General features: G+C 51.7%; 3 protein-coding genes across 3 annotated transcripts; 1 reads left to right on the top strand and 2 right to left on the bottom strand.

Annotated features, from left to right (window-relative positions):
• Positions 1-6,347: 6,347 nt before the first annotated feature.
• On the bottom strand, positions 6,348-9,361 carry LOC135999315 (olfactory receptor 14J1-like; the record flags this gene model as incomplete). Its single annotated transcript, XM_065652877.1, has 2 exons — positions 6,348-6,443; positions 8,900-9,361. Coding segments are annotated over 2 exons (558 nt in total), but the record flags the coding sequence as incomplete, so codon positions are not given.
• Positions 9,362-21,981: 12,620 nt separating this feature from the next.
• LOC135999484 (olfactory receptor 14J1-like) lies at positions 21,982-29,106 on the top strand. Its single transcript, XM_065653052.1, has 2 exons — positions 21,982-22,887; positions 29,101-29,106. Exons 1-2 carry the CDS (start codon positions 21,982-21,984, stop codon positions 29,104-29,106), a joined length of 912 nt encoding a protein of 303 aa, XP_065509124.1.
• A 21,260-nt stretch (positions 29,107-50,366) lies between these two features.
• LOC135999443 (olfactory receptor 14J1-like) lies at positions 50,367-51,269 on the bottom strand (the record flags this gene model as incomplete). The annotated part of the gene is made up of 1 exon (XM_065652999.1): positions 50,367-51,269. A coding segment is annotated over exon 1 (903 nt), but the record flags the coding sequence as incomplete, so codon positions are not given.
• Between the last annotated feature and the right edge of the window lie 19,715 nt (positions 51,270-70,984).

Here is a 70,984-nt window from a genome sequence, read left to right as displayed (position 1 = left end):
GACTCACTGATGAGGAAGAGGAATTAGATGAGGCCTCCTCCAGACAAATGAAAGAAGCCTCATGTTTCCAGGCAGTGTCCTCATGGCAAACCTAAGATATCCCAATAGCTGCAAGGTACCAGCCATCCAGGAGGGGTTTGCAGCTCATGGACAACATCTTCCTGACACGGGTGGCTGAGGAGTCAGTGAGGTGAGGTGCCCTGTGGGACTTCACACTTACAAACCAGAAAGGGTTGGTCAGGGATGGAATAGTCAGGGCTGGGAAAGTGGAGTTGAGGCTCCTGGAAGATGATAACAAGGCAAAGAGCAGGATTTCAGGAGAGCAGGCTTTGGCCTGCTGAGGGACCTGCTTGGGTCCCATGGGACATGACCTTGGTGTCTGCAGTGTGTTTTCTCTCACATTTCCTCCCTCCTCTCTCCCACCTGCTGTTGTGCAGCGGTTTTTACCCTTTCTCAAATACAATATCACAGAGGTGCTGCCAGCATCCCTGAGTGGCTCAGATTTGGCAAGGAGTGGGTCCATCTTGGAGCCAGCTCATATCGGCTCTGTCTGACATCAAACTCCTGTTGTCTTCTCAGAGACGTGACAACTGTGGCACACCCACACTCACCCCCAGTTCCAAGACTTTGCCATGTAAACCCCATACAGGGTGATAAAGTGTTGGATGTTACAAACTTCTTGATCATGGAGAAGAAATGGAAAAGATCTTCTGTTAGTAACCTGAGGAAGTCTCCAGTCAATGAGCAGGTTCCTATGGGGAACTGTAATTGCCCTGACATTCACTGGCCAGGCAAAGCAGCAGGTGCCAACAGTCCAGAGGATCTTGGGCCAACTTCTTTACGTGGCTGCCTGGTGGGACAACAAGGGTGATGCTCACATGGATCTGGAACTGGGAGACAAAGAAGAGCTGGTGAGGGATGTGAACATCAGTGTCCACCTTGGCTGTGGTGACCAGGCAACAGTGGGATTCCAGGCACCAGAGGGGAGGGAGGAAGGCCAGCAGCAGAGCACAGGCTGGTGGGCTCCAGAGGAGAAGACATTGACATGCTGGGAGACGGCGGCCAATAAAGGTGGTGACATGGAAGTAGGTCTGAAGGGTGAAGGAGCTCAGGAAATCCGAGAAGCTTTACAGGACAGCCTGCTCCAAGCACAAGAATGATCTCTCCAAGTACCCATGAAAAGAAGACTTTACGTCATGAGGCTGCTTGTCTGAACTGACAGAGCTCCAGGGCAAAAAGGCAGCGCATGGGAGGTGGAAGCAGGTCAAGCTGTAAAGGAGGAATTTAGAATCCTTGTCCATGGATGTGGGGATGATGCCAAAGCTGCCCTGGACTTGATACCTGCAGGGGAGGCTGAGGGCAGCAAGATGAGCTGACATTGCTTCCTTACAGTAAAATTATAGACAGGGTGAACGTGGGCCTGCTGCTGAACTTCGTAAGAGTAGAATCAGACAGGACTGAGGTACTTCATGGCTTCTTTGCCTCAATCTTCACCAGCAAGGTCTCCTGGGACTTTGTTCCTGAAGGCAGGAGTCTGGAGAACAGCCAGGAGTGGATGGGGCTCAAGTCAGGGCTTACCTGAGCAAACTCAGACACCATTACAGAAAAGGAGATGGGTCACTTGACCGGCTCCCTGAACACAAGTATCGCTGTGCTGTGGCACCTGAGATTCCCAGGAACTCCCACCTCTGGGTCCAGAGTTGTGTGATTCCTCCTGAGGAGTCCTATCCTGTCTCCTCACGCAAGTGGTGCTTTAGGCACCCACTTTTCTGACACATTCAGTCTTTATCAGGAGATTCTCTAGATCAATATTTAGTGGACATTGATACCAGTTGTTCTGGCAATGAGGGCATTGGGAGGGGGACGGAAATATAAGAAATTTGGCTTTATGACTACTTATTAAGGAAATGCTCACTGTTTGGCTACAGTTCTGAAATCTCTCTGATCATCCACACCAGACCTGAAGCCTTTAGCGAAGTGCTGCAGAGAGCCTTTTAAGAGCATTTTGGCTGTTAATGAGCCCTCTGCTGCCATGGTCCTGAGCTGCAGCTACTGAAAGAATTAACAAACTCCTAATGACGTGAAAGGCAGAAACAAACCCCAAGTTTCTGAGGGTATTTGGGACCCCACGAGGGGCCATCGCTGACACAAGCAGTCCCTGTCCCTGGAGGCTGCTGAAGGAAAAGCCTGGAGACGATGGTCAGAGGTGGTAAAGGCGATGTGGAGGTGGCTCTGGTGCCCTGTCAGCCCTTCATGGTTGTTTAGCATCAGAATGGCCAAGCCCTGACCCCCAGGGCCTGGCAAAGGAAACCCTTTCAGTCAAATGTTTCTCAAGGCTCTGCCTGTGGTCACTGGGAGGGTATTTGTGTTTTGGGTGTGGGTTTGGTGCCAAGTGCTGTTACTTTTACTACAAGGCTCTGGTTTTCTGAGGGTTTGGCAATGCCTGTGAGGTCTCCCAAACCCATGCAGCTTCTTTCATAGACCTGCAATGGTCACCAATCACCTGAGCTGTCCTGGTCCCAAACTTGCTTGAATCCGCTCTTTGGATCCATGCCCCAGCACTGAAAGCACACGTTCCTTCTTCTGCTGCCCGAAAATAAAAAAGAAAAATCAATCTATTCCACATTAGCACGATCAGCCAATGGTCTTTAGGTCTTCTTCTTTAACACGTTTACTACTATGCATAGACCCGTGTCTTCCTGCACTCCCATGTGTCTCACAAACCTTTCACTCTTGTCCTCCAGTAATGGGCCAACACTCCAGGAGGCTGGTGCTTCCTCCGGGCTCATGGATGATTCCTGAGGACCATCCAAGTGTGGGCAGTGCAAGAGAGGAGCAGAGCAAGGTCAGCTCATGGGCCATGCCTGAGCACAGCCCCCCCAGCAGCAGCCATTCCCATCTCCCAGGAACAGCCATGCCCACAGCAAGCAAATGTCGCTGCCATGTATGATTAGTCCAAGAGAAGGCTGCCTTCTTTCCATAACCCCCTAAAAATCTTCCTCCTCTTCCCCCTCCACCTGCAGACATCAGCCACATCCCACTTGCAGGCTCAGACATGGTTGTAAGGATTTGCTGAAGTCATCAGCCATCACCCTTCTCTACCTCACATCCCCTGACCCTCCCACACCACACATGGCCGCTCACTGCTGCTCAGGGCCTCTCACTCTTCAGAAGAGGCTTTGAGCTCCTTGGTTCTTCCTGGTGCTTATTATCATCTTCCTCCCTCCCTCCAGAGCTCATGGTGAGGTTTCTTGTCCATAACAGCACCTTTATGACCATGTTTTACTAAATGGGTGTCTTTTTGTGAGCATTTGTGCAGAAAGAGTAGTCAGAGGAAAGCACCAAATACATAAAAACTGATGCTGAGTGAAATGCCGTGAGGACCTGATGAGTTACTCCCATTGCTGTGTCTCTCCTGGAAGGAGTCTGTCCCAAGAAGGGGATCCAGCTGCTGTCACTCTCTGGAGAGACACGTGAACTGTGTCCATGTACCTGGGGAGGAGCAGGGTGATTTTTGCCAGACCACCCTTCATCTGAACCACTTAGATATGTACTTATGGATGGGGTATCAAGTCTTACAGCGCAGCAGAGACTGGAGTTCTGAGCTGCCTTCATCTGCCCTGCATGACACACGTGAAATGGAACTACCCCAGCCCAAAAGTTGGTTTTCATCCTCTTCACAACCTGAAGCACCACACGGGTCAGGAGATGAGCCAGAATACCCAATGAGGACTCACATGCTCAGCTCTTCAAGTTTAGATGTTCCCAGGAATCTCAGGAGACATGGCATGCTGATATCTGGGTTCAAGGAGCTGGTCAAGAGCCTCGTCTCCAGTTCTGTAATGTTTGCTTTGCTGCCTGGCTGATGTGCAGACTCTGCACATGGATGCTGACACCTGTTAAGCAACCTGCTCTGAAAGGATGAATAAGCTGGTCTGTGTGGTGGATACACTCGACCCCCCCCAGCCAAACCCGCAGCAGTTTGGTCCAGGCTGCAGAGGAGGGATGGGCCTGAGCCACAGCCAGGACAAGAACTCCTTCCAGGAGACCCACAGGGAAGCAGAACGGCAACTGAACGCCGGTGGCTTGTGGGCACACAGAGTCTCGTGCAGACTTTTCCTACTCTATGCAATTTGACTACGAGTCAACCACTTCATTCTAGAAATATGACAGCCTGGATGAGCCCACTTTGAGCTCTCCCTGCTAAATAAGTGAGCTGTATGGCAGTGGTTTTACTACTCACGGGTCAGTGGATGAGCCCAATTTAAGTTTAATATTAATCATTTAGCTTAAGTAGATGCACACTAAACATAATGAATTATTTAGGGACATAAGGTTGTATGATTTTTAATATACTCTTTGCTTCATGTTACTTGGTAAGCTGGATTGGCTAAAATTTTAAGCTGTAAAGTTCTGCTCATATTTACCAAAAGCAACTACAAACTACACTGAACGCTTAGAAGATGGGGCCTATTTTGCACTTTGCTGAGAAGAAAGGATTTATTCAGACAAAACAGTACCTGCAAGGTTATGGACAATATGATACAGGGAATTAACTAACTAACACTTAAAGAACTAAGGAGCTACCACTTAGAGAGCTAACCCTTAACCCACATCACAATTGCCTAGCCTTGCTTAGCTTTCTGTAACTTCTTGTAAGAGAAACAAGAGTCCGCTGATGACCTCACAGGCCTTGCAAAGATAAAAAACTTTGGGTGCATCCTTGGTGCATCCTTGGGTGAACTAGATAATAGAAGCTTGGGCACAGGACAGGAGATACACCAGTTCTAACCAACTCAGCAGTTTGAGTCCCAGCCAACTCAGCACACCAAGCCAAAGGTGAAGGTGTACGGAGAAGAAGATGCTGGTTCACGATCACTGTGCAGGCACAAGCAGGAGGGGCCGAAGGTGGAGACTATGGAAATGATTTCCCGGAACTCATTGTAATAAGAACCGCCTTCTCGGGGACAGGTTATGAATATGTATAGGGGTTTCTAGAACTTTCATGAATATGTAACACTTTACAGCATTTAACCAAGCTCACAGCTACTGGAAATTTGCACACATTTTATGTGGAATTAATCCCCCGTGTGTCCAGTGTTGTAAATACATACCTTCTTTACAATCTCAAAGGTTGTAAGGTCATTTCCGCACCTCAACTAAACATTGTCTACAGCTGAAAAAAACAAAGGCCCACGTGGAATCAGAGAAGAAGATCCAATGAGAAGCAAGAAGATCCAAATGTGAAACCTTGCTATTGGACTGAATCATGGTATGAATGGTCTGTAGACATATAAAGGCCTATGGTTTCCTATGCTCGGGTGGGACCTCTGCACAGGTACCCAGCTTGAGCCAGCCCTCCTGCTGTTCTATTCCATTAACTTTTTAATTTTTTTGTAAGAATTTTGTCGCCTGGAAGTCTGCTCTGCATATGGTTATCAGCCCTCGCCTGAAAGTTTGCCACTGGAGCTTTAAACGTGGACTCCAGAGTGAACGGTTATCAGGAAGGGAATGCCTGAAAGTTCGCTTTTGCAAATGGGTGCAGGCCTCCCCTGAAAGTTTGCCTTCAGAGCTTGAAAATACAGACTCTGGAGCAAACAGTTATCAGGGAGAAAAGAATCCTGAGAGTTTGCACCGTGACGGATACAGGCCTCGCCTGAGAGTTTGTCTTCGGAGCTCCAGGACACAGACTCCAGAGTGAACGGTTATTGGGGAGGCAAGAATCCTGGAAGTTTGCTTCGTGAACGGGTACAGGCACCTGGAGAGAAGGTCAGCAGCATTTGGCTTGGCGTATTTCCCCCATGCAAGTAAATAACAGAGTGAACCTGCCACCAAATTCTTGAAGTTGCACTTGTCTTTAAGAAATCTAAACGTTGCTCTGCAGTGAGCAGAACCCTAAATTACTCCCCGGCAATACCATGACGCCACAGAACTTGCTTTTCAAGGCCCAGGACAGTGTTGCAGGCACTGGCGTGGGGCACGGCAGATGTTTCCAGCCAGCCGGTGGTGGCTTCCACCATTGTAAGCACAGAGCTCTTGCCGTGGCAGATTTGTGGCCATGTGATATAGTCAATTTGGCAGGACTCCTCATGTTTACACTTTAATCATTGCCCCCCATACCACACAGGCTTTGACCGCTTGGCTTGCTTGATGGTAGCGCACGTTTCACAATGACGAATAACCCGCGCAACAGCGTCCATGGTCGAGTCCATGCCTCGATCACGAGCCCATCCATGTGTTGCATGCCTTCCTCAATGACCTTAGGCATCGTGGGCCCAATGGGCCATCAATAATTCACCTTCATCTTGCCAGTGCAAACCTACCTCAGACACTTTAATCTCAGCAGCTCAATCCCCCCACTTGTTGTTCGGATCGGGTTCTTCAGTGACCGACTCTCGGGCACATGAGCTTCTACGTGGCGCACTCTCACGCATGTTCTCTAGCTGGGCAGCGATATCTCACCATGATTCAACAGCCCAGATGGGTTGGGCTCTGCGCTGCCAACGGCTCCGCTGCCATTGCTGTAACAAGCGCCACGGGGCATTTCCCACCATCCATGAGGCAGAGCAGAGATGAAGCTTCTTAGAGGCTGGGGCCTCTTCAGCCCCTGTCAGGATGGCGGGTGCTGGGTCTGGTGGGGCCTCTGCCCCACAGTGGGGGCTGTGGCCCACGGTACAGCAGGGGCCACAACGGTCGGACACGGTCGGCGGTGGCGGCCCATGGACTGAGGGAAACTGTGTGTGTGTTACATCAACGGGTGGAAAGGAGAGCGGTGGTTGGTGAGGACATATTGGATTGTGTGATACTGGAAGGTTCACAGACTGCCTCAGTTTACCTGTCTCAGTCATCTAGTTATAATAAACCCCTCCCCTTATTGATTTATTTAAAATAGGGATTCCTGGCTCTTATGTTACCCTTCCCCCTAGCTTAACTTTTTAAATACAGTAATCAATTTGCGTTCCGGGATTATTTCAAAGAGACTTTGTTTTACATTAAGGATTCACAGTCTGATGACTCTCAGCCCTCCCCCCGGCTGGGGTCGGGCGCCAGGTCCTCAGTTTTCTAAAAACAGGCTTGGCAGATTGATTATATTACACTTCCACAAACTTGTCAGGGTAAGCGGTATGTACTTACAACGGTAGAAGCAACCACCGGATGGTTGGAAACATATGGGGTACCACATGCTACAGCCCGAAATACGATCTTGGGCCTTGAAAAGCAAGTCCTTTGGCGACATGGTACACCAGAAAGAATTGAATCCAACTATGGTACTCATTTCAAAAACAGTCTTGTAGACAACTGGGCCAAAGAACATGGTATTGAGTGGGTTTATCACATTCCATATCATGCACCAGCTTCTGGGAAAATTGAAAGGTACAATTGTTTGTTAAAAACTACACTAAAAGCACTGGGTGGTCGAACCTTTAAAAACTGGGATTCATATTTAGCAAAAGCCGCTTGGTTGGTCAACACTAGAGGATCAACTAATCGAGCCGGGCCAGCACAATCAGAAATTCTCCATACTGTAGAAGGAGATAAAGTCCCTGTAGTACACATGAAAAATATGTTAGGGAAGGCAGTTTGGGTCACTCCTACCTCAGGCAAAGGCGAGCCCATTCGTGGGATTGTTTTTGTCCAAGGTGCTGGTAGCACCTGGTGGGTGATGCTTGAAGATGGGGAAGTTCAATGTGTACCTCAAGGGGACTTGGTTTTAGGTGAAAATAGTCAAGACTGACCTGCACGATGTTAATTTCCATACTAACAGTGTCTAATAAGTGTCTTTCAGATCAAGACAGTGGTGATGGAACCAGAGCTAGTTTCTTCGAGTGGCGCCTGACAACTTCTTCAAAGTTGATGTCTTTAACCCACAAACAGTGGCCATAAGATGTACTGGATGTGTGATAAGTGAACTTAAACGAGCTTTTCCAAAGGATGGTCCATGGACTAAGAGAATGATGAGCTACACCTGCATATATATATGTATATAGTTGTTGTAACTAATTAGATCGTATTGATAAATTGTATTAATTAGATTGTATTGATGAGGTTTAAATATGCTGTGAACAGTATGTTATAAGGGGTGGAATGTCCTGGGTCATTGGGGGGAGCAACGAGAGGAGGTGGTCTGAGTCAGGTGACCACAAATTGACCAATTGGAGTAGTCCATTCCATTCATGACTTCCTGGGTATAAAAGGTGGACCAGAAGGACTCTCTGTCTCTTCTGCTGGGTCTCCTGCTGCTTTGCTTCGTCTCTGCTTCTTTCGTGCTGTCCCTGCAAGCTGAGGCCTCCTGACAGACTGAATCTAGTTCCGGTTGGCTGAAGGATCCTGCCGGACTCGCTGCTGGGAACTGCAAGACTGGTTCTATAATATTTATTCTGCTTTACTGTTCTCTATGTTTATTTAGTTAAGTTAGTAAAATGTTTTCAAATTTTCCAGCTCTCCTCTCTCTGTTCTTCTTTTCCTTTCCTCTCAAAATCGCCTGTCCTAAGTGAAAAAGGGGAGGGGGGGGGGTGGAAAAGGGGAGGAAAAGAGGGTTAAGGAAAATACATCTGCCGTGGTTCTTGATTGTCTCCCCGCGATCAAACCACGACACTACAGGACCCTTTATTTTGTTTACATACACACAGATCATGGCTCCTCATTTACGCAGACAGTGGTTATAAAAGAAAAGCAGTCAGTGAATAAGAAAGGGGATGACAACATTATCACAATTAAAAAAACCACCAATAACAACATGAAATACAGTTGAGAGGCTGGACCTGTAACTAGTTACATTAAAACTGCTATGTAGAAGCAGATGTCCATTTTATTGCTTCAGAAAACACTAAGATACGAGTTTCCACAGGGCATCCTTGAGCTCCTGGTTCCTCATGCTGTAGATGAGGGGGTTCACTGCTGGAGGCACCACTGAGTACAGAACAGACACCACCAGGTCCAGGGATGGGGAGGAGATGGAGGGGGGCTTCAGGTAGGCAAACATGGCAGTGCTGACAAACAGGGAGACCACGGCCAGGTGAGGGAGGCACGTGGCAAAGGCTTTGTGCCGTCCCTGCTCAGAGGGGATCCTCAGCACGGCCCTCAAGATCTGAACATAGGACAGCACGATGAACACAAAACACCCAAATCCTAAACAGACAGTAACCACAAGAAGCCCAAGTTCCCTGAGGGAGCTGTCTGAGCAGGAGAGCTTGAGGATCTGGGGGATTTCACAGAAGAACTGGTCCAGGGCATTGCCCTTGCACAGTGGCAGTGAAAATGTATTGGCCGTGTGCAGCAGAGCACTGAGAAACCCAGTGGCCCAGGCAGCTGCTGCCATGTGGACACAAGCTCTGCTGCCCAGGAGGGTCCCGTAGTGCAGGGGTTTGCAGATGGCAACGTAGCGGTCGTAGGACGATGGTGAGAAGAGAATACTCTGCACCAATTAAGAAACATACAAAGAAGACCTGGGCAGCACATCCAGCAAAGGAAATGACCCTGGTATCCCTCAGAGAGTTGGCCATGGATTTGGGGACAGTGGTGGAGATGCAGCCCATGTCGAGGAGGGCGAGGTTGAGCAGGAAGAAGTACATGGGGGTGTGGAGGTGCTGGTCACAGGCTATGGTGGTGATGATGAGGCCGTTGCCCAGGAGGGCAGCCAGGTAGATGCCCAGGAAGAGCCAGAAGTGCAAGAGCTGCAGCTCCCGTGTGTCTGTGAACGCCAGGAGGAGGAACTGGGTGATGGAGCTGCTGTTGGACATTTGCTGCCTGTGGGCATGAGGACCTGTGCAAGGAGGAAAAGACAGTGACAGTTTAGATGAGACTTCTCTGAGCAAAACCAAAGCCATTTCCCACAGACCCTCCCACAAAGAGACCCTTTTCTTTTTCCAGGAGAACGTCCCGGCTGGAGCCCTCGTCGGTGCGTGACGAGTGTGCAATGAAGAGCAGGGTCTCTGCCCAGGGGCTCTTGAGGAGTCAGCCTGACCCTGTGTGATGGGGTGGGGCAGGGGCCAGTCCTGGGGTTCAGCTTAGTCAGATGGAACCGCTCCTGGTGCAGAAGGGACTGTCAGCATCTGTACCCCCAGACCTGAGAAACTGAGTTTGAGAGGTTTGGCATTTCTACAGCTCTATGTCCCCTCCTACCCCAGGGAGTTCTGCGAGACCAGAGGATGTCTGTGGGTCAGTGCAGAGTGAGGGCAGCTGCTCTGTCCCTCTGTCTTGCTGCAGCTGCCCTGGGCTGGCACCTTTCTGAGATGGAGGCTGATCACACTGCCATGTTACCCTGAAAAGCCACCAGGCACTGCTGAGAGCAGAGGGACCCACCTCAGACCACAACATGTCTCACCCTCTCCTAAGGTTTCAGTATCCCACGTTTATCCTGGAAACCACTGATTTCACAAACCCAACAGCATTTTCTCTGTCACAGCATCTCTGTGCTCCTCCATGGGGCTTTCACATAACAAACAGATGCTGTAGGACAGGTTTGCATCCTGGAGGGTAGTTCAGAGCCTCTAAGGAAACCCCCAGGAGATATCCAAGTGTCCTAATGATGGCATTTGATTCAGGGAGACTCAGCTCATTCCCCAGCCCCACACACTGCATTGCCCACAGCCCCACAGGGCAGAGCAAAGCTGGGACACGTGTTCCCGTGGACACAGCTGCAGGAAAGGACCCACAAGATCAGGCTGTGACTCTGCAGCTGAAACTCCCATCCCCAGAGAGCCTGACAGCAAGAACCAGATCACACCAGCAGTGACCCAGAGCAGTGGAGCAAGAAGGAAACTGCAGTGAGGGTGGGTGTGAGAGAGGCCAGGGCAGAGGCAGCCGGGCACTCAGACAGCGTCACCCTTCCCCAGCTGTGCAGCCACCTCCCACACACCAGCATTGCCGGGCAGCTGCTCTCAGCCCCTGTGCTCTGCAGAGGGAACTGGAGCTCTGGCTGCACAGGAGCTGCTTCATGCCTTGGAGCCCCCGGCCCTGAGGGCAGAGGCTTTGCTGGGTGGGAGAGGAGGCGAGGGGGCTGCTCACAGGAGGGATCTGCACTGCAGGGGTCACATGGAGTTTCTTCTGCTCTCCCTCCCAGAACAATTCCAGGTTTAGTTTCCTCTCATTTCTGATCATTTCCCTGCTGCCTGGACATTCTCCCCGTGGGAACAGTTTCCCTGTCCATGTCTCTTCCCTGTCAGTGCTCACAGACCATCCCACCCTCTGTGCCCTCACCCTGGCCCTACAGATCCTGCCTGTTCACAGGGCACTGCCTTGGGTCATCTTCCTGTTTGCAGACTGGGGAAAAGGACAGGTCAGAGTAAGGCTGATGGGTTCAGCAGATATGATGCTGGTGCTGTGCACAGGCAGAGCAGCAGCTGAAGGAATGTTAATGAGGATTCTGGAAGATGCAGTGATTGATCGGAGTTGCAGTTCAGGAGTATCATTGACTTGTTTAAGCATGTGAACTCATTTTCATTTTATCCTTTCCTGCACTCCCCAACCCTCGGGATAGGAAACTGAAAAGACAGGCTCAGGACAGCTCTCTATCTGTCTGGTAATCCTTACATTGACCTTCTGCTTGAGGCATCCACCTGGAAAAATCCTGCGGGTGATCTGGAGCTGTGTCCAGCACTGACCCACACAGCACCCCCTGAATAGCAGAAGCACCTTTCCTGCCCTGATAGCGGTCACTCCTTCCACCCACAGCTTCTCCCCACAGCACTATGGGGATGTCCCCGGGAGGCTGAGCGCTGACCCTGGCAGGCGGCAGAGTCCCTGCCCCGCCACAGCCCTGGGGTGCAGGGACCCTGCTCTGCAGGACAGCTCTGGGCAAGTCTGGCTGCTCATCCACCTTCACGCAGCTGCAACTGATTCAGGAGAAATGAGCTGTCTTGTCCTGGGTCTCTGATGGTGTAGAATGAATCTCTCCCTAGGAGGAGCCCATATTCCTTCACAACTAAGAAAAGGACAGTGCCATCCTGCCAGATCTTATCTGCTGCATGACGTACCAGCTTCAGGAGATCCCTCCAGGAACTGCAGCTTCATTCCCCTGTAGCCAGAGATTTGCTATGTCAAGGACAGTGACGATTCCTCCTTTGAATTCTCAGCATCCTCCCACCTCAGACTGCGTTTCCCCTCTCTGCCTGGCTCCTCTCCACTCGGTGCTGCAGGCAGAGCCCTCAGCCCTGCTGCGCTTTGCAGAGGAGCTGCTCCTGGGCAGAGCTGTCTCTCTGCAGCGCTGCCGCTTGCCATGAGCTCCCTCTGTCCCAGGAGCCCAGCCCAGCTCAGCAGCACAGGAGCAGCCCAAGGCGCTTTAATGACCCCTCTGGTGGGTTTGGTGCTGAGTCCATGAACCTCAGTCTCTGAGACGCAGTAGAAGAAACCTCTCAAGAAGTCCAAGTCAGGTTTAAACTCCAAAGTTTCTTGTAATGTTAATGGGTCCCACTGAGGAACACTACTGATGAACCGACCCCAGGGTCTGGTTAGAGAAGAAAACTGGAGGTTGAGATGACAAGTCAGGACAAGCAATGTGAAGGTCTCTCTGATGCTGAATAAACCTGGATGTGTTTCACTAATCAAAGGGCCAAGCCCTGACCCCCAGCCCTGGGAAGGCAGATCCTGTCCCTCCCACGTTGCCCAGGGCCCTTCCTGGGACAGTGTGATGTGGGGCTGTGCAAGGCCAAGGGCAGGACTATGGTCCCACACCTCCCAGGTTCCTGGCTGGGGACAAGGAGGCCATGAGGCCCCTGTGCTGTAAGGACAAGGTGTCTCCTCACAGGCATCAGAGCTGGAGACAACAGCCACAGCCAAGGGGAGCAGCAGCTCCAGCTGTTAGTGTTTACATGCAGACGGTTTATCCTGATGAGGGTGTCTATCCCAAGATAACATCATGAGGAGTTACAGGACACTACGAATATCACCTGCAGGAGAAACTTTGCGGTCTTGGGGGGCTAGTGCTCGTAATGCCAGAGCTCTGGACTTAGAGGGGAAGTTTCCCTTCATGTGGGAGAACATCAGGAATGTGTGGAGCTCTGCCTGGGGACAGAGAATATCAGCTGAAAGTTGAGGAGTCAGCGTGAGAGGGCAGAGCAACATGGACAGTGTTGTGGTGACTGGACATCAGCTGCTGACTCACTGATGAGGAAGAGGAATTAGGTGAGGCCTCCTTCAGACAAAAGAAAGAAGCCTCATGTTTCCAGGGCCGTGTCCTCATGGCAAACCTAAGATATCCCAATAGCTGCAAGGTACCAGCCATCCAGGAGGGTTTTGGAGCTCATTGACAACATCTTCCTGACACGGGTGGCTGAGGAGTCAGTGAGGTGAGGTGCCCTGTGGGACTTCACACTTAGAAACCAGAAAGGGTTGGTCAGGGATGGAACAGTCAGGGGTGGGAAAGGAGAGCTGAGGCTCCTGGAAGATGCTAACAAGGCAAAGAGCAGGATTTCAGGAGAGCAGGCTTTGGCCTGCTGAGGGACCTGCTTGGGTCCCATGGGATATGACCTTGGTGTTTGCAGTGTTTTTTCTCTCACATTTCCTCCCTGCTCTCTCCCACCTGCTGTTGTGCAGCGTTTTTTACCCTTTCTCAAATACAATATCACAGAGGTGCTGCCAGCATCCCTGAGTGGCTCAGATTTGGCAAGGAGTGGGTCCATCTTGGAGCCAGCTCATATCGGCTCTGTCTGACATCAAACTCCTGTTGTCTTCTCAGAGAGGTGACAACTGTGGCACACCCACACTCACCCCCAGTTCCAAGACTTTGCCATGTAAACCCAATACAGGGTGATAAAGTGTGGGATGTTACAAACTTCTTGATCATGGAGAAGAAATGGAAAAGATCTTCTGTTAGTAACCTGAGGAAGTCACAAGTCAATGAGCAGGTTCCTATGGGGAACTGTCATTGCCCTGACATTCACTGGCCAGGCAAAGCGGCAGGTGCCAACAGTCCAGAGGATCTTGGCCCAACTTCTTAACGTGGCTGCCTGGTGGGACAACAAGGGTGATGCTCACATGGATCTGGAACTGCGAAACAAAGAAGAGCTGGTGAGGGATGTGAACATCAGTGTCCACCTTGGCTGTGGTGACCAGGCAACAGTGGGATTCCAGGCACCAGAGGGGAGGGAGGAAGGCCAGCAGCAGAGCACAGGCTGGTGGGCTCCAGAGGAGAAGACACGAACATACTGGGAGACGGCGGCCAATAAAGGTGGTGACATGGAAGTAGGTCTGAAGGGTGAAGGAGCTCAGGAAATCTGAGAAGCCTCACAGGACAGCCTGCTCCAAGCACAAGAATGATCTCTCCAAGTACCCATGAAAAGAAGACTTTATGTCATGAGGCTGCTTGTCTGACCAGATGGAGCTCCAGGCCAAAAAGGCAGCACATGGGAGGTGGAAGCAGGTCAAGCTGTAAAGGAGGAATTTAGAAACCTTGTCCATGGATGTGGGGATGATGCCAAAGCTGCCCTGGACTTGATACCTGCAGGGGAGGCTGAGGGCAGCAAGATGAGCTGACACTGCTTCCTTACAGTAAAAGAATAGACAGGGTGAACGTGGACCTGCTGCTGAACTTCATAAGAGTAGAATCAGACAGGACCGATGTACTTCATGGCTTCTTTGCCTCCATCTTCACCAGCAAGGTCTCCTGGGACTTTGTTCCTGAAGGCAGGAGTCTGGAGAACAGCCAGGAGTGGATGGGGCTCAAGTCAGGAGTTACCTGAGCAAACTCAGACACCATTACAGAAAAGGAGATGAGTCATTTGACCATCTCCCTAAACACAAGTATCGCTGTGCTGTGGCACCTGAGATTCCCAGGAACACCCACCTCTGGGTCCAGAGGAGGGTGATTCCTCTGGAGGTGCTCTGGTGATTTAGGCACCCACATTTCTGTTATATCCAGTCTTTATCAGGAGATGCTCCACATCAATATGAACAGGAGACTGCTGATACCACCTATTGTGGAAAGGCAGGGAAGGGTGAGGAGGAAAGGAAATAGAAGAAATACTGGTTTATTGCTATTTATTATGGAAATGCTCTCTGCTTGGCTATTCCTGAAATCTCTCTAATCATCCACACCAGACTTGGAGCATTTAGGAAAATGATGCACAAAGCCTTGCCATGTAAGGGCATTTTAGTGTTAATGAGCCCTCTGCTGCCATGATCCTGAACTGCAGCTACTGAAAGAACAAACCTCTAATGAAGTGAAAGGCCGAAGCAAAACTCAAGGTTCTGAGCGTGCTTCGGACCCCATGAAGGGCCATCACCGACAAAGCTGCAAAGGAAACAACCAGTCGAGGTCCCTGTCCCTGGAGGCTGGTGAAGGAAAGACTTGGAGACACTGGTTACAGGTGGTGAGGGCAATGTGGAGGTGGCTCTGGTGCCCTGTCAGCCCTTGGTGCTTGTTTATCACCAGAATGGCTGAGACTTGATCCCTGGGACCTGGTAGATTTTTCTCAAATGTTTTTCAAGGCTTTGCCTGTGGTCAGTGTGAGTGTTTTGTGTTTTGGGGGTGGGTTTCATGTGAAGTGCTGTTGCTTTAACTGCAAGGCTCTGGTTTTCTGTGGAGTTGGAAATGCCTGTGAGTTCCTCACAACTCATCAATCTTCTTTTATACCCCTGGCAATGGTCACCAATCACCTCAATGACCCAGTCTCAAACTTGCTTGAATCCTCTATTTGGATCCATATCCCATCACTCCAGGATGTTCATGCATCCACCAGGTTCATGGATATTTCCTGAGGTCCATCCAGGACTGGGCAGTGTAAGAGAGGAGCAGAGCAGGGAAACCTCATTGGCCATGCCTGAGCACAGCCCCCCCAGCAACAGCCATTCCCCATCTCCCAGGCACAGCCATGCCCACAGCAGGCAAATGTCACTGCCATATATGACTAGCCCAAGAGAGGCCTTTCTTCCTTCCATATTCCCAGGAAAATCTTCCTCCTATTCCTCCTCCACCTGCAGACAACAACTGCTTTCCATTTCTGGGCTCAGACATGGCTGTAAGGGTTCACTAAACCATCAGCCATCTCATTGCTTCTCCCTGACATGCCCTGACCCTCTCCCACACCACACATGGCCAATCTCTGCTGCTCAGGGCCTCCTGCTCTTCAGAAGAGGCCTTGAGCTCTTTGGTTCTTCCTGGTGCTTATTATAAACTTCCTCGCTCTCCCCAGAGTTCATGGTGAGCTCTCTTGTCCATAAGAGCCCCTTTATGACCATGGCTTACTAAATGGGTGTCTTTTTATGATCATTTGTGCAGAAAGGGTAGTCACAGGAAGCACCCAATATGTCAAAACTGATACTGAGTGAACTGCCATGAAGACCTGATGAGTTACCCCTGTGTCTCTCCTGGAAGGAGTCTGTCCCGAGAAGGGGATCCAGCTTCTGCCACTCCCTGGAGAGGCACATGAGCAGTGTCCATGCACCTGGGGACACAAAGGGTGACTTTTGCCAAACCAGCCTTCATCTGAACCACTTAGATGTGTACTTGTGGATGAGGTATGGTCTTATAGTGCAAATACCTATTTAATTGTCATTGGAGGGGCTACCACAGACGCAGAGTACTATGTTACAGATATTTAAATGTAAGCATGTTAAACTTTTTTTTTTTCTTTAAAAACTGGCATTCCTAGACAAAGTACACAAACACTTGAAGGATTATTCCCGCCTTTTACACATGACTATCCACAGAAGGCCCACCAACTTTGCATCTCAAGAAACTGGATGGGAGAGCTGAAGGGAAGGATGGTTTGGGCTCTGTCCTGGGACCTGGGAAACTGAAACGTGCTCCCATCCCCCCAGCACCCTGCTCTCCTCAGTGAGGGGTGTGAGACATTCTGCCAGCGAGGTCTGAACTCACAGGCATGACAAGTATCTTATGTCTAACTGCAGCCAATGGTGTCCCGCCAGCTAAAGATTTGAGCTTCCGTCCCTGGAATTATTTAAAAGATGTGGAGATGTGGCACTTAGGGATATGGTTTAGTGGTGGCCTTGGCAGTGTTTGATTTATGGTTGGACTCCATGTTCTTAAGGGTCTTTTCCAGCCTAAATGATTCTATGATGCCATGATTCTATGATTTGGGGTGAAACCATTTCAATTCCCATCACCTCCAACTCCCCTTGAGTGCGGCTGTTGCTTTGCACAGCTCTCCTGGCTATCCAGGCAGGTTGGGCACTGGTTTGGTGCCTACATTGGAAGTTTTACCCTTCCTGGGGTAAAAGACTGTTGAGGAAAGACTGTTGTAGAGATTTGGGTCACAGGGGTTTGAAGCAATCCTTCCAAAATCTGAGCAGGCTGAGCTTTGGAGCCCAGGAAAAATCGAGATGCTCTGAAGGATGTTTTAGAACAGTGGTACTACCACTAATAACAGTAACAGGGAACTCCTTATTCTCACTGATGATGATGATTAACTAAAAGTCTTTAGTTTCATTCCTAACAGTCATTCTTGCTTTTCAAAACATCTACTACACCTCAGTAGTTGTCTTGAGAGAAGTTCTTAAAACAATGCTTTTTCTCTCTTTTTTTTTTTCTATTGTATAAAGAGTACACCTCTTGGACAGAATTACCCCCAAATCATGCTTCTTTCATAACTTTTCTCCTTTTTTTTCCCTGGTGTGAGGTGGAGGTGGCATAGGAGAATAGTTTCTTTTTGAGACAAAGAAGGCCAAGGAACAGATCCCAGGTCAGCAAGAAGGCACAAAGGAAGCCAGAATCTTTATGTAGTGTGCACTGACACAACACTGTTACCTGCATTTCCATTCTCAAAAGTCCCAACTGTGCAGCAGACTCTGGACTTCTGAGCTCCTTCATCTGCCCTGCGTGACACCATGTAAAATGGAACTACCCCAGTCAAAGGGCTGGTTTTGATTCTCTTCACAGCCTGAAGCACCACATGGGTCATGAGACAAGCCAGGATGCACAAAAAAACCCTCACATACTCTTCACTTAAAGTTCAGGTGTTCAATGGCATCTCAGGAGACAAGACATGCTGATTCCTGGGTTCAAGGAGCTTGTCAAGTGCTTCGTCATCATGTCTGTAATGGTGGCTTTGATATCTGTCTGATGTACAGGCTCTGTACACGGATGCTGACACCTCTTGAGCAACCTGCTCTGAAAGGGTTAACAAGTTGGGCATGAGTATAGCAAAAAAGAAGAACTTGGGTTTGGGCAAATGAAAAGAGTGCAGAAGTTGTTGTCAGGCCTGTTTGGGTACTTTTAAAGCAGCCCTGCACCTCATGTGATGTATTTCTGTGATCAGACGGAACCTGAGAGATTTCTCTAAATTGAAAATATGAGGAGGAAGGAAGGACAGCATCATTCAGGCTGGATGGGATCTCAGGAGGTGTCTTGACCAACCTCCTGCTCAAAGCAGGGTCAGACCAGACTACTCAGGGTTTTATCCTACCTTATACAGAAGAATACTGCACGGGATGATGCTGAATGCCTTGCTGACTTCAGGTAACGGACCATCAATGTTCTCCCCGCATCCAGCAACACAGTCCTTTCCTCACAGAAAGCAAAGAGGATGGACAGGGACAACCTGCCCTGGGTAAACCCTGTCACCTTCTCTTTCACACACCCAGAAATGGGGTCAGGGTGGACATGCTCTGGGACACAGCCTTTAGTTACCCTGCTCACTGTCCTGGTTTTATCAGAAACAAGTTACTCTTTTAGTGAATTTCCCTGTCATCTAAAGTCTTCTTACTAACTGCAGTTTTCCTGAAAGTTAGATACATGTTTTGGTAGACATAGCAATGGAATGCAAGGTCATTGATAATGATGCATCTCGCGAGATGTGCAAGCAGGAGGTGAACTGAAAATTGACCAACTAAAGTATTCGACCCCATTAACGTCATATTTCATATAAAAGTGGGGGATCACGAGGATCTCGTCCCTGTTTTCCTTATGGCCAGTATTGGGAGAGGACCTTGCAAGTTGTCCCTGCAAACAGAGGGCTAGTGGCAGACTGAATCCAGCTCCGGTTGGCTGCAGTGTCCAGCCCAGGACTTCGGGTGCCGGCCCCACATCTGCCGGAGCAGTTGCTGGGACTTTCAAGATTGGTTTTGTATATTTTGTATTATTTTCTCTATTTCATATTAGTAGCATTAGTAAAACATTTTTAATTTTTCCAACTCTCTTGTCTCTGTCCTTCTTCCTCCTCCCAATTGCCTGTCCTTAGTGGGATGAGGGGAGAGGGAGGGGCTGAAGGGGGAAGGGGTGGAAGAGGGAGTTAACAATACATCTGCCACGGTTTTATTTTCACCCCGCAAGCAAACCACAGCACTCAACCATTGGCCATTTCGAAAAGTGCACACGATGTGTGAGAGCTGCCAGTGGTCAGGGAGTCCCCCCAGTCTCCATGAGCTTTCAAAGATGGTGGAGAGTGGCCTCCCTGTGACATGGTCCTGCTGTCTCAGCTCCTGGGATGCTGCCCCTCCTGTCCCATAGACTGGAAAGGATTGTGTTAGTTCCAGTGACCCCTGACTTGATCCCCATCCACTGCTGGTTGTTCTCCAGATTCCTGCCTCAAGTCACAGAGGCCTGGGAGACCTTGCTGGTGAAGATGGAGGACCAGAGACACAGAGAATATCACTTCTTTCCCTTATTGAATTCATCAGTAACTACAAGTTGTTTGTTTCTCCTTTAACTGTTCCTGCAGTAGTAATAGCTCATTATGGGGCCCTTGAATTGCCTTACAGGTCTAGACTGAGTTTTGCTCTGGACTGTTGCTGTGCTTGGAGGCTGCTGTCCTTGCAGACCAGATGAACTAACTTCTGCCACCCTGCCTTGGCAGTTTATTCCATCCGTGTCACAGCTCTGTCTGCAACACTGACAGCTCCAGCTCCCCCAGTCAGGTCCCTGGCTGAGGTCATTGCCTCACATCTGGGCTGAACCACCCCAGCTGTGGCACCAGGAAACCACTGACCTGCCCCATGGAAACCTGGTACCAAGTGTCCAAGATCCCATGTGTTCAAATGCTTTGCTTCAGAGCACAGACATGAATGGCCAGAAGATTGCTGATTGTCTCTCTAGATCTAGGAGTATAAACCCAGTATATAATCCCTAAATTCATTCCGGTGAACATATTCCTCCCCCAGTTTGCAGAAATTAGATCCTTTGGTGTAACCTTTCTGGTGTCCTGTCTAATAATGGGACAAGAAAAGCTGATTCTCATACCAATTTATTTTCTAATAGGAAGAATACAATGCTGTCAAGAAGTGTCTCTGCAGAGGAGAGAGAATACATCAGTGAGTACTTCAGGCTGTTTGAAAGGATGTGCCCCTGGAGCCCCAGGGACAGCTGGAGGGAGACCAGAGGGGACAGAGAAAGGGACATCGTGGGCTGCTCCTGTGCTGCTGAGCTGGGCTGGGCTCCTGGGACAGAGGGAGCTCATGGCAAGCGGCAGCACTGCAGAGAGACAGCTCTGCCCAGGAGCAGCTCCTCTGCAAAGCGCAGCAGGGCTGAGGGCTCTGCCTGCAGCACCGAGGGCAGAGGAGCCAGGGAGAGACAGGGAAACGCAGTCTGGGGTGGGAGGATGCTGAGAGATCACTGTGGGAGAAATCTTCGCAGATATGATGCCTGTGGCTGCAGGGCATTGCATCTGCAAATCATGGTAGTATCTCAGAAAGCTGTCACATTGCAGAGCCTGCAAGAGACGTAAGTAAAACTCTCAGAGATTCTCTGATGCAAAGGAAGAGGATGTGCTGCAGAGCAGGGATTGCCTTCTGCACCGTCAGAGTGACAGGACATGAATGCTGTGTTCTGCCAAGGATGGCTGTGGGGTGTAAATGTAAATGTGCAGGCAGGGATGCCCAGGGCTGTCCTGCAGAGCAGGGTCCCTGCACCCCAGGGCTGTGCCGGGGCAGGGACTCTGCCGCCTGCCAGGGTCAGCGCTCAGCCTGCCCGGAGACATCCCAACAACACTGAGGGGAGAAGCTGTGGGGGGAAGGAGCGACCCCCAGCAGGGCAGGGTCGTTCTGCTGCTGGCTTCTCCGTCGGTCAGGGCTGCTCTTCCAATAGGAGGTTTCTAGGAGAAGATCTATACAGGTATTACTACAAAGATAAGGAGTTTTCCCAAGTCTGTCCTTTCAGTTTCCTATTCCAAGACTTGGGGAGTGGGGGGATGGAGGACAGGATAAATGAAAAAGGAGCTCTCCAGTTTTAACAAGTCACTGAGACTCCTGAACTGCAAGTCTGAGTGATCAGCCGATCTGCCAGAGGCCTTGTAACATCCCTTCACCACCCCTCTGCCCATGGACAGCAGCAGCATCACCTTGGCTGGACACATCTGACTTAGTCTGACCTGTCCTTTTTTGCAGCCTGCAAACCTCTGCTCTCAGCAGTCCTGGTGGCTTTTCAGGGTAACATGGCAGTGTGATCAGCCTCCATCTCAGAAAGGTGCCAGCCCAGGGCAGCTGGAGCAAGACAGAGGGACAGAGCAGCTGCCCTCACTCTGCACTGACCCACAGGCATCCTCTGGTCTCGCAGGGCTTGCTCTCTTCTCCCTGCAGCATAAATGATGAGACTTTCTGAACATGCAAGAACACTCTCCAGGGGAGTCGCAGGATTGGACTAGATGATCTTTCGAAGTCCCATCCAATCCCTAACATTCTATGATTCTGTGAAGCTGTAAAAAAACCAAACCTTTCAAATTTCATTTTACCATCCTGTTTCATTCTCTGTCACTATGCAGATGCTCACAGGCCCTTTTTCACCAGCAGCAGTTTCAGATGACAACTTTGAACCCCTGGTCCGTCCCCTGCCCCCCGTTCCATGACCCCTGCTGCAGAGCAGGGCTGACTCCTGGGCAGCCAGCGGGCACAGGCCCTGCTCCTCACGGCACCTCCAGCCAGCACCACCCAGGGCTCAGCCACGGACCTGAAGGAAGGTCTGGAAAACGACAAGGGGGTGTGGAGCAGGGGGAAGGCATATGTGAAATGGCTTTGGTTTTTCCCAGAGAAGTCTCATCTAAACTGTCACTGTCTTTTCCTCCTTGCACAGGTCCTCATGCCCACAGGCAGCGAATGTCCAACAGCAGCTCCATCACCCAGTTCCTCCTCCTGGCGTTCACAGACACACGGGAGCTGCAGCTCTTGCACTTCTGGCTCTTCCTGGGCATCTACCTGGCTGCCCTCCTGGGCAACGGCCTCATCATCACCACCATAGCCTGTGACCAGCACCTCCACACCCCCATGTACTTCTTCCTCCTCAACCTCGCCCTCCTCGACCTGGGCTCCATCTCCATCACCGTCCCCAAATCCATGGCCAACTCCCTCTGGGACACAAGGGCCATCTCCTATGCAGGATGTGCTGTACAGCTCTTTTTGTTTACATTCTTGATGGAAGCAGAGTATTATATACTCACCATCATGTCCTATGACCGCTACGTTGCCATCTGCAAACCCCTGCACTACGGGACCCTCCTGGGCAGCAGAGCTTGTGTCCACATGGCAGCAGCTGCCTGGGCCACTGGGTTTCTCAGTGCTCTGCTGCACACGGCCAATACATTTTCACTGCCACTGTGCAAGGGCAATGCCCTGGACCAGTTCTTCTGTGAAATCCCTCAGATCCTCAAGCTGTCCTGCTCACACTCCTACCTTATGGAAGCTGGGCTTCTTGTGGTTAGTGTTTTAGTAGCATTTGGTTGTTTTGAGTTCATTGTGCTGTCCTATGTGCAGATCTTCAGGGCCGTGCTGAGGATCCCCTCTGAGCAGGGACGGCACAAAGCCTTTGCCACGTGCCTCCCTCACCTGGCCGTGGTCTCCCTGTTTGTCAGCACTGCCATGTTTGCCTATGTGAAACCCCCCTCCATCTTGTCCCCATCCATGGACCTGGTGATGGCCGTTCTGTACTCAGTGGTGCCTCCAGCAGTGAACCCCCTCATCTACAGCATGAGGAACCAGGAGCTCAAGGATGCCCTGTGGAAACTGATGACTGGATTTCTTCCGAAGCTATAAACTGTCTCTGTCTTCTTCTACATACGAGTTATAGTCTAACTCATTGCAGGTTCATCCTGTGTGCAGTAGTTTTTGTCTCTAGTTGTGTTTTTCTCTTATGATAATACTGTAATTCCATTTTTAGTTCACTGCCTGCTTTTCTTTTCTCACTGAGTGTCTGTGTCCATGAGGAATCATGCTCCCTGTGTTTAAGCAAAATAAAGGGCTCTCCAGCAAACTGTTTTCTGCTGACATCCGAACTCCAAGACCTTTTTCAAGCTGCAGGGACAGTTCCTGTGTGCATGGGTGGAAGGGGAAAGAGCTCTCGCTTGGCAGCCCTGCCAGGGAGCAGCAGCGCTTGGCCTTCCAGAGCTGTTCTCGTTCCACTCCCACACTCTCCTTCTCATCCCTTGTGTTGGTGCAAGGCCTGAGTGCTCTGGCAGCCTGGTCACCGTCCTGCTGTGTGTCAGTCCTGTGAGCGCAGGCAGGGACAGGCCATGGGCACTGCTGTGACAGAGCTGGCCTCAGAACGGCCTTTCCAGAAAGAAAGGTGAAAGGCTTAGGTCTTCATTCAAACTTTTTCTCAAGAACCTTCTGAGAATGTGGCCTGAAGATCAAAACACCAGGGCACAGCTGCACAGCGTGTGTGTGCAGGGCTGGGCACACAGCAGTGTCCTCTCACAGCCAGGCCTCCTGCCAGAGACCTGCAGGACCAGCAGAGCAGGGGCTGGGCTGTGCCCCTGTGCACTGGACACCCCACGGAAGCTGCCCCAGGACATCGTCATGGACTGGCCCCTCACAACCAACATTTCCAGCCCTGTCCTCTCACCCCAGCTCACAGGGGTTGCTCTTCCCTCCTTGGTGGGACACTGAATGAGTTGTTCAGCAGTCCATGTTGGCTTTGTACAGATGAGATGTAGGCACACACATCATGTACGTGAGGTGACATGCACGCGAGTGATCACAAACACCATCAATTATTCCTTGTTTTTCCATTAAGGTCTGTGGCACAGACAAGGTCTTGAGGTCACTTGATGTTGGGAGGAACACCCCATGGAAATTCACCTGAATGCAGCACTGCGATCTTCTTCCTTGAACTGAGGTCCCCGTGTCCATTCCTCATGACGTGGGACATCTCAGATGAGTGCAGAGCAGGGTGACACACCACAGGGCTGAGGTGTCTCCCGTCCCTTTGGGAGTGGCAACAGGAGGCCAGAGGGACACTGTGACTCCTGCCTCTGTGTGTAAAAGGGACAGACTCTGTCTCTGAACATCCCTGGGTGCATAAGCAGTCCTGAGACCAGCTCAGACACGGATGCCTGTTTGAACCCTGGCATTTCTGTGTGTGACTCCAGGAACAAACCCCACTGGCCCAGTGAGATTCATCTCAGCTGCTGGGACAGGCTCATTGCAAGTGCTCCTGTCTGCTACATCACCCTTGCCCATGATTCCGGATTGTGCTTTCAAAAGTGACAGCAGAATCAGAGAAGTTCTGAGGTCCTGGGGAAACGAGGATGTCAAACCCATCTTCAAGAAGGGCAGGAAGGAGAATCTGACGAATTACGGGCTGGTCAGCCTACCTCCATCCCTGGGAAAGGCACAGGCCGCGTCTTCCTGCACCAGTCTCCAGGCACCTGAAGGGCAAGGAAGGGATTGCTGAACTGAAATGAGTGGAAAACCCAGTGAGTCCCAAGAAATGCTCTGAACCCATTCCGGAGCTTTAGACCCCCGGGAAAGAGCTCAGTGACAGTGCAGCCCATGCAGTTGCATCTGTGTCCCTCACTGAGCAGCACAACCAGTGTGGAGTCACCCCATGGTCCTGCAGCCAACCTGCTCTGTAGAGCATCAGTGCCAGGTTGGGGCCCTGTGGGGAGCACAGGGAAGGGGCCAGGAGCACCAGACCAGATCAGAGGAGGGATGGGGGAGATCACACAGGAGCTGACCGGGGCTGGAAATTGCCTTGGAGAGAAAAATGCTGGTGTTCAGCTCCCCCAAGATTATACCCAGAGTTCAGGGTGCAGGGCCAGAAGTCCTTGCTGTCCTGGTGCTTCACCAGGCCCGGGAAGTAGCTGGAGAAGGATTGGTGTCCCCCACTTGCCATCTCTTAGTGCATCATCGCTCGTGAAGGGTGGCATGGAAAGCAAGTCTGGGACTCTGTTTCAGGATTTGCACCGAAGAAAGTATTCGCCCAGAAGCCACATCATTTTGCTCTGGTACTTCAGTCCTGGTGCTCATCACATGTCCTTAAGACAAACTTATGCACCACTCTTGTCAACCTTACCCCAAAAGTCACCCCTAGACAAGGCTCCTGAGCTGGGGCCGAGCTGGAGAACTGGGGTCCAGCTGTGACCAGAGGAAGGACAAGGCCTGTCCTGGGTCCTCTAAAGGGCTGGCAGCCTCTGATCTCCACCAGAAAAGGCAGCATGCAGGAAACTGTAGACCATCCCCAAGCCCATTGGAGGCCCTTAGGAGGAGTTCCTCTCTCCAAATATCCAGCCCAGCTTGTTGCTGCATGAACAACCAGGAGAAACTGCCCCAGGACCCTCATTCCAGACCCCATCTCCTCCACCCCATACAGGCAGTGCTCTCCTCCTCGTCACTGAGGTGGTTCCAGGGACCCAAGAGACACCTGTGGGGAGGAGATGTTGGGTAGTACAGTGTCCTTCAGTGCTTCTCATGGTACCTCCTGCTGGGCTTTGTGCCGCTGGTCACAACCCTCTGAGCCTGGCTGTTCAGTCAGTTCTCAGGGGTGCTAAACAGGAATATGCCCATGAGCACATTGGGCTGCACTGGGAGGAGCGTGGCCACCCAGCCAAGGGCAGTTATTGTCCATCTTGACTCCGCACTGGTGTGGTCACATCTGGAGCGGGGTGTCCCAGTGGGAGGTTCCCCACTCTGGAGGAACGGGGAGGAGCTGTTGTGTGGCCAGAGACAGTCTGGGTCATGTGTGGAGATGTTGAGAGACCCAAACTTCTTTAGCCTGGTGAAGTGGAGGCTGAGGAAACGTGCTGTTTTTACTGAGATTGAGTTAATTTTCTTCATGCATTTTGAATCTCTCTCCTTCATAGCTACTACAGTCTTTTGTTTAGATTTGCTATGAGAATAATAACACTGTTTCTTCCCTGGGATAGATTTAATTTTTTCTTTTAGCAGCTTTACAGTGTTTGCCATTTGGTATGAAAGGTATGTCAGAACTCACTGATATCTTGGCTGTTGTCAGGGAAACCAAGGACTTCTTTGGCCATCCAGCTGCAGATGCAAATTGGCAGGAGGGGACACAGACAGGACAGCACGTGGGTTGACATGCAGGCTGATCAATGAAATATTCCCTGTGATTAGTGTCATGCTCAGTCTAAAGCTGGAGCCGGCTTTTAGGGCTCGTTACATCCGTTACTTTGGGTTTTCTGGCTAGTTTGGTTAGTTCCATTCAGAAGTTTCATTCTGTCAGGAGTTCGATGTCAGTCTGGCCTTTTGCCGTTCTGCCATTTTGCAGTTGGCCCTTGGGCCTTTCGCACTTTTACTTTCTCTTGCTGGGATCGGCTGTTCAGGACCAGGGCGCTCCCTTCTCTTGGGCTGTCTGTTTGGCACAACTGGAGTTATGTAAGGGATTGCACTGAGTATCATATATTTTACTTTATGTATATTCTAGTATATTAGTAGTAGTAGTGTATTATTTTTATTGTCTTATTTTTTTTTTTTCTAAACCCACAGGTTTCTCCCTTCCCCTTCAGTTCTCTCCCTTATCCCACTTGGAGACCGGGAGCAGGATGTGAGCAGCTCTCATGGTCTTAGTTGGTGGCTGTGGTAAAACCACGACAAGAAAGAGTACTAGTAGCTTCAGAAATCTTGAAAATCACTTTCCAAGATGATGGCACTTTTTTGGTTTTTTTTTTTTTTTTTGGTAGAGGGAAACAACATGAGAAAGGAAAACCGTCAGAAACTGCAGCTCTGGAGGTCCAGAGTGGACCTCAGGACAAAGAAATGTCATTCTGAGCACAGTGCTAAGGTCATTCAGAAGGACTCTGGATCAGCCATGGCTTTGTGTTTCAAGGAACAGCGGGTGAGGATGGAGAGACAGCAGCACAGGTGGGGACACACTGGGGTGAGAACAAGGTGGGGAAGCGCATGGGGTGTCTGCAGCCTGTGGGGAAACAGCCACAGGCCTGGGACAGTGTAGGATGGACCGTGGTGGAGATGGCCAAGGGCGCTGGCAAGGCTGCATGTCCCTGGAAGTCACAATGTCTTTGTCCCCTTGGCTATGGCTGATGTCCCTGACAGCGAGGCGTAAGAGGAGACACATGGTTGTCATGGCCATGGCACCCCATTGCCTCCTTGCACCCCCCAGGGAGTGTCACACCATTGTCCTGCACTGGGCATCATCCCCACATCCCCAGGAAGAGCCCTGAGACACACGTGAGGGACAGGATCTCCCTTCCCAGGGGCAGGGGGTCAGGGCTTGGCCATTGTCCTTCATCAAACAAACCAAGGGTTTTCTCAGCATCAGAGCTGCCGCACTTTGCCTTTGCCTGATGCAATCACTGCCTCCAATTATCGGCTCTAACGAGTCCCTGGGGAGGCTTTGTCAGTAACAGCCCTCAGTGGGGCCCATTAATGCTTCAAGGTACTTTGGGCTTTGCTTCTGACTTGGGCTTCTTGAGGAGATTCTTCAGTCTGTCCTTGGGATCTGAGGTTCATGGACTCAGCACCAAATACGCCATGGGGCTCATTAAAACACAGAAATCTCTAACGAGTGATGTTTCTGTAATTTTCTTCCAGTCTTCAAGACTTGTAGAACTAACTGGAGAGGTTTCAATGGGACACTTACTGATGAATATTTCAAAGAAGATTTCATAAAGGAGGGTTTTTTCTTTCAAGGGTATTTTCTGTCATTTTTCAGTGTGTAGAAGAAGTGACAGCAGCATTCTGCAATGGACATTGATCCAGAGGGTCTCCTGAAGCCATCTGGACAGGCAGGAGAACAGTCCCTTGAGGCTGGACACTGTATGGACACCCTTGCTCCTCACCGCCCACCCCCAGTCTGCCCGTTCCCTCCTTGGCCACCTGGGACTGGCATCACTTTTCCTCACATCAGACTTCTGCACTGAGCTCTGCAGGTGGATGCTGCAGCTCCTGCACACCAGCTCCCACCTGCTCTCCTGTGTAAACACTACACAATTTCATAAACACTAAACCACTTTCCTCAACTGTGTGTGTGAGCTGGATCTAATGAGGTCCACCATCCACACGGGACATCCACACAAGAACTGTTTTAGACAGAGAGATAGGAAAGGATAGGTATAAACACAATTAACACGTTAACTACCATGTTAATTAGACTTCTGAAGAATGGGGCAAGTTTGTAACTCCCTGAAGCTCAAAGCAGAAACCAGAGAGTTGAGAGGCAACTGAATGACCAAAGAGCAAGTGGAGGAGGAAACCTGAGAGCACTGGGAAGGGCAAACGTCCAGACAGTCTGCTGGAAAGTTGTCCTTTGACATGGACATTTAATCAGGAGAGATGGAAACTCCTGAATGACGAGGGAGATGAAATAAAAGAGTGTTGGTAATAGAAGTACAGGGGAAGACCAATATTTGTTTTCGTACTCTTAGTACACTTCCTGGTAATTCACTTTTTAGCATTTTTTTGTGTTTCTGGTGGGGGTTTTTTTGTTTGTTTTGGATTTTTGTTTTAATATGTTAAAAATAAGCAAAAAACCCCAGAAACAAACAAACAAAACAAACAAAAAACAAAAACAAAACCCCAAACCAAACCACAAAACAACCACAACAACGAAGTGCACCTTTCCAGGCAGACATCAGTCATCAGTTGTCTCACCATAAACAGCCAGGGCCATTTGAGGGGCCCCAGTGCACCTGAGGTGCTGGCCTGGGACTGGCATCTATCACAGAGGACCTGGGGAGACCAGAGCACCTTGCGATGCAGGGGGAGCCTGGGCAGGGGTTCCCGGGGCATCTACACTGGCACCAGGTGTCTGTGTCCCTGGAGCTGAAGACGTTTGTGTCCTAAATCCATTCCCAGTTCTGGAAAACTCTTTCCTTTTCAAAGAAAAGAAATCCCCCCACAAAGACTTAAAAAAAAAAAAAAAAGAAAAAAAGAAAAATAAAGGGAAGTATTTTGACACCTTCCTTTGCTTTTGATCTTTGTCTTCAGTTCTTCTTATTTTAATTTTCATTGACATTAACTGACATCTGATGGGCCCGCAGGCATTAAGACAAGATCATTTTGTGTCTTGCATAGCACCCCATGCCCTCTAAACCTTCCCTGCCCAGGACTCCTCACACTTTGCCCAGAGTGTCACACTGAGGTGTTGGCTGGTTCACTGGTTGAGATGTTGGTTTAGATGGTCACCTACAGCACAGGTGGACTCATGGCCCATAATCGTCTGCTCTGCTCCAGTTAGAAACAGAGCCCAACATCACAATGGGACCGTAAGAGACCCGAGGTTGAAGGGACCTCAGGAGTCTGCAGTCCAACCTGTCACAAACTGGGTCAGACCAAGATGTTCAACCTTGATTCAATCAGAGATTGAAAACTTGCAAAGACAGAGCCTGTGCAGCCTCTCTGGGTGACCTGAGACAGCACTTGGCTGAGCTCCTGGGGAAAAAGCTTTTCCTTATGTCCTGGCTGAACCTCTCTCACCTTCCACCCATTCTCTTCTGTGCTTCTACCACACACCATGGTGAAGAGCCTGGCTGTGTGTTCTCCATGACCTCCTGTAAGAGTCGGTCTGAAGAACAGTATTTGCCTGAACATCGCCATCAGGGACTTGGAGAACAGATGCCCTGATAGAAAGAACTTTACAAGGACTTGGAGAGAGGCCTGAGGAAAAGAATTGTGTTGTACAGGTCTCTCTGACCTGGGGCTACAGGTAACAATAGCTGCTGTCCAGAAGATGATTTCACCTGCTGCCTCAGCCAAACTTGCCCCCACCTCCTCCCTGCTACTAAGGCCAGCGAAGCAGAGCATGCGCAGAGGCTTGACGAAGGTCTAGAGGTCACCCAGCGGACCAGTAAGAGACCCTTGAACCGAGGTGACGCAGGCGCAGACGGGTTCTGGCAAGTGAAGAGGGGACTCTTCGGGCCTGCGCAGTTCAGCCTGGATTGCGAAACAAAGGCGGTGATTGGCCTCAATCAACGGGAGAGAGGAGGGGTGAAGAAGCGTAAAAGATGATTCCCAACTGGACATCATTGAGATGTCCACACCAAAGGATCATGGATCATGACGGAGGACCGGCAGGATCCTGCTTTTGGGACCTGAGACCATAGGGACGCCTTTGGAACTCGTGGTGGTAGCTAATCCTCTTTTCCCCTTTTTTTTCTCTTTCCCTTTTCTCCACTTTCTCTATTGCATGCCGCTTTACGTGCAAAATAATAAAGTTAACACTGTTTGACTGAATTGTAACCCCTTGGCATTTTGGTTGCCTTAATTTTGTGCTTCGAGATCAAGGTAAATGAACTATCATGAGTCCATCACTGAATGGACTGTGACATTAAATTGGTGTCACGGACAGGATTCTGAGAAAACAGAGGAGTGCAGGTACTGTGTGGTCTGTAATAGGAGAAGAAAGTTTCACTCCAGCCACAAGTTGCCCTAACCAATAAGGTGAGAGGTGTCCAGAAAACAAGGGGGGCGATTCAGATTTCCCGCACGCCACACACGCCTTGGTGTTGAGCGCTCCAAACTTGAGTTGAGGGCTCTGTCTCTGGGATCTCAAAGTGCAAAAATGGGTGTTGTTCTCATGTTGATGAGAATTGTCCGCTAGGGAGAGTGAAGGGGCAATCCTGTGTGTTTGCGTAACTAAGTTGAGCCTTCCCGTAGCAGATTTTTGTCCCCTCCAACCACTCGGGAAAGAGAAGGGTGACACAGCAGTTGCTGTGCTTTCGTATAACTAAGTTGTGCCTTACCGAAGTGGGTTTGGCCCCTTCATAAAAAGAATGACTGAAAAGGTTGATAATCAAGATTTTTGGTTAGGGAAAGATCGAGACTCGCTCTACACACTTTTAGCAAAGTGATGAGGAATACCCACACGTGAGACCCTTAGTGAAAACAGAATATTTTCATGCAAATGAAGAGGATACTGACCCTTATATTACAACTAAGCAAACACCTTACACTGCCACCGAGCTGGCCAAGCTAAAGAGAGAGTATGGGCGCCTCCCCTAAAGAATCTGAAACGGAGCACGTGTGGCACATATCCCTAACTGGGGGAGACCAAATTCAGTTAAGTGAACAGGAAGCTAATGGTTAGTAGGGGCATGGAGTTTTCTTAACAACTGGTGACAGACGTGCCTCATGGTCCCTAACCCAGCGAGCTGCTTATTGGGCTGGAGGGCTAAGCCCTTTAGATAGGGGAGAGCCCCTGGCAATCACTGGCACACCTGATCAATTGCTAGAAAGTGCACACAAAGCAGCCTGCTTGCAAATGGTACATGAAAGAAAATTGATTCCCAAATGCGAATCCTCAATGATGCTGCCAGTGAGTCCTGACATGATGACTCCCTTGATAAGGGGACTTCAGGGATCACTTAAACCTTCAAAGGACAATCGCATTGATGAGCCCAGTAGGTTGGAAGGTTTGATTAGAAGCCAGGGTACCAGAAGTGGGAGCCAGAGAGGTGGACCTGACACTACCATTGATTCACTCTTTACCCCTGCCCCAAACTTCCCCCAACCAACTAAATACTAAAAAGGTGTGGACGTGGGGGGAAGTAGTACAAGAATTGATACATTATATAATAGGAAGTATGGCCCTGTAAAAATCCTAGATGAAAGGTCAAGAGCAATCCATCATATTGAAGGAAAGAATCTGCCCCTTTCTACTGGTACTGCTGCTGCTACCAGTGCTGCGAGAAGGCAGCATCCGCATATTAAAAGAGGAAAGGGAGAAAAACCTAAGATCCGACAACAATGGTGGTTTTTAGGAATTAAAAAGGGAGTTCCCAGAGATATAATAAAGGGCTTACCCCTTGATAAACTGAGTGAACTGGTATCAAGGTGGCGTAATCCAAAAGAACATTCACAGAGCATGAAAGAAGTCCTACCCGTTATACCTTCAGCTCCCTCCTCCACCGAGCATGAAAGTCTCTCCCAGAAACAGGAAAACTAGAACCTGCATTCCCTCCATTCCGCACTTGTACCTGAGGGCAGGACGTGACAGGCTGTGGGCATTACAACATAGTCCAGAAGCTTCTCAGTCTCTCTCGGCACCTCCTTTGCTGATGACCCTGTCAACTGACTGAGGGTCCCACCCCTCCTGCCCCCCAGCTGGTGCAGGTGAAGTCACCCTGCCCGGGGCAGGGGAGGATGTGACTGTCAGCACCTTGGTACCACCCTGGTGTGTACGTGGGGACAGGCACAGCGGGGCACAAAAGGTGCTAAGGAGCCATTGACTGCCCTATTGAAGCCTCTGGATCTCAGGGGGATGTGCAACTGCCACAGTGGGGCATTGTGATGTCACTGGTGATGTCACAAAGGGCCCCACCCAGGCACTCCTTTAAAAGCGGGACAAGGGGTGCAGAGCTGCATCCTCTGGCAGGACAGGGAGGTGGCCACTCCACCGTGACCTGGTCCTGGTGAAAGAAAAGATGTGGCCGCAGCCGGACATGCTGCCGTAGCCGGCGCCGCTACCAGAGCCGCTCTTGCTGCTGCTATGTCCCATCCCTGAAACTGTGAGGCCAATAAGAGCCAAAATTTCCCATCCCTGCACACCTTGGGCCACTCAGGGTAAAATTTCCTGTCCCTGGACCCATTAGGTCACCAAGACCTAAAATGTCACATCCCTGGACTGCTTGGGCAACCGAGAGCCAGAATGTCCCATGCCAGACACCGGATATCCCATCCCTAGAGACTTTGGGACCAAGACCTAAAATGTCCCATCCCTGGATCCAAGATGTCCCATCCCTAGACACTTTAGGCCACCCAGGCCCAGATATCCCATCTCTGGACCCCATGAAGCCTCCGAGACCCAGGATGACCCATTCCTGGACACTTTGGGCCACCAAGACCTAAAATGTCCCATCCCTGGATCAAAGATGTCTCATGCCTGGAGACTTTGGGCCACCAAGACGCAGGATGTCCCATCCCTGGATCCAAGATGTCCCATCTCCAGCCCCCTTGGACCATCCAGGCCAAGATGTCCCAACCCTAGACACTGTGAGGCCATGAAGACCCAAGAAGTCTCACCCTGCACCCTTTGGGGACACCAGGTTGTAAGATGTTCCATCTCCAGTCCCCTTGAGCCATCCAGGCCAAGATGTCCCATCTTGGGACCCCTTAGGCCACCAAAAGACCTAAAATGTTCCTTTCCTGGACCCACTGAGCCACCAAAACCCAGGATGCCCCATCCCAGACTACAGATGCCCCATCCCTGGACACTTTGGGCCAATCAGACCCAAAATGTCCCATCCTTGGAACACCCAGGGCAAGATGTCCCATCCCTGAACACCTTGGGCCACCAAGACCTAAAATGTACCATACCTGGACTCTTTGGAACACCCAGGCCAAGATGTCCCATCCCTGGACAGTTTGGGGCCACCAAGACCCAGGTTGTCCCATCTCAGGACCCAAGATGTCTCATCTGCAGCCATCTTGGGCCACCAAGACCTTAAATGACCCAAGCTTTGGACCCCTTGGAGCACCCAGGCCAAGGTGTCCCATCCCTGAACACTGTGAGGACACCAAGACCCTGGATGTCTCATCCCTAGACCCTTTGGGGACACCAAGTCCTAAGATGTCCCATCTCCAGCCCCCTTGGACCACCCAGACCAAGATTTCCCATCTCTGGACAACTTTGGCCACAAAGACATAAAATGTCCAATCCCAGACCCCGGATGTACCATCCCTGGAGACTTTGGGTGATCAAGACCTAAAATGTCCCATCTCTGGACCCCTCAGACCACCAAGACCAAAAATGTCCTATCTCTGGACCACTTGGGCCACAGAGAGCAAGGGTGTCTCATCCCAGACCCCAGATGTCCCATCCCTGGACATTTGGGCCAACCAGAGCAAAGAGGTCCCATCGCTGGACCCCTTAGGCCAAAGAGACCAAGATGTCTCATCCCTGGACACTTTGGGCCAACAAGACCCAGGATGTCCCATCTCTGGACACAATATGTCCCATCTCCAGCCCCTTTGAGCCACCAATACCTAAGATGCCCCAATCCATGGACCACCCAGGCCAAGATGCCAATTCCCTGGACACTTTGAATCACCAAGACCCAGGATGTCCCTTTTCTGGAAACCTTAGGCCACCAAGATATAAAATGTCCAATCCCAGACCCCAGATGTCCCATCCCTGGACACATTTGGCCACCAAGACCTAAAACGTCCCATCCTTTGGGACACCCAGGCATAGATGTCCCATCCCTGGACACTGTGAGGCCACCAGGACCCAGGATGTCATATCTCCAGACCCCTTCGGCTACCAAGACCAGAATGTCCCATGTACAGCCATCTTGGGAAACCAAGACCAAGATGTCCCATCTTTGGACTCCTTGGACCACTGTGAACCAAAATGACCCATCTCGGAGCTCCAATGCCCCATCACTGGAAACTTTGGGCCACTGAGACCAAGATGTCCCATCCCTAGATCCAAGATGTCCCATCTCTGGACCCAAAATGTCCCATCCCTGGACACTTTGGGCCACCAAGATGCAGGATGTCCCATCTCTGGAACTTTTAAGCCACCAAGACCCAAAATGTCCCATCTCCAGGCATCTTGGTCCACCAAGACCAAGATGTCGCATCACTGGACCCCTTGGGCCACCGAGACCAAGATGTCCCATTCCTGGAGCGAAGATGTCCCATTCCTGGACTCTTTGGGCCACCAAGACCCAGGATGTCCAAACCCTTGGAGCCCTGGAGCTCCCGGGCCAAGATGTCCTATCCTTGCACCGAAGATCTCCCATCGCTGGACACTCTGGGCCACCAAGATGCAGAATGTCCAATCTCCAGCCCCCTTGCTCCACCAAGACCAAGGTTGTGCCATCTCTGGACCCAAAATGTCCCATCTGCAGCGCCCTTGAGCCATCAAGAGCCAAAATTTCCCATCCCTGGATACCTTGGGCCACTCAGTGCAAGATGTGCCATCCCTGAAACCCTTAGGCCACCAGGATATAAAATGTCCCATATCTGGACACGTTGGGCCATCAATACTGAAAATGTTCTAAACCGGGACCCCTTAGACCACCAATACCCAAGATGTCCCATCCTTGGACACTTTGGGGACAATAAGACCAAGGACATCCCTTCTCTGTACTCAAGATGTCCCATTTGCAGCCATCTTGAGCCATCAAGATGTTAAATGCCCCAACCCACGGACCACCCAGGCCAGGATGTCCCATCCCTGGATGCTGTGAGGCCACAAGACCCAGGATGTCCCATCTCTGGACCCCTTCGACTACCGAGATCAGGATGTCCCATGTCCAACCATCTTGGGACACCAAGACCAAGATGTCCCATCCCTGGACCACCTGGGCCACCCAGACCCAGGATATCTCATCCCTGGACTCAAATTGTCCCATCTCCAGCCTCCTTGGGCCATCAAGAGCCAAAATTTCCCATCCCTGTATCCTCTGGGCTACGCAGAGCAGGATGTCCCACCCCTGGACCCCTTAGGCCAACGAGACCTAGAATATCCCATCCCCGGACACTTTGGGCCACCCAGGCCAAGATGTCACATCCCTGGACCCTGTGAAGCCATCAAGACTCAGGATGTCCTATTCCTGGACACTTCGTCCCACCTCATCTAGAGGGTGGAGAATCTCAAGACCCCAGCTATCTCCCCAACTTCACCCCCCATCATATGGAGGATGTTGAACCCCAACCAAGACCCCAAACATCTCTCCAACATTGTCCCACCTCATCTAGAGGGTGGAGAACCCCAAGACACCAATCATCTCCCGCAGTGTTGTCCCACGTCATCCAGAGGATGTTGAACCCCAACATCTCACCCAATTTTGTCCCATCTGGAGGATATTGAACCCCAAGACCCCAAACACCTCCCCAACTTCATGCCTTCTTCACCTGGAGGATGTTGAACCCCAACCAAGACTCCAAACATCTTTGCCAATTTTGTCCTACCTCATCTGGAATGTGGAGAACCCAGGACTCCAAAACATCTCCCGCAGTGTTGTCCCACCTGAGGAATGGAGTACCCAAGACCCAACCATCTCCCCCAACTTCATCTCTCCTCATCTAGCCGGTGGAGAACTCCAAGACCCCCAACATCTCCCTCAGTGTTGTCCCACCCGGAGGATGTTGAACCCCAACCAAGACACGCAAACATCTCCCCAACTTCATCCCTCTTCCCCCGGAAGGATGGAGAACCCAAGACATGAACCATCTCCCCCAATGTTGTCCCACCTCACGCTGACAATGTTGAACTCCAAGACTCCAAGATCTCCTCAACTTTGACCCACCTGGACGATGTTGAACCTCAACTGAGACCCCCAAACATCTCCCCAACTTCATCCAACCTCATCTGGAGGATGGAAAACACAAGACCCTAACATCTCCCGTCAACTCCTCCTGATAGGTGAGTGGAGGGGGTGGGGTGGGGTCTGTGGGTGGGGCCTGCCAGGGGCAGTGGCCACTGCTGCTCTCCCAGGGAAGTTCATCTGGATCCATTTTGGGGCCACCAGGAAGTTGATGTCACCCAACAAGACGTGTGAGTGAGCAGAGGGCCCAGCAGGAGGCATCTAGTTGGACGGTGTCTACTTGTCCATCATCCATCTGTCCATCCATCCGTCCCTCCACATGGCCATCCCTCCATCTCCTCATCCCACCACACACCTGACCCTCTGTCTCCATCTCCTGGTGTCTCCACCCTCATCTGTCCATCTGTCCATCCCCATCTTCTCACCCACCTCCTGGTCCCTCCATCTCCATCTCCTGGTGTCTCCATCACCTCGTGTCTCTGTCCATCTGTCCATCCCGAGCTCCTCACTCCCCACCCACCCGACCCTCCCTCTCTTGGTGTGTCTATCTCCTCATCCATCCATCTCCTCACATCTCCCTCTCCTGGCCCCTCCATCTCACAGAATCACAGAAATCAGGGATTGGAAGGTGTAAGAGTCGGTCCGAAGAACGGTACTTGCCCGAACATCACCATCAGGGACTTGGAGAACAGATGCCCTGATAGAAAGAATTGGACAACGACTTGGAGAGAGCCCTGACGAAAAAGGTTCTGTTATACAGGTCTCTCTTACCCTTGGGCTACAGGTAACAATGGCTGCTGTACGGATTCCACCTGCTGCCGCAGCCAGACTTGCCCCCACCTCCTAAAAGGAATGGTGTTCTACAGGTCTCTCCCACCTGGGGACTATAGCTGCTGTGCAGAAGATGGATTTTCACCTGCTGCCTCAGCCAAACTTGCCCCCACCTCCTCCCTGCTACTAAGGCCAGTGAAGAAGAGCATGCACAGAGGCTCTCCAAAGGTCTTGAGGTCACCCAAGGGACCAGTAAGAGACCCCTGAACCGAGGCGATGCAGGCACAGACGGGTTCTGGCAAGCGAAGCGGGGACTCTTCAGGCCTGCGCAGTTCAGCCTGGATTGCGAAACAAAGGCAGAGATTGGCCTCAATCCATGGGAGCGAAGCGGGGTGAAGAAGCATGAAAGACGATTCCCGACGGGACATCGCTGAGCTCTCCCCACCAAAGGATCACGGATCACAACGGAGAACCGGCAGGACTCTTCTCACGACACCCGAGACCATAGGGATGCCTTTGGATCTCGTAGTGGTTGCCAACCCTTTTTTCCCCCTTTCTTTTCTTTCCTTTTTCTCCACTCTCTCTATCACATGCTGCTTTACGGGCAAAATAAATAAAGAAATATTGATGATTGAATTACAACCTCTTGGCTTTTTGATTGCCTTAATTTTGCGCTTCAAGATCAAGGTAAATGAAGCATCACGAGGCCATCACCGAATGGACCGTGACAGGCCTGGAGCACAAGTGTTATGAGGAGCAGCCGAGGGACCTGAGGCTGTTTAGCCTGGAAAAAAAGAGACTGAGGGGAGACCTTATCGGTCTCTACAACTACCTGACAGGAGGTTGTAGCGCGGTGGGTGTTGGTCTCTTCTCCCAAGCAGCAAGTGATAGGACGAGAGGAAATGGTCTCAAGTTGTGCCAGGGAAGGTTCAAACTGCATATTAGGAGGCATTTCTTCATGGAAAAAGTTGTGAAGCAGTGGAACAGGCTGCCCAGGGAAGTGGTGGAGTCACCATTCCTGGAGGTGTTTAGAAGACATTTAATTGGGTTTCTTAGGGACATGGTTTAGTGCCAGAGTTAGGTTAGGTTGTGATTAGACTCGATGATCCTGAGGGTCTCTTCCAGCTGAAATTATTCTATAATTCTATTGACAAATCAAATTCAGGGCGGTTATTCCCTTTAATGCCAGTTACAGGCCTGCAGTGTTACGTGAGGTGCCAAGGCTCTCGCACACCCCTACATGCACTGGGCAGGGACAGCGATGGTCCTGTCCAGGGCAGCCATCCCCATCCACAGCGAGTGTGGGACAGACACCCCAGACAGCACTGCAGACAGATTCGGTGCCTTTGTGCAAGAAACTCATTCCCACCTCTGAAGCATCGCAAGATCTGTCCCTTCTCTATCCAGTAGATGTAGGGCAGCCCATGAATAGGAAGCGCTTCACACCGCGGTGTCCTTGCCTATAGCTGCACTTCCAAATCTCCTTTTTTTCTTTTCACCACCCTGTTCTCACCCCCTTGATAACACAATCAAGGAACAGACAAACCACTGTCACATTGGGCCTGTCAGCAGCACCTTGTCATTCCTAGAGATCAGTGACACGTCTGCCCAAGTACCTCAGGGGCAGCAGAGACGCCACTGACAAAACACACGTTTCCTTCCAGGTCTGTCATTGCCAGCCCTGTTTCTCTCTGGCCTTGGGGACAGCAGGGCTTGCTCACTCTCCTGTTGCCCAGTTTCAGCCCTAACTTTCCATCTGCCCACCACTGTGACATTGCTCTGCTCTGAAGTCAAACCTTTGCACACATGGGGACCTGGATTCTTGAGACCAACCAGATTTCCCTAAGACTCTCAGAGCTTGGCCGGGTGCTACAGCTGAGGTGCCACAGCCCAACTGTGCACTGATGCCCTGAGCCAAGGGCACAGCCAGGACAAGCTGCAGCCTGTGCTGTTTGACACCCATGGAGTCACCGCCAGGCGTGGTGGGACAAGTCACACAGCTTGGGGTGCTGCAATGGCTGGGTACAGGCTTTTCAGGAGAGACGGGCTGGAAGGGTCAGCAGTGGGATTCCCTCAGAGTGAAGAAGTTGCTGGGATGTATGGAGCTCCTTTATGTGGGGAGTGACCAGATGGGTTTTCTCTTGTGAGTGAGGGCACCAATGACAAAGCCTGTGGGGGCACATGGCCATGCCCCCAACAATCTGGTGCCACCGAAAGTGGGGCACAGCAGTCAGGGAGAGGCACCAGGATAAGGAGGAGAAAGCAGCACTGAAAGACTGTGCTAGGGAAATTGGAAATTATTTCCTTTTCCTTGAATAAACTCTGGATGGAACCCTGCTACTGCTGCCATTTTAGTGGCCTCTTTCTGGGCTCAGGAGAGTCCTGGAGGCTGAGGCCCCTTTTCTTTAGGGGGCACCGGGGGCTCCCCGGGCGAGCGGTCCCTGCCCTGACTGGAATTGGAGGGACTGCGGCTGCAGCAGCCCAGGGAGAGTCCAGACCTGGAGAAACTTTGGGGTTCCCCCATCAGGAATCTCTGAAGTTTTAAAAGGAGATGTGGCCAGTGCTGTACCGGGCCAGGAGAATAACCCCATCCATCAGGACAGAGCAGGACCTGACACGCTGAGCAGGGACCCTGAGGAGAAGGGCCTGGGCACTACAAGGGCCGCCACACAAGCCCGTGCTGCACGCTCACCATGAACAAGGCAGCTGCACACGGGGCTGCATGAGGAGGAGCGTGGGGACCCAGACACCTGGAGTTCTCATCCCATTCGGTTCAGCACTGGTGTGACCCCACACACACGGGTGTGTGCCAGTGTGCGGCTCCCAGTTTGGAGAAGCAGGGAGGAACTGGAGAGTGCAGGGCTGTGCCAAGGCAGGGGTCAGGACCTTGTGCACATGGTGTGGGATGCTGAGGGACCTGGGCTGCTCTGGCCCAGCAGCGCTGGGGAGGCTGCAGCAGTGTAGGAGTAGCCTGAGAGTGCTGGAAGGGTGGTTTCCGAGATGGTGGAGGTTTTCTTCATAGTGGGAAAGAGCTTGTGAAAGAATGAATGGCACAAAGTGCAGCTGGGGAGGTCCAGGCTGGACATGAGCAGGAAGGAATGTGAGTGGAAGGGCAGTGCTGCGGTGGAGCAGGTCACCCAGAGGGAGTCTGCATCAGCCCAAGGCTTTGTGCTTCAAGGAACAGCTGGGGAGGATGGAGAGAGATCAGCAAAGGAAGGAAGATGCTCAGACAAGAGCAAGGTGGGCAGCAGGGGGGATGTCTCCAGCCTGCAGGGAAAGAGGTGCAGGGGATGCCACAGCATAGGACAGGCTGTCGTGGAGATGACCAAGGGATGTAAAGAGGCTGAAAGCCCCAACAGACATGAGCTCCTTCTCCGCTTGGCTGTGGCTGTTGTCTCCTGCTCTGCTGCCTGTGAGGAGACACCTTGTCCTTACAGCACAGGGGCCTCATGGCCTCCTTGTCCCCAGCCAGGAACCTGGGAGGTGTGGGACCATAGTCCTGCCCTTGGCCTTGCACAGCCCCACATCACACTGTCCCAGGAAGGGCCCTGGGCAACGTGGGAGGGACAGGATCTGCCTTCCCAGGGCTGGGGGTCAGTGCTTGGCCCTTTGATTAATGAAACACATCCAGGTTTATTCAGCATCAGAGAGACCTTCACCTTGCTTGTCCTGACCTGTCATCTCTGCCTCCAGTTTTCTTCTCTAACCAGACCCTGGGGTCAGTTCCTCAGTAGTGTTCCTCAGTGGGACCCATTAACATTACAAGAAACTTTGGAGTTTGAATCTGACTTTTGACTTCTTGAGAGGTTTGTTCTACTGCATCTCAGAGACTGAGGTTCATGGACTCAGCAGCAAACCCACCAGAGGGGTCATTAAAGCGCCTTGGGCTGCTCCTGTGCTGCTGAGCTGGGCTGGGCTCCTGGGACAGAGGGAGCTCATGGCAAGCGGCAGCGCTGCAGAGAGACAGCTCTGCCCAGGAGCAGCTCCTCTGCAAAGCGCAGCAGGGCTGAGGGCTCTGCCTGGGGATGTCAGGGAGACGAGCAAGGCAGAGGGAGATGAAAGGTGGTCAGGGTGGGGAGGATGACTGAGAGCTCACTGGAGGAGAAATCTTTGCAGCCCTTGCCATGGTAAGTCTCTGGGTGCAGGGCAATGCAGCTGCAGCTCCTGGAGGCATCTCCTCTAAGTTAGCACAGGCACAGCTTGAGGGATCTGTAAGGAGGGGGCTCTTGTCAGGCAATGTTGAACAGCTGTGAAGGTGGGTGAGCACCCAGGGGTGCCCAGGGCTGTCCTGCAGAGCAGGGTCCCTGCACCCCAGGGCTGTGCCGGGGCAGGGACTCTGCCGCCTGCCAGGGTCAGCGCTCAGCCTGCCTGGGGAGATCCCCACGGGGCTGTGGGGAGAAGCTGTGGGTGGAAGGAGCAACCTCTGGCTGGGCAGGGTCTAGGTATGGAGTGGGTTCTGCTTGGGAAGTGGCTGCTCATAGCTCCAGATCACTTTAGGACATTCTCAGGAGGCTTTTGGAAAGGCACAGCAAGACAGGGGCTCTGTGAAAACTAAGGATCCTGTTCTATTGGTCTCATACTCTAGATTGTCTATGTGGCCAATGGGACACAATAATTAACGTCTCAGTTCAGGAGGATGCACTGAAATTCCAAATCTGTGGCTCTTGGCAGTGAATAAACCTGTGAGTATCAGAAATGGACACACCCTGGCTTCCAGACATCATCAGCATGACTTTTGCATGCTCGTTATTGTTGGTCTGATGTTCCCATCAGAGCCGGCCCACACAGAGCTGCCCCTGGGCAGTGCCGGCTGCTGGGAGGGGTCTGCAGGGCAGAGCTGAGCACACAGCGGCTGGGATGGGGTCTGTGACACTGACAGGAGGAGACCTGGGCACAGAGACACAGCTGCCGGCAGGGACAGCTCCAGGCAGCAGAGCAGGGGCTGGTCAGGAGCTCTTCTGCTCCTGCTCTGCAGGTGGCTGCTGGGGGTTGTCTGCTGGGCAATGATCGGACTGTCCCTTTAGCACATCCCATCTCCAGGAGCCCTGACTCTGCTCTGCCTGTCCTGCTGGGCTCACCAGCTGACCCAGAAAGGCCCAGCTCTGCTGTAGGATGCCAGGAGTGCTGAGCCTTTCCTTGGGGTCCGCACTCTCCTGCCAGAGTCCTTTGCTTCTCTCAGTGAGGGGTCGTGTCCTGCTCTCTCCATCACATCTGCACCTCTGGGATGGCACAGAGTTTGCAGATCTGCCCCTCTGGGACACAAGGGCCATCTCCTACTCAGGATGTGCTGCCCAGGTCTTTTTTTATTTTTTGTCTGCTACAGCAGAGTTTTCTCTCCTCAAAGTCATGTTCTACGACTGCTACGTTGCCATCTGCAAACCCCTGCACTACGGGACCCTCCTGGGCAGCAGAGCTTGTGTCCACATGGCAGCAGCCACCTGGGCCACTGGGTTTCTCAGTGCTCTGCTGCACACGGCCAGTACATTTTCACAGCCACTCTGCAAGGGCAATGCCCTGGACCAGTTCTTCTGTGAAATCCCCCAGATCCTCAAGCTCTCCTGCTCACAGTCCTACTTTAGGGAAGCTGGGCTTATTTTGGTTACTGTCTGTTTATCATTTGGGTGTTTTGTGTTCATTGTGGTATCCTATGAGCAGATCTTGAGGGCCGTGCTGAGGATCCCCTCTGAGCAGGGACGGCACAAAGCCTTTGCCACGTGCCTCCCTCACCTGGCCGTGGTCTCCCTGTTTGTCATCACTGCCGTGTTTGCCTACCTGAAGCCCCCCTCCATCTCTTCCCCATCCATGGACCTGGTGATGGCCGTTCTATACTCGGTGGTTCCTCCAGCAGTGAACCCCCTCATCTACAGCATGAGGAACCAGGAGCTCAAGGATGCCCTGAGGAAACTCATAACTTAGTGTTTTCTGAAGCAAGAAACTACCCATCTGCTACTACATAGCAGTTTTAATGTAACTAGTTACAGGTCCAGTCTCTCATCTGTATTTTCTGTTGTTATTGATGTTTTCCTTATTGTGATAACGTCATCCCCTTTCTAAATCACTTTCTGCTTTTCTTTTATAACCACTGGCTATGTAAATGAGGAGCCATGATCTGTGTGTTTTTAAACAAAAAAAAGGGTCCCATAGTGATGTGTTTTTCACTATATCCTTCCTGCAAGGCTTCTTGGAGCTGCAGGGATAGTTCCTGTGTGCATGGGAGGAGGGGAAAAGAGTCCAGCCTGGCAGCACTGCCAGGGAGCACCAGCGCTTGGCCTTCCAGAGCTGTTCTCATTCCACTCCCACACTCTCCTTCTCATCCCTTGTGTTGGTGCAAGGCCTGAGTGCTCTGGCAGCCTGGTCACCGTCCTGCTGTGTGTCAGTCCTGTGAGCGCAGGCAGGGACAGGCAATGGGCACTGCTGTGACAGAGCTGGCCTCCATAACACTACTTCTATAAAGGAAAGTGATGTTCATAGGGCAGTGCCTGAAGGCTTAGGTCTTCTTCAAGTTTGTCTTCAGGACATGCACAAGAAAGCAGCCTGCAGGTTGAAACAGCAGTGTAGAGATAAACAGTGTGTGTGTGCAGGGCTGGGCACACAGCAGTGTCCTCTCACAGCCAGGCCTCCTGCCAGAGACCTGCAGGACCAGCAGAGCAGGGCCTGGGCTGTGCCCCTGTGCACTGGACACCCCGTGGAAGCTGCCCCAGGGCATCGTCATGGACTGGCCCCTCACAACAAGCATTTCTTCTCTCCCCAGCTCAGAGAGGTTCTTTGTCCCTCCATGGAGGGACACTGAATGAGTATTTCAGCTGTTCATGTTGCATCATACGGATGAGATGTGAGCATGCACATCATGCATGAGAGGTGAGATGAACCCAAGTCAGCAGAAACGCCACGAGCTATTCCTGTGGGTTCCATTTTGGCCTGTAGGACAGACAGGGTCTTGAGGTTGTTTCTCGTTGGGAGTAACATCCCATGGAAACTGCCTAAATGCAGCACCGGTTGTGCTTCCTTTAACCAATGTCCCTGTGTCCATTCCTCATGACGTGGGACATCTCAGATGAGTGCAGAGCAGGGTGACGCACCACAGGGCTGAGGTGCCTCCTGTCCTTTGGGAGTGGCAACAGGAGGCCAGATGGACACTGTGACTCCTGCCTCTGTGTGTGAAAGGGACAGACTCTGTCTCTGAACATCCCTGGGTGCATAAGGAGCCCACGAGGCCGGCTCAGATGTGGACACCTGACAGAACCTGACATTTCTGTGTGTCACTCCAGGAACAAACCCCACTGGCCCAGGCAGATCAATCTCATGTGCTCCTGTCTGCTATGTCATCCTTACCTGTGAGTCTGAATTGTGGTCTGAAACCTGCCAGAGCAATCAGAGGGGTTCTGAGGTCCTTGGAAAAGGCAGTTGTCAAACCTGTCTTCAAGAAGGGCAAGAATGAGAACTGTGAGAATTACCGGCTGGTCAGCCTGTGTCCTTCCATGGGAAGGGAGTGGGACAAGTCCTTCTGCAGCCATGTCCAGGCACTTGGAAAACAAGAAAGGGATTGCTGAACCCAAATGGGCAGGGAAAGAAAGGCATGTTGTGCACATAGAATTTCACAAGGTGTCAGACATGGTTTCCCATGGTGTCCTTATAATGCGATTGGTTCTCTGTGGGCTCAAGAAGTGGATGCTGGGTGGGAAGCTGGCTGGATGATGAAGCCCAAATGTCACCAGTGGTACAAAGCCCCCCCTGCAGTCAGTTACCAGTGGAATCCCTCAGGGACCAGCACTTGGGCCAGCACTGGTGAATGTCTTTATTCTCCCCCTGAATGAGGTGACGGAGTGAACCTTCAGCTCCTTTGTGGATGGTGCAAAGCTGGGCAGAGGCCCTGGACAACCTCACCTGGTTCACCCTGCCCTGAGCAGGACAGTGAGACAAGAGGATGTTCAAACCTGAGTTAGTCTGTGATTCAAGGAATCTTCCCCTTGGAAAGGTTTTGGAAGACAGAATAGGTGGAGGAACAAGACAAAAAAAAAGGAAAAAAGAGGCAGAGGAGGAGACCTAAAAGGTGTCAACAGAAACAGAGCAGTTCCTGTGAAGACTGTTTCTCTACTCAAATTGTTAGCAGGAAATCTCTAATCAGCTCCCCAAACTCCCTGTTTTGCTCATTGGCCCGCTGGGATTTGCATCACATTTCTTTACATCAGATTCTGCACGGAAGTTTGCACCTGATTGTTACAGCTTGTTTGCAGGAATTAGTTCATGTTTCCTTAGAGAACCAGATTAAACAGGCACCGGGGGAATTTTTAATCAGAGGAAACAAAGAAAGGAGAAAAAAAAGAAAACACAATAGAACTTAATGATGTTTCTCAGTTCTATGGTTAAATTAAGTAGTTTCCAGTGAGGTCCATTGCCATAATTGAGTCGCCTATAGGGAGTATGAGAGCAACTGCTGAAAGACGTTACCTGCCTGAAGCTCAAAGCAGGGAGAGAGCTGAGAGGCTCTGAACGAGCAAAGAGTGAGAGGAGGAAGAACCTCTGGGGAGCAATGGAAAGTGCAAATGTCCAGACAGGCTTCTGAAGAGATGACTTCAGACATGCTGAGATGATTAAGGACAGGTAGAAACTCCTGGATGTTCAGGGGGATTAAATACACAGCATGATAGACAGAATTGTGGCAATGCAAGCACAGGGAAAGGTCAATGTTTCAATTCCCACAGTACATACACATTCTGAAAATTAATATTTTTGCAGTATAGAAATTCCACAGACATTTTATTGGAAATATTGAATCATTTCATCTGAGAAAAAAAGAGTGTGGGGTTTTTTGTTCTTGTTGTTGTTTTTGGTTTGATTTGGTTTTGAGGGGAGTTCTCAGGTTTTCGGGCTGAGCTCCATGGTCTCACTATAAGCATCCAATGCAAACCTCGAGAGGCCCCAGTATACCTGAGGTGTTTGCCTGGACTGGCAGGTGTCAGACAAGACTGATAAAGACATGTTGCTTCCATCATTTACATCTAGTATTCAAGACTTCTGTGCTTAATTAGAAAAGTTTCAGCACTGTAGGCAAAGAGGCAGGTACATGAAGAGCACTGAGAAGAAGTGATAGAAGAATTATCCAGTTGATATCACGGAATCATAGAATCGTTTCAGTGGAAAGAGACCCTCAGGATCATCGAGTCTAACCATAATCTGACTCAAGCACTAAACCATCTCCATTAAGAACCTCATCTAAACTCCTTTTAAACACCTACAGGGATGGTGACCTCGTGACTTCCCTGGGCAGCCTGTTCCAATGCCCGACAACCGTTTCCAAGAAGAGTTTTTTCCTAATATCCAATCTAAACCTCCTCCAGGACCCGGGACTTGGCCTTGTTGAGACTCAGACAACTGGCCTCAACCCATCAATCCAGCTTGTCCAGATCCCTCTGTATGGCCTTCCTACCCTCCAGCAGATCAACACTCCTTCCCTGCTGTGCTGTGCTTTACTTGGTGGCCAAAACAGCTTTGAGAACATGCTGACATTTTTGTTGTTGCTGAGCAGTGCTGGCACAGCCTCAAGGCCTTCTGTGTTTCTCAGTCTGCCCCAAAAACAAGAGGGCTGGATGTGGCTAAAGGCTGGGAGGGGACCAAGCCAGGACAGCTGACCCCAACTGACCAAAGAGATATTCCACACCATATGGCAGCATGGTCAGAAACCTCATACAATTGTTCTCAGTCCATCATTTCATCCAGTCCGGATCCCTCTGTATGGCCTTCCCACCCTCCAGCAGATCAACACTCCCACCCAATTTGGTGTCATCTGCAAACTTACTGAGGGTGCACTCAATCCCCTCATCCAGATCGTTGATAAAGAGATTAAACAGAACTGGCCCTATACTGAGACCTGGGGAACACGACTCATGACTGGCCACCAACTGGATTTGTCTCCATTCACCACAACTCTTTGGGCCCGGCCCTCCAGCCAGTTCTTTATCCATCGCAGATACACCATCCAGGCCATGAGCTGCAGCTTCTCCAGGAGATGCTGTGGGATACGGTGTCAAAGGCTTTACTGAAGTCTAAGTGCACAACATCCACAGCCTGTGTGGCAGATTCATTCCCCCACGACAGACTTTCCCTCATCTGCTAAGCCGGTCACCTTGTCATAGAAGGAGATCAGGTTGGTCAAGCAGGACCTGCCTTTCATAAAGCCATGCTGATTGGGCCCGATTGCTCGTCTCGTATGTGTGACCTCCCAGTCCTTTCCCAGCCCTGTTCCTGCTGTTGGCCTGTCCCCTGCAGAGGCACAAGTGACTCACAGTCCCCTCCACAGCCATTGGCTTCCTACTGGACTGTGAGTTCCTGAGACACAGCTGAGCACATGACATCGTACGCACAAAGATCGAGTCCAACTCCTGTCCTTGCACAGGACAACCCCACAGGTCACCCCATGTGTCTGAGGACGTTGTCCAGTCTCTTCTTGATCACTGTCAGGTTGGGGCCGTGACACCTCCCTGGGGAGCCTGTTCCAGTGCCCAGCACCCTCTGGGTGAAGAACCTTTTCCTCATGTCCAACTCACCCTCCCCTGGCACATCGTCCTGCTGTTCCCTTGGGTTCTGTCACTGGTCACCACAGAGAAGAGCTCAGTACCTACCCTTCCTTCTCCCCTTGTGAGGAAGCTGTCACCACCGTGGAGGTCTCCTTTTAGTGTTTTCCTCAGCTCTGATGCTGAGAAACCCCTTGGTTTGCTCTCTAAAGCAGAAAGGAGAAGCCATGAGCCCCAGGCAATGGGAAGGGGGATCCTGTCCCTCACACACGGCTCAGGGCTCTTCCTGGGACCGTGGGATGTGGCTGTGCAAGGCCGAGGGAAGGACAACACTGGTACAACAACTTCCACCTTCTCCATGGGGCTGCAAGGAGGCAACGAGGCCCCAGTGCCATGAGGACAACATGTCTTCTCCTGGGCCTCAGTGGCAGAGACAACTGCCATGGCCAAGGGGACAAAGACCTGGGTTCTGTTGGTCCCTTCCAGTCTCACCAGCGCCCTTTCCCATCTCCATCACAGGCTGTTCTGCACGGTCCTACACCTGCCCCTCTTTCCCTGCAGGCTGCAGACACCCATCTGCTTCCCCACCTGCTCTCACCCCAGCATTTCTGTCCCTTCACTGATGTGTCTGCACCCTCACTGGCTGTTCTTTGGAACACAAACCATGGGCTGATCCAGCCCCCTCTGGGTGACCTCTTGCACCACAGCACTGCCCTTCCAGTGACATTTCTTCCTCCTGATATCCAGTCTCCACTTCCCAATCTGCACTTGGTAGCTTTTTTTTCCTCTCCTGGTTGTTCCTACTACTTGGGAAAGCTATACCACCTCAGAAACTGCCTCTCAAGCAGGGAACCCTACCTGTTAGTCTTCTTGTGGTCTTCCACTAGACCAGAGAGAAGTAACCTCACCATGACTGCTGCTGGCCCTTCAGCTTCTCTGATAGACATGAGCATGTCCCTGTTTCTGTCCCATCATGTTCTCAGGTGGGATGGACATGACAACCTGTCTCCAAGGCCTCTTCCTGGGTAGGGGCTGTGGGTACTTTGGCAGAGGTTCTTTCCCAGCCACGTTCCTGCTGCTGGGCTGTCACCTCCAGAGACAGAACTGACCTCACTGTCCCCTTCACAGTCACATACTGCTTACTGGATTATGAGTGTCTGAGACACAACTGATGTCATAACACACCATACCCATCCATAAAACCCCTATGGCCCAGGACCTGACCAGATGAATGTATGTCTCTTCTATTAAACTTATCAAATATATTTCCTACTAACGATTTAAGTGGGGAAATATCCCAGTGCTGTATCTAGGCTGATTTCTCTGGTATGTAACATCCAACATGAAGCGAGGTCTAGACACTGTCTGCCCCACAGGCCTTCATGGAACCTCAAGGAATGGCTGTTTGTTTTCACCTGGGCTCATCTCACCTGAGGTTCCTCTCACCTCACATACATGACGTGCATGCTCACAGCTCATCTGTTCAATGAAAACCTCCTGTTGCCACTCCGAAGGGATGGGAGGTACCTCAGCCCTAAGGTGTGTCCCCCTGCTCTGTATTCGTCTGAGATGTCCCATGTCATGTGGAATGGACACAGGGAGGGATCTCAGTTCAAGGAAGCACATCCCAGTGCTGCATTCTGGTGGTTTCCCATGGGATGTTACTCTCAACATGAAGTGACCTCGAGACACTGTCTGTCCCATGGGCCTTCATGGAACACCCTAGAATAACTGATGGCGTTTGTGCTCACTTGGGTTCATGTCAACTCGTGTACATTATGTGCATGCTCACATCTCATCTGTACAATGCAAACTTGGACTGCTGAGCTACTCATTCAGAAGACAACCTCTGTGAGCTGGGGTGAGAGGACAGGGCTGGAAATGGAGGTTGTGAGGGGCCAGTCCATGACGATGCCCTGGGGCAGCTTCCGCGGGGTGTCCAGTGCACAGGGGCACAGTCCAGCCCCTGCTCTGCTGGTCCTGCAGGTCTCTGGCAGGAGGCCTGGCTGTGAGAGGACACTGCTGTGTGCCCAGCCCTGCACACACACACTGTTTATCTCTACACTGCTGTTTCAACCTGCAGGCTGCTTTCTTGTGCATGTCCTGAAGACGAACTTGAAGAAGACCTAAGCCCTCAGCCCTATGAACCTCAGCCCTCAGCCCTATGAACATCACTTTCCTTTATAGAAGTAGTGTTACGGAGGCCAGCTCTGTCACAGCAGTGCCCATGGCCTGTCCCTGCCTGCGCTCACAGGACTGACACACAGCAGGACGGTGACCAGGCTGCCAGAGCACTCAGGCCTTGCACCAACACAAGGGATGAGAAGGAGAGTGTGGGAGTGGAACGAGAACAGCTCTGGAAGGCCAAGCACTGGTGCTCCCTGGCAGGGCTGCCAGGCTGGACTCTTTTCCCCTCCTCCCATGCACACAGGAACTGTCCCTGCAGCTCCAAACAGGCCTTGCAGGAAGGATATAGTGAAAAACACATCACTACGGGACCCTTTATTTTGTTTAAATACACACAGATCATGGCTCCTCATTTACACAGCCAGGGGTTATAAAAGAAAAGCAGACAGTGATTTAGACAGGGAATGACAATGTTATCACAATAAAAAACAACTTCAATAAAAACAGAAAATACAAGTGAGAGGCTGGACCTGTAACTAGTTACATTAAAACTGCTATGTAGAAGGAGAGAAGCAGTTTATTGCTTCAGAAAACACAGAGATATGAGTTTCCACAGGGCATCCTTGAGCTCCTGGTTCCTCATGCTGTAGATGAGGGGGTTCACTGCTGGAGGCACCACCGAGTACAGAACAGACACCACCAGGTCCAGGGATGGGGACGAGATGGAGGGGGGCTTCAGGTAGGCAAACATGCCAGTGCTGACAAACAGGGAGACCACGGCCAGGTGAGGGAGGCACGTGGCAAAGGCTTTGTGCCGTCCCTGCTCAGAGGGGATCCTCAGCACGGCCCTCAAGATCTGCACATAGGACAGCACAATGAACGCAAAACACCCAAATACTAATAAGAGACTAGCCAGAAGAAGACCAAGTTCCCTGAGGTACGAGTTTGAGCAGGAGAGCTTGAGGAACTGTGGGATTTCACAGAAGAACTGCTCCAGGGCATTGCCCTTGCACAGTGGCAGTGAAAATGTATTGGCCGTGTGCAGCAGAGCACTGAGAAACCCAGTGGCCCAGGCAGCTGCTGCCATGTGGACACAAGCTCTGCTGCCCAGGAGGGTCCCGTAGTGCAGGGGTTTGCAGATGGCAACGTAGCGGTCGTAGGACATGACGGTGAGGAGAGAAAACTCTGCACCAAACAAGAAAAATACACAGAAGACCTGGGCAGCACATCCTGCATAGGAAATGACCCTGGTATCCCAGAGTGAGTTCACCATGGATTTGGGGACAGTGATGGAGATGGAGCCCAGGTCGAGGAGGGAGAGGTTGAGCAGGAAGAAGTACATGGGGGTGTGGAGGTGCTGGTCACAGGCTATGGTGGTGATGATGAGGCCGTTGCCCAGGAGGGCAGCCAGGTAGATGCCCAGGAAGAGCCAGAAGTGCAAGAGCTGCAGCTCCCGTGTGTCTGCGAATGCCAGGAGGAGGAACTGGGTGATGGAGCTGCTGTTGGACATCTGCTGCCTGTGGGCATGAGGACCTGTGCAAGGAGGAAAAGACGGTGACAATTTAAGGGAGACTTCTCAGAGCAAAGCCAAAGTCATTTCCCACAGACCCTCCCACAAAGAGACCCTTTTCATTTTCCAGGAGAACATCCTGGCTGGAGCCCTCGTCGGTGCTTGATGAGTGTGCAATGAAGAGCAGGGTCTCTGCCCAGGGGCTCTTGAGGAGTCAGCCTGAGCCTGTGTGATGGGTGGGGCAGGGGCCAGTCCTGGGGTTCAGCTTTGTCAGATGGAACCGCTCCTGCTGCAGAAGGGACTGTCAGCATCTGTACCCCCAGACCTGAGAAACTGTGTTTGAGAGGTTTGGCGTTTCTACAGCTCCTTCTCCCCTCCCACCCTGGGGAGTGTTCTCGGGTGTCAGAAACCCTCAGCATTTCTGCTGCACTCAGGGAGAACAGAGCGAGTCCTGCAAGACCAGAGGATGCCTGTGGGTCAGTGCAGAGTGAGGGCAGCTGCTCTGTCCCTCTGTCTTGCTCCAGCTGCCCTGGGCTGGCACCTTTCTGAGATGGTGATCACACTGCCATGTTACCCTGAAAAGCCACCAGGCACTGCTGAGAGCAGAGGGATCAACCTCAGACCATGACATGTCTCACAGTTTTCTAAGGTCTCAGCACCCCACTTCTATCCCAGGACACACACGGCTCATTTCACAAACCAAACAGCATTTCTTCCATCATAGCATCTCTGCACTTCTGCATGGGGAATTCAGATATGCTGAAGTGCTACAGGAGAGGTTTGCATCCTGGAGGGAAGCTCACAGCTTGGAAGAAAAACTCAAAGAGACAGCCAAGAGTCCTAATGATGCCATTTGATTCAGGCAGATTCAGCTCATTCCCCAGCCCCACAGACTGCATTGCCCACAGCCCCACAGGGCAGAGCAAAGCTAGGACACGTGTTCCCATGGACACAGCTGCAGGAAAGGACCCACAAGATCAGGCTGTGACTCTGCAGCTGAAACTCCCATCCCCAGAGAGCCTGACAGCAAGAACCAGATCACACCAGCAGTGACCCAGAGCAGTGGAGCAAGAAGGAAACTGCGGTGAGGGTGGGTGTGAGAGAGGCCAGGGCAGAGGCAGCCGGGCACTCAGACAGCGTCACCCTTCCCCAGCTGTGCAGCCACCTCCCACACACCAGCATTGCCGGGCAGCTGCTCTCAGCCCCTGTGCTCTGCAGAGGGAACTGGAGCTCTGGCTGCACAGGAGCTGCTTCATGCCTTGGAGCCCCCGGCCCTGAGGGCAGAGGCTTTGCTGGGTGGGAGAGGAGGCGAGGGGGCTGCTCACAGGAGGGATCTGCACTGCGGAGGATCATACGGAGTTTTCTCTGTATGATCTCCCTCCCTCTGCATGATTTCTCCCTCCCATACCAATTCCAGGTTTAGTTACCTCTCATTTCTGATCATTTCCGTGCTGCCTGGAGATTCTCCTCCTGGGAGGTGTTTCCCTGTCCATGTCTTTTCCCTGTCAATGCTCACAGACCCCATCCCACCCTCTGTGCCCTCACCCTGGCCCTACAGATCCTGCCTGTTCACAGGGCACTGCCTGGGGGCATCTTCCTGTTTGCAGACTGGGGAAAAGGACAGGTCAGAGTAAGACTGACGGGTATAGCCAATGTGATGCTGGTGCTGTGCACAGGCAGAGCAGCAGCTGAAGGGATGTTATGAGGCTTCTGGCAGATGTAATGATTAATCGGAGTTGCAGTTTAGGAGTCACAGTGACTTGTTTAAGCATGAGAGCTCATTTTCATTTTTTCCTTTCCTGCACCCCCCAACCCTTGGGATAGGAAACTGAAAAGGCAGGCTCAGGAAAGCTCCCTTTCTCTTTGGTAATCCTTGCATTTATCTTCTGCTTGAGGCATCCACTTGGAAAAATCCTGGGGATGATCTGGAGCTGTGAGCAGCCCTGATCCACACAGCACCCCCTTAACAGCAGAAGCACCTTTCCTGCCTTGACACGGGTCGCTCCTTCCCCCCACAGCTTCTCCCCACAGCACATGGGGATCTCCCCGGGCAGGCTGAGCGCTGACCCTGGCAGGCGGCAGAGTCCCTGCCCCGGCACAGCCCTGGGGTGCAGGGACCCTGCTCTGCAGGACAGCCCTGGGCACCCCTGGCTGCTCACCCAGCTTCACAGCTGTTCAAAATTGCCTGACCAGAGCCCCCTCCTTACAGATCCCTCAAGCTGTGCCTGTGCTAACTTCAGGAGATGCCTCCAGGAGCTGCAGCTGCATTGCCCTGCACCCTGAGACTTACCGGGTCAGGGGCTGCAAAGATTTCTCCTCCAGTGAGCTCTCAGTCATCCTCCCCATCCTGACCACCTTTCATCTCTCTCTGCCTTGCTCGTCTCCCTGACATCCCCAGGCAGAGCCCTCAGCCCTGCTGCGCTTTGCAGAGGAGCTGCTCCTGGGCAGAGCTGTCTCTCTGCAGCGCTGCCGCTTGCCATGAGCTCCCTCTGTCCCAGGAGCCCAGCCCAGCTCAGCAGCACAGGAGCAGCCCAAGGCACTTTAATGACCCCTCTGGTGGCTTTGGCGCTGAGTCCATGAACCTCAGACCCTGGAGGAAGCTGAAGAAACCTCTCAAGAAGTCCAAGTCAGGTTTAAACTCCAAAGTTCCTTCTGGTGTTAATGGGTCCCACTGAGGAACACTATTGAGGAAATGACCCCAGGGTCTGGTTAGAGAAGAAAACTGGAGGCAGAGATGACAGGTCAGGAAAAGCAAGGTGAAGGTCTCTCTGATGATCAGTAAACCTGGATGTGTTTCATTAATCAAAGGGCCAAGCCCTGACCCCCAGCCCTGGGAAGGCAGATCCTGTCCCTCCCACGTTGCCCAGGGCCCTTCCTGGGACAGTGTGATGTGGGGCTGTGCAAGGCCAAGGGCAGGACTATGGTCCCACACCTCCCAGGTTCCTGGCTGGGGACAAGGAGGCCATGAGGCCCCTGTGCTGTAAGCACAAGGTGCCTCCTCACAGGCATCAGAGCTGGAGACAACAGCCACAGCCAAGGGGAGAAGGGGCTCATGTCTGCTGGGGGCTTTCAGCCTCTTTACATCCCTTGATCATCTCCACGACAGCCTGTCCTATGCTGTGGCATCCCCTGCACCTCTTTCCCTGCAGGCTGGAGACATCCCCCCTGCTGCCCACCTTGCTCTTGTCTGAGCATCTTCCTTCCTTTGCTGATCTCTCTCCATCCTCCCCAGCTGTTCCTTGAAGCACAAAGCCTTGGGCTGATGCAGACTGCCTCTGGGTGACCTGCTCCACCACAGCACTGCCCTTCCACTCACATTCCTTGCTGCTCTTGTCCAGCCTGGACCTCCCCAGCTGCATGTTGTGCCATTATTTCTTTCTCGTGCTGTTTCCCACTATGAAGAAAACCTCCACCATCTCTGAAACCACCCTTCCAGCACTCTCAGGCTACTCCTACACTGCTGCAGCCTCCCCAGCGCTGCTGGGCCAGAGCAGCCCAGGTCCCTCAGCATCCCACACCATGTGCACAAGGTCCTGACCCCTGCCTTGGCACAGCCCTGCACTCTCCAGTTCCTCCCTGCTTCTCCAAACTGGGAGCCGCACACTGGTACACACCCGTGTGTGTGGGGTCCCACCAGTGCTGAACCGAATGGGATGAGAACTCCAGGTGTCTGGGTCCCCACGCTCCTCCTCATGCAGCCCCGTGTGCAGCTGCCTTGTTCATGGTGAGCGTGCAGCACGGGCTTGTGTGGCGGCCCTTGTAGTGCCCAGGCCCTTCTCCTCAGGGTCCCTGCTCAGCGTGTCAGGTCCTGCTCTGTCCTGATGGATGGGGTTATTCTCCTGCCCCGATACAGGACTGGCCGTTTCTCCTTGTACAACTTCAGAGCTCTTTGATGGGTGAATTCCAAAGTTTCTCAAGCACAATTAGCTCAGCTGTTAATCTTTGCATGCAGATGGTTTAACCTGATAAAGGTGTCTCTCCCAAGTTAACAGCAGGAGGAGTTACAGGACACTACAAATAGCCCCTCCTGGAGAAACTGTGGCATCTTGAGGGTCTGGTACTCATAATGCCAGAGCTCTGGACTTAGAGGGGAAGTTTCCCTTCATGTGGGACAGCAGCAGGAATGCGTGGAGCTCTGCCTGGGGACAGAGAATATCAGCTGATAGTTGAGGAGTCAGCGTGAGAGGGCAGAACAACATGGGCAGTGTTGTGGTGACTGGACATCAGCTACTGACTCACTGATGAGGAGGAGGAATTAGATGAGGCCTCCTTCAGACAAAGGAAAGAAGCCTCATGTTTCCAGGCCTGTGTCCTCATGGCAAACCTAAGATATCCCAATATTTGCAAAGTACCAGCCATCCAGGAGGGCTTCGTAGCTCATTGACACCATCTTCCTGACACGGGTGGCTGAGGAGTCAGTGAGGTGAGGTGCCCTGTGGGACTTCACACTTACAAACCAGAAAGGGATGGTCAGGGATGGAACAGTCAGGGGTGGGAAAGTAGAGTTGAGGCTCCTGGAAGATGATAACAAGGCAAAGAGCAGGATTTCAGGAGAGCAGGCTTTGGCCTGCTGAGGGACCTGCTTGGGTCCTATGGGATATGACCTTGGTGATTGCAGTGATTTTTCTCTCACATTTCCTCCCTGTTCTCTCCCACCTGCTGTTGTGCAGTGTTTTTTACCCTTTCTCAAATACAATATCACAGAGGTGCTGCCAACATCCCTGAGTGGCTCAGATTTGGCAAGGAGTGGGTCCATCTTGGACCCAGCTGAAATTTGCTCTGTCTGACATCGGTCAAACTCCTGTTGTCTTCTCAGAGAGGTGACAACTGTAGCACAGCCACACTCAGCCCAGTTCCAAGACTTGGCCATGTAAATCCAATACAGGGTGACAACATGTTGGATTACAAACTTCTTGACCCTGAAGAAGAAATGGAAAACATCTTCTATCAGCAACCAGAGGAAGTCTCCAGTCAATGAGCAGGTTCCTATGGGGAACTGTAATCGCTCTGGTATTCACTGGCCAGGCAAAGTGGCAGGTGCCAACAGTCCAGAGGATCTTGGGCCAACTTCTTAACGTGGCTGCCTGGTGGGCCAACAAGCGTGATGCTCACCTGGATCTGGAACTGGGACACAAGGAAAAGCTGGTGAGGGATGTGAACATCAGTGTCCACCTTGGCTGTCATGACCAGGCAACAGTGGGATTCCAGGCACCAGAGAGGAGGGAGGAAGGCCAGCAGCAGAGCACAGGCTGGTGGGCTCCAGAGGAGAAGACTTTGACATGACTAGGGGGGCTGATAGAGGTGATGCCATGGGGAGCAGCTCTGAAGGGTGAATGAGCTCAGGAAATCTGACAGGCCTTACAGGACAGCTTGCTCTAAGAACGGGAATGATCTGTCCTGAGGAGCCCCGTACTCCTGAGGCCCCAGAGGAAGGCAGGGCAATGGAGGAGTTTGCCTTGGTTGATGAGGACTGGGTTAGGGAGCAGTTAAGCAATCTGGACATCCATAAATCCATGGGTCCAGATGGGATGCACCCGCGAGTGCTGAGGGAGCTGGCTGAAGTCATTGCTGGACCGCTCTCCATCATCTTTGCCAAGTCTTGGGAAACGGGAGAGGTGCCTGAGGACTGGAGGAAAGCAAATGTCACTCCGGTCTTCAAAAAGGGCAAGAAGGAGGACCCGGGCAACTATAGACCGGTCAGCCTCACCTCCATCCCTGGGAAAGTGATGGAACACCTTATCCTTGGTGCCATCTTAAGACATATCAAGGCTAAGAGGGTCATCAGGGGCAGTCAACATGGCTTCACCAAGGGGAAGTCGTGCTTGACCAACCACATAGCCTTTTATGAAGACGTAACAAGGTGGATTGATTATGGCAGAGCAGTGGATGTGGTCTACCTTGACTTCAGCAAAGCATTTGACACCGTCTCCCACAGCATCCTCACGGCTAAACTGAGGAAGTGTGGACTGGATGATCGGGTAGTGAGGTGGACTGCAAACTGGCTGAAGGAAAGAAGCCAGAGAGTCGTGGTCAATGGGGCGGAGTCTGGTTGGAGGCCTGTATCTAGTGGAGTCCCTCAAGGGTCGGTACTGGGACCAGTATTATTCAATATATTCATCAATGACTTAGATGAGGGAATTGAGTGTACTATCAGCAAGTTTGCTGATGACACCAAGCTGGGAGGAGTGGCTGACACGCCAGAGGCTGTGCTGCCATCCAGTGAGATCTGGACAGGCTAGAGAGTTGGGCAGGGGAAAATTTAATGAAATATAATAAGGGAAAATGTAGAGTCTTGCATCTGGGCAGGAACAACCCCAGGTTCCAGTATAGGTTGGGGAATGACCTATTAGAGAGTAGTGTAAGGGAGAAGGACCTGTGGGTCCTGGTGGACAGCAGGATGACCATGAGCCAGCACTGTGCCCTTGTGGCCAAGAAGGCCAATGGCATCCTGGGGTGTATCAGAAGGGGGGTGGTCAGTAGGTTGAGAGAGGTTCTCCTTCCCCTCTACTCTGCCCTGGTGAGACCTCATCTGGAATATTGTGTCCAGTTCTGGGCCCCTCAGTTCAAGAAGGACAGGGAACTGCTGGAGAGAGTCCAGCGCAGGGCCACAAAGATGATGAAGGGAGTGGAGCATCTCCCTTATGAGGAAAGGCTGAGGGAGCTGGGTCTCTTTAGCTTGGAGAAGACGAGACTGAGGGGTGACCTCATCAATGTTTATAAATATATGAAGGGTGGGTGTCACGAGGATGGAGCCAGGCTCTTCTCGGTGACAACCAACAGTAAGACAAGGGGTAATGGGTTCAAGCTGGAACACAAGAGGTTCCACTTAAATTTGAGAAGAAACTTCTTCTCACTGAGGGTGACGGAACACTGGAACAGGCTGCCCAGGGGGGTTGTGGATTCTCCTTCTCTGGAGACATTCAAAACCCGCCTGGACGCCTTCCTGTGTAACCTCACCTAGGTGTTCCTGCTCTGGCAGGGGGATTGGACTAGATGATCTTTCGAGGTCCCTTCCAATCCCTAACATTCTGTGATTCTGTGATTCTGTGATTAGTAGGAAATAGATTTCATCAGATTCATACAACAAGCATACTTTTGTCTGGTCAGGTCCTGGGCCACAAGGTGGGTGATGGATGGGTGTGGTATTTTGCGGTCAGTTGGGTCTCAGACACTCATAATCCAGTAAGAAGCACGTAGCTGTGAAGGGGACAGTGAGGTCAGTTTTTCTCTGGAGCTGACAGCCCAGCAGCAGGGACGTGGCTGGGAAAGAACCTCGGCCTAAGTACCCACAGGCCCTACCCAGGAAGAGGCCTTGGAGACGCGTTGTCATGTCCATTCCACCTGAGTACATGACGGGACAGCAGCAGGGACATGGTCGTGTCCATCAGAGAAGCTGAAAGGCCAGCAGCAGTCCTGGGATTTAGGAGCTCATGGTGAGGTGACTTCTCTTTGTTGAGATGGAACACCACAAGAAGACTGATGGGTTGTGTTCCCAGCTTGAAGGGCAGTTTCTGAGATGGTCGAGCTTTCCTTGGTAGCAGAAAAAAGAACGAGAGCAAAAAAAAAGTCACAGAGTGTAACTTGGAAGATGAAGACTGGTTATCAGGAGGAAGAAATGTCACCGGAAGGGCAGTGCTGTGGTGCAAGAGGTCACCCAGAGGGAGCTGGATCAGCCCATGGTTTGTGCTCCAAAGAACAGCCAGTGAGGGTGCAGACACATCAGTGAAGGGACAGAAATGCTGGGGTGAGAGCAGGTGGGAAGTGACATGGGTGTCTACAGGCTGCAGGGAAAGCGGGACAGGGAGTTACAGAAAAACATCTGAAGGACAACGCAGTCATTGGTCCCAGCCAGCAGGGGTACATGAGAGGAAAGTCTTGCCCAACCAACTTAATTTTTTCTACAACAAGGTTACCCACCTAGTCAACCAAGGGAAGCCTGTCTACGTGATCTTTTTGGATTTCAGTAAAGCCTCTGATAGTGTCTCTCACAATCTCCTCCTGGACATGACGTTCAGCATACGGGTTCCCAGGGAGCTGTCATGGTTACAAACCGGAGGGTGTTCAAGAAGAGACTGAACAACACCCTCAGACACATGGTGTGAACTGTGGGGCTGTCATATGCAGGGACAGGACTTGGATTCGATGATCCTTGTGAGTCCCTTCCAACTCAGGACATCCTCTGATTCTGTGATTCTATGAGGTGTAAGACCATGTAGAACAGCCTGCGGTGGAGCTGGCAAAGGGAGCTGGTGAGGCTGGAAGGCACCAAGAGAACCAAGGTCTCTGTCCCCTTGGCCATGGCAGTTGTCTCTGCCACTGAGGCCCAGGAGAAGACATGTTGTCCTCACGGCACTGGGGCCTCGTTGCCTCCTTGCAGCCCCATGGGGAAGCTGGAAGTTGTTGTACCAGTGTTGTCCTTCCCTCGGCCTTGCACACCCACATCCCACAGTCCCAGGCAGAGCCCTGAGCCGTGTGTGAGGGACAGGATCCCCCTTCCCATTGCCTGGGGCTCATGGCTTCTCCTTTCTGCTTCAGAGAGCAAACCAAGGGGTTTCTCACCATCAGAGCCACCTGCACGGGGCCTTGGCCTCCATGTCATCACAGCCTCCAATTATCTGCTCTAACGAGTCCCTGGGGAGGCTTTGTCAGGAACAGCCCTCAGTGGGGCCCATTAATGCTTCGAGGAACTTCAAGGTTTTGCTGTCGACTTTGGCTTCTTGAGAGCTTTGTTGAGTCTCTTGTCAGTACCTGAGGTTCATGATCTCAGCCTCAAATACACCACGGGCTCATTAAAATGTTTCAAGCCCTCACAAGCTGTGTCTCTACCATAATTTTCTTCAAGTATTGAAGATTCGTAGAGCTCATTAGAGAGGTTTCAGGGGGTAGGTACAGAGAACATTTTCAATGAGCACTTGGAAGAAGTGAGAGAAGAATTCTCCCATGGATACTGGTGCAGAGTGTCTCTTGAGGAGGTTGGACAGGTGGGAAAAGCAGTCCCTTGAGGCCAGACATGGGATGGACACCCTTGCTCCTCACTTCTCTAACCTCCCTGTTTCACTCATTGCCCCCCTGGCAGTTACATCGCTTTTCTTTACATCAGATTCTCCACTGAAGTTTGCACCTAATTGTTACAGTTTCTCTGCACAAATTACTTCATGCTTTCCTTAGAGATCTGGATTTAAATAGGCAGAAAGAGGCATTTTAATTGGCAAAAGCAAAAAAGATAAGGAGAAAGAAAACACAACAGAACATAACGAACAATAAAATATACTCTATCGTTAGTTTAAGCAACTTTCAGTGAGGTCCATCACCACAATTGAAGAGTTGCCTACAGGGAGTATGAGAGTGACAGCTGAAAGACAATTCAGCTTTACCTGCCTGAAGCTCAAAGCAGAGAAGGGTGACAGGCTCTGAATGAGCAAAGAGTGAGAGGAGGAAGAACCTCTGGGGAGCAATGGAAAGTGCAAATGTCCAGACAGGCTTCTGAAGAGACGACTGCAGACATGGTGGTTTGAATAAGGACAGGTAGGAACACCTGGATGTTCAGGGGGATTAAATACACAGTATCATAGGCAGAGTTCTGGAAATACAAGCACAAGGTAACTACAATATTTCTTCTCCTGCAATTCATACATATTGTAAAAATCCATATTTTGGCAGGACAGAAATTCATGGACATTTTATTTAAAATATTGAATCATTTCAGCTGATGAGTAAGTTGTGGTTTTGTATTGTTTGTTTGTTTGTTTTTTGAAGAACTGAGAGCAGTTCTCATGTTTTCAGGCACAGCTCCGTGGTCTGACCATAAGCCCCCAGTGCAAACCTCCAGAGGCCCCAGGGTACCTGAGGTATCTGCCTGGGACTGGCAGTTATCAGACAGGACTGATAGAGCCCTGTCACTTCCCTCATGTACCTCTGGTCTTCAACACTTGTGCACTTAATTAGATACATTTCAAGGGTGTAGTGAAAGAGGAAGGTACAGAAAGAGCACTTAGGAGAAGTGACAGGAGAATTCTCCCATTGATACTGATGCAGAGTGTCCCCTGAGGAGCTGTGGACAGGAAGGAGCAGCAGTCTGCCTGAGGTCCATCACTGTATGGAGAACCTGCTCCTCACCTCCCCAACCCCGCCATGTCTCTCTGTACACTTGACTGTGCTAGTGGAAAATACTCATCCATATGACACATGTAAGGTTTAGATCCCTCCCAGAGATCTCCTCATCTCCCCAATTAGCCCAGAAAGAGACACACACACACACACACAAATGGGTCTGGGATGGACTATTCTTGAGCTCGAACATCACAGAATCATAGAATATTTCGAGTTAGAAGATCCCCATAAGGATCAATGAGTCCAGCTGTGCACTGCTTGCACAACCACGTAACACTAAACCACAAGACCATCGTCCAGACGCTCCTTGACCTCTGACAGACTGGGAGCCGTGACCACTTCCCTGGGGAGCCTGTTCCAGTGACCGACCACCCTCCACTGAAGAACTTTCTCCTAATGTCCAGGCTGAACGTGCCCTGACGCAGCCTCATTCCATTTCCACCTGTCCTGTTCTCACTGGTCACCCGAGACAGGACATCGGCCCCTCACCTCTGCTGCCTCTCTGAGGAAGGTGCAGACTGTGATGAGGGCTGTCCTGCTTTTTGTTAAAACAAGACTAATTGTCTTTTAGTGAATTTTCCTTTCAGCTTAAGCTCTTCTAAGTAACTGCATATTTCTGCAGTTGGATGCGTGTTTTTCAAACACTGTCTGCTCCAGAGCTGACAACGGCCAATATTGACAGTTTTACTGAGCTACCGGTAGGGCTGGTATGCAGAAAAGGCCTAGGACTAGATCTTATTGCTATAGCAGCCAACATCGCTGGTGAATCTCTTACGTCCCATAAGTGAGGGGGTTGTACTTGCAAGGAGGGGTGGACAGAACAAGTGATGCCAACTGAAAACCCAGTTGTTCCATGCCATCCATGTCATGCACAGTTTAAAGCTGGGAGATCACGAGGGTCTCAGGCTCTTGGTCCATGGCCGGCATCTCAAGAGGAGCCTGCCCGTTGTCCTGCCTGCAACCCTGATCCTGGTTCCCGTCCTTGCATCCCTGAACCCAGTTCCTGTCTACTGCCGAGTCCAGTCCAGGACTTCCTGATGTCTTCTCTGCAGCCTCTGCTGTGACACCAGCCCCTGTGGCAGCATTTTGGCTACTCTGGGAAATACAATATTGGTTTTGTATATTGTTCCTTATTTGTCTCATTATTAGTATTATGAGGCAAGTTTTAATTTTTGTCTCGTTTTGTTTTTTAAATCTATCCAACTTGTAAGTCTCTCTCCCTTTTCCTCTTTTCCCTTTCCTTAGTGGGGAAGGGAGTGTGGTCAAGAAAGAACATCAGCCACACTTTCTTGTTGCCACTGTACTCGGCGCTGGTGAGGCCGCAGCTTGAATCCTGTGTTCAGTTTTGGGCCCCTCATCAGAAGAAGGACATTGAGGCACTAGAGAGAGTGCAGAGGAGGTGACAAAGCTGCTGAGGGGCCGGAGCACAAGTGTGATGAGGAGCGGCTGAGGGAAGTGGTGGGTTCAGCCTGGAGAACAGGAGGCTGAGGGGAGACCTGATCACTGTCTACAACTGCCTGAAAGGAGGTTGGAGCATGGAGAGGGTTGGTCTCTTCTCCCAAGGAGCAAGTGAGAGGACAAGAGGAAATGGCCTCAAGTTGTGCCAGGGGAGGTTTAGACTGGAGGTCATGAGGGACACGGGTTAGTGCTAGAGTTGGGTTATGTTTGGACTCCATGAACCTCATGGTCTCTTCCAACCAAAATGACTCTATGATTCTATGGAGAGATGATCTGAGGGCAGGTTGGCAGCAGACCCTGAGGCTGTGCCGGGGATGGCCACATCTGCCTCCTTCCAGCAGGATTTTGGAAAGTCCCTTCCCAGCTGTGAGCGCCAGGCCAAGGGCACGGGGCAGAAACAGCCCCCACCCCTGAGGGCCCCAGCCCCCCAGCTGGCCTCTGTCCCCAAACTACTCAAACTGCTGAACAGGCTCTGCCTCTACCTGAATGATCTTCAGTTTTAAGAAAATGCCAAACAAACGTGTGCTTCTGGATGAGGATGGAGCAGGTTCAGGTCCAGGACCAGGGCTGCTGCAGGAGCAGGTGTCTCCAGCACAGACAGGCTGGGGGGGACCTGTCGAACTCAGCACCCCTGGGCCCACCATGGCCCAGTTCAGCAGCTCTGGGCCCGAGGGCTCAGCCCAGGGACAGCCCCACAACCAGGGTCAGAGCGGTTCCTGCTGCTGCCCCGAGGGTCACCAGCCCCAGTCAGCCCTGGGCCAGAGTGCAGGTGTCTGAGCTGGGCTGAGGTGGAAGGGGCTGGAAAACAGCTCATCGGGAGGAGGCGATGGAAGAAGGTGCCGTGTGTGTGGCACCGGGGATGAACTGACACCCTCAGGTTGGTGTCTGGATCAGTGCTGGGCTTGCACATGGACTAAGCCCCAGCTCAGAGCACAAAGTGCTGTTCCCAGCCCTGGGTGCCAAGCGCTGCTCCTGCTCTCTCCTCCCCGGTGTGACCCGAGCGCACGACTGCCCTGCCTGCTCCTGCCTTGGAGTTGGGGAACTCGGGGTCAAAAGGAAAGACAGACTCGTGTGGTTATGGGATATCTTAAGTGTCCTGGGATTGCTTTGCTAATCACTCTGTAACGTTTCCTGGGCTATGAACTCGATGTGTGCCCAGAGAGGCAAATAAGTCCATGAACCAACTTTCCAATTAAGGTTTCCTTCTTACAAAAACACACACTTCCATTTTCTCACGGGCAACAGACTGAAAGATGGACGCTGAAGCAGCATGTGCCTCTTGTGTAAACAGGTAACAACAGATGGTTCCATTCAGTCGATCCCCAGTTGCTTCCTGCACAGGAAACCTCTCCCTTAATTTAATCTTTGGTGTACAGGCAGGGCCTTGCTGATGTTCCTGTATAGGCAGCAAGTGTGTGGCTGTCAGGCTTTCTGCAGATTTGTGACTGAGTTTTCCTGTTTCTTTTATAAGGACAATCTTTCTGTGTACTCCTGAAGTCTCCCATAAGCTGGTGGTTCGAGAGAAGGACGGGGAGCCCAAGCTAGCTCAGGGAGGACCAGTCAGCATCACAGGCAAAGCAGACTGGAACTGGACTTGGTGAAAATTAATGGAATTTATTGACAGATGAAACTGGAACTTCTCCCCCGTCTTTGGGTGGGTCACCGTGCACCCTGAACCGATACAGGCAGGTGTGGTCCGGGTGGCCCCAGTTGCTCAGCACTTGCAGCTGGATGTAATTCACGACCCCAGGGAGCTCGTTCTGAAACGACAAGAAGAAATGAGTCACCTTTTCCTCTCTGGCACGTGACCACTGACAGAGTAGTTCCGTGGCGATGGCTTTGTTCAACAGCTTCCTTCCTGCTGCCCTGCCAGGGCTTTTGATCTGTCGTGGTCAAGACGTTCTTGTCCTGCTCTACCTCATTGGGCCATGAGAACAGCAAAGGAAGAAGCAGCGACCAGATGCCTCAGCAAATACACTGGGAAGTTCTCGCCTGCTTTGGGGCACAGGCTTCCACAGTCAGAAGACCCAGTGCTGGTGTTAGTATAATGTCTCGTTGCCTTCTCTAGAAAGCCACAGAAACAGAATGGCCTCCCTGTCACTACTCACTGCCAGCACCAACAGAATCCTCAGGAAGCCCAGTATTCCTGGTCTTTAATTGGCAGACCAGCACTCATGCATCCTACTGGATGTGGTTGCTGGTGTCCACTTGGGGTCCAGACAGTCAAGCTGATTCCGGTTTCAAACATGGTGCTTCTAAGCACTGAAGTTTAAACCCAAAACGAAAGAGAAGACCGGCAGTCCAGGTATACACCACCAGGAATTTAAAGCAGAAGAAAGGCCAGTGTGGCACACGCTCAAGGACAGGGCTGCCTGTAGCTCTTTGGCAGGGAAGCCTCTCCCCATCCAACCGCATTTCTCCTCCTCTCCTACAGTTCTTCCCCCTCTTTGTCCCCATACCTTCAGCTGGAAGGTCTGACTGGGATTCAGCGGTGCCAGGAAAGTGAACTGTCCCAGGAACGTTCCCTGCTCGTCGTGTTCTTCCTTAAAGCCCTACAGAAAGACAGGGGCGGAGAAAACAAGAGCGTCTGGTATCACTATGGGGAGAATGAACTTCAGTCAGTGAAGTACGGGGTTATTTCATCTACGTAGTTCAGGGACGATGAGCACAAGGAAAAGACGAGAAGCTGCAGGTGGGCAACACGTCACACTTGCCTACTCAACGAGTCCAAGCTGCTAGTCAGAAAAGGAGCAGACACCACCAGTGAGAGGGAGGTTATCTGAGGATCACAAATGCCCACTGGGGTTGCAAGCCAAGAAGGTCTAGGACCACGCACTGTCCAGCTCCTTTTCCCTGTGGCTCCTGGAGTAGCATCCTGCCCCAGAAGCTTCCTATCGACTGGTACATTGATTAAAAGAGGAATAAAATGGGAAGGGAGTAACTCCAAGGAGCCGTTTGCTTCTGAGAGCCAGGAGGAAGCTTCAGGCCATTGGACTCTCTGACCCATCTTCACCACATGCTTAGAAATGCTGTGCAAGCCCCTGCCCCCACTCCAGAGAAATCACTTACGTAGACAGCAAAGTCCCTTGGCGCTGCAGAAATACTTTCTCCATGGAACGCTGTCCCCGAGACATGGTCCATGGTGACAGCTCTGGGAACGACTGGCACAGACAGCTTGATGAACACCTGTCCCTGACTTTCTGGGAAGGGCCAGCAGTTTCCAGGATGATTTTCCGGCTGAAAGGAGAAGAAGAAACTACATTGACATGGAGAAGGTTGCCCTGGCTCTCGTTCCTGCCATGAGCATCAGAGGATTAAGAATTCATTTGGCCAATCAGTTCTGCTCTGAAGCGCAGCCAGTGCCTTCAGTCGCACCCTGTGGGTACCGAACAGAGCAGCAGTTGTGAGAATTCACGTATCACAAGACCCTTCCGCAGAAAAGCCCTTCGATGGCTGGGGGCTGGGTGTGCTCCTTATAGAAGCTCAGCGGCCTCTCCTGGTCCAGAGCCCTCACCAAGAACAAGCCAGGGACGGTGTGGCTGAAAGGCCCCTGCCCAGAGCAGGTGGCAGCTCCGGGCCCCCCTGGATGAACCTTTCCTGTCAGGGGAAGCCCTCGCTGCCTCTCATCCACTGCACCCTCCTTCCCCTGGCACCAGCCAGCACTGCCACGCAGGCAGCTCAGGAGCAGGGCCAGGACGGCCTGAGAGCCCAACGTGGGGCCCTCCAGCAGCGCAGGCTCTCAGCACCCGCTGGTGCTCACTAAGAGCACATCCCAGAGCTCTGCAGGCATCTCTGCCCTTCTCCTTCCTTGCAGTGCTGACACTTTGCACAGCGACTGGGCAGGCACAGACTGCAGGAGCAGCCTGGCCTGGCAGAAGCTCCCGCGGAGAACCTGGGGCACTCTGGGAGAGGAAATAGCAGGGAGACACAGGAGGAGAGCAGGTCCATGCGAGGAGGAGGCAGGAGAAGAAGCTTCGAGGAGCAAAGACGGGGGAAAGGCAACTCTGAGCAGCGTGGGTGGTTCATTCTCCCGACCTTTGTTTTACTGCTTCTTGGTGCTCCTACCTCCAGAATAAGCTCAGGGGACCTCATATAATGCATCACCGGCAGGGAATACAGGAAGATTTTGGTTTTGTCATTCCGGAGCGATGGAGAAGTCCTTGAATGAATGACAGCAGCCCCTGGAAATTAAAACATGACCATGATCATCAGGCAGTGTCAGGAGGAATATTGCAGTGTTGACTTGAAAAAGGCTTCTCGATAGTCATCCATGTCCTACAGTGAGTTCCCCTCTGTCTTACTGGCACAACCCGTCTGGGACACGTAGCAGGGAGTCATCAAACTGTCATATGGGGCCATGGAAAAAGGCAGGAATGTGAGCTAGGCTTTCTGGGCTTCCCATGGGGTCTGGCCTGTTACAGCCTCTGTCAGTGGGGGCGCTTTTAGGGTACGAGGTGACCCTTGACTTCTCGCCCCTTCTCTCCTACCCCTGGGCACGTTCCAATGCGCATCTTGTCAATCTGGAAGGAAGCGCTTTGGAACTGGTTTGTTTGTACAGTGTCACAGCACCTGCTGATTTCAGGGCATAATCAGGCATCGGGACGTGGATTTCTTCCATCTTCTCCAGGGCTTGATTGATGATGTCCTGAACAGCCTGGGAAGGAACACAAAGGAGAGCGCCTGTTGGAAGGAAAAGGAACGGGGCAAGCAGCTCCCCTGCAAGGCCAGCCAAGGTGAATGGGGACAGGGCCCATCTCAGATGGAAGGAACACCCAAATTGCCTGGAAGCCTCCCAGGTTTGCTCTGCTGTGATTGATGGGGTTCAGAAAGGGGGGGCTGCTCACTCCAGTGCTCTGAATGCTGAAGCTGCGGGAAGAGGCTTTTCCTGTGGAGAGGCCCCAGGCCGGGCAGCACGGACAGACAAGCCTTCTGGGCATGAGATGGAACTGGCTTAACTCTGCAGTGCTGAGGCAGTTCTTTCTTTCCAGTCCTCCCTTGAGGAGGATCCAAGATCTGGACACAGAGGAAGGAACGACTCAGCTGTCATTCCCGTCAGGGCTCTCTCATCTCCATAAGGAAGTGTGGAGCAACAGGAGAAGGAAACGTGGCCATGGCAGTGAATGGAGTAGGATACGTGCCGGAGGGAGGATAAAACCCCTGAGTAGATCCTTCTGCCTTGTGCCCTTACCCGTCCGGTAAAGCCTGGGAGCTTTCCCTGCTTCACGCCTTCCTGTAGAGCCCGCTCGGTGACATCCTTTGCGCTCCAGCGCAGATGATAAAGCTGTTCCTGCAGCTTATGGAGCTGGTCTGGCAGGGGCAGGGTTTTGCTCAGGTCTTCTAACTCTGCTGAGGTGCTCCAGAGGCTTTCTGCGCCAAGTCGTCCCACGTGGTAAAGACCTGTCAGACACACACCAGAGCTTAGAACTCGGTCTAAGGCTGGGTTATGCCTCGGGCTGCCCACTCCCCTTTCTGTGTCTCTCCCAAGTGCCATAGCTGCCTCTCCTCTGCTCTTTGACAGTGGCCATCATGGCGTATGGGCTGTGCAATAGATGGACGTTCCCTGCCCTGGACTGTGCTCCTTGTCCTGCAGAAGATTCTCACCCCCTGGGGCAGGAGAGCTCAGCCACGGCCTCTCCCTCGGCTGAAGAGAACTGGCTCAGCCCTCCTGGGGAAGGCAAGTCAGCCCTTCCTCACCCCCACACCCGTCCCGCTGGAGCAGGGACTGGCACAGCTCTGTCGGGGACTTTCTGCTCTCAGCCAAGCTCCTCTGGTCACGGCAGGGGAAGTGGAACAGGACAGGATGGAGCCCCGAGTACCTCCTAAGGCACCGTCCACAGGTCAGAGCTCTGCAGGGACTCACCGAAAGAGAACAGACCGAGAATCAGCACCAGGGTCACTGTCTTCAGCGCCTTCATCATCCTACAGAGCAGCAAGGAGGAAAAGGCTGGTGAAGCTGGCAGTTCCCGTGCAGATCAGCAGCAGACTGGAGAGCAGCAGCAGGGGCTGCAGCCCTTGAGCCCGGCATTCCTGGCGTGTGCGTTGGCTTGGTCCTGCACCAGCTCGATTCACTGCTGGGGTTGTCAGCAGCTGCACCAGTGGGGGATTTGTCATGGCAGCAATTGTTTCATTAGGGACAAAGGGCTCAAGATTGACTCCGGACTACAAGCAGGAATTCCAACAAGAGCTGTGGCCACACTTCCCCTCTGTAGGGCTGGAGATGGATTCTTTGGAAATGGAAGGGACAGAACGAACACCTGTTTCTCCTGCTCACAATCTGATCGCAACTTGTGCTGATCCTGTTCTCCACCCTCTCAAGAGAAGGTTCAGCCTGTGCCCCTACGGCAGGCTGTATCGAGGACACTGCTTGGGACTCCCTCCATGCGATCCAAAATAGACCCGTCCCTCATTCTGCAGAGATCAAAGGCTTTCTGGGCCTTGCCCCTGTGGTCATGAAGACACTGAAAGGCGGCTGCTGCCTTCCACCAGCTCCAGACCGAGCTCTCAGGCTGCCCTCATGTTCCACTCCTGTCCACCCTCCACCCACCCCAGCTGATGAGGTGGAAAACACACCTGGGCAAAGGGGAGGAGGAATTTTCAAACATACCCGTTCAGACTTTGAACCTTCGCTGTCTGTCTCTTGGTACCTGCTGAGGTGCAGGTAACAAGCATCTTCCTTGCTCAGCAGCGAGCCAAAAACTCTGCGATCTTTGTTCCCTCAAGATCGAGAGTGACAAAGGCGCAGGGAGACCCCTGGTTTTATACCCTGCTGTGCCGACCTCAGTGCTGATGCTGCTTTGTGACATCAACGGCAGTGGGTGATGTCACAATGGAAGAGGCTGCGCCACATTTGGAGGTAAAGTCCAACCTGACAGGAGCGGGTTTTGCAGTCCTCTCTGCAAGGGCAGAAATCCTTCACCATAGAAAGACTGGAAAGGTACAGGAACATGTTACTCTCAGAAAACAGACTCTGTCAACCACTCTTCCTCTTGCTTACTAAAGTTCAGATGGTGTGAGAGAAAAAAAAAAACACAAAAAAGCAAGATTCTTGTTCTTATTTTATAGAACCCATTATATCAGCCACTCAACATTAAGTCCAACTCCAGTCTGAACCTCAGAATAAGAAATGCCATCTTAAAATTTCCAGGAAACAGAAGGGCTTTGAAGTGGCAAGACCAGAAAACATTCATGAAAGCACCACCATGCAAGTCCACACCCCTGATCACAGACCACCTGCCCCGTTACCTAAGGCAATGATGTTCTCAGCTGATTTGCAGCCACTGACATCTGGAAAACAGCACAAGGTCTCTTGTTGTTTAGCGCTGAGCACATAGGTTGGCACTGGAGCTGGTAAGAAAAACATCCACAGTCAGTCTGGTTTCATTGGAGGACATCAGGACAAGTTCAGTTCACATTCACAAGGAATCACAGCAGGTCCCGCCCGTCCCTGCAGACCCCGACACAGCTCCTGTGCAGGGTCCCGAGGAGCAGTGAGCACAGAACAAGAAACCTTCCTTCAAAAGAAGGTCCCCAGCCGGCTCTTTCCCCAAGCTGCACAGAGCAGCAGCTGAGAACAACCTCTGCCACAACTACACCCGGCTCTGCCGTCTGCAGGAGGAGACCAGCTCCTAAATGATCCCCAGCCCTACAGACACAGATCTTCCCCAGGGCAGTGCTCAGCAAATACCAGAGCACAGCGACACCTGGTCATTCAGTTGAAGCTGCTGGGGAGAAGGACAGAGGACTAGAAAGAGACAAATCAGACAAGAGAGAAGATAGAGGAGCCCAGAGAGAAAGAAACACACAGGCAAAACGCTGGAGAGATGGAGAGATCAAGAGAAATAGGGACGAGGAGCCACAATGAGACAGGGAGGAAGAAAGAGGAGGGTGGAGGAGCAGGACAGAGGGACAAGGGGATGGGAAGGAGAAGAAGGAAAGTTGGGTAGAGAAAGACAGGGACAGGGAGGGGGATGTACACATGGAGAAAAGGAAGGAGAGAGAGCAGAACAAAGGGACTGAGAAATAAAGGGAAGGTCAGATGGGGATGAAGAGACTGACAAAGGGAGAAAACCCACAGTGAGCTGGAGGAAGAGGAAAGGAGGGCTGAGAAGCAGCAAAGAGGAAGAGACAAAAAAATAAAAGGCAGAGCC

This window comes from Caloenas nicobarica, chromosome 28, assembly GCF_036013445.1.
Source record: "Caloenas nicobarica isolate bCalNic1 chromosome 28, bCalNic1.hap1, whole genome shotgun sequence".
Taxonomy (NCBI): Eukaryota; Metazoa; Chordata; class Aves; order Columbiformes; family Columbidae; genus Caloenas; species Caloenas nicobarica.
This window is presented reverse-complemented; position numbering and strand designations above follow the sequence as displayed.

Excerpts from the sequence above, each read along its gene's own strand:
- LOC135999484 (XM_065653052.1), top strand. The coding sequence starts at position 21,982 with ATGTCCAACAGCAGCTCCATCACCCAGTTCCTCCTCCTGGCGTTCACA.